This window comes from Lepus europaeus, chromosome 20, assembly GCF_033115175.1.
Source record: "Lepus europaeus isolate LE1 chromosome 20, mLepTim1.pri, whole genome shotgun sequence".
NCBI lineage: Eukaryota > Metazoa > Chordata > Mammalia > Lagomorpha > Leporidae > Lepus > Lepus europaeus.
In genome coordinates this window covers 103,060-164,007 of record NC_084846.1, presented here as the reverse complement: position 1 = coordinate 164,007, position 60,948 = coordinate 103,060, and the positions used below count along the sequence as shown (strand labels likewise).

Genomic DNA, 60,948 nt, shown 5'->3' with positions numbered 1-60,948 from the left:
GTATTCTTGATGCTATATTTCAAAACATATGGCACCTGAAGCAGGGTGTGATTTGATGCAGCATACATGTTTTGAAATATGGTCCTGTCTCACAAAAAAGTGTATAAAATTGCTTGTGTGTCAAACATTTTTAACACTTGGAAGATTTTTAAAAATTTGATTACAAAGCAAGATTGATTCTAGAATCTGATGTCTGGAGGCAGAACAAGATCTATGATTGCTCAAAATTTTTTGCCAGATATTTAAGTTTTAGGTAACACCAATGGTATAGTTTATGTCCAGAAGATTAAAAACATATATTCTTAATATTTCTAACCTTAATAGCTAACCAGAAGTATCTTGATACCTATTTATACCTAGTTATTAAGATATTATGAGAAAAGTATGCTACAGGTTGGTACAAGCCACCAAATGGATAGAACATGAAGACATTGTGCAGTGAAAGGTGCCAGTCAATAGAGGTTTATGTGAACCAATTTATATGAAGTCCCCACAACAGGCAGATCCATAGAGACACAAGGTATGCAAGTGGATGGACTGAAGAATGGGGAGACAATGGGTAAGGGGATTTGTGAGGTAACAGAAATGTGTGGGTTTATCAGCAAGAATTTGTCAAGAAGTACCAAAAGCTTTATAAGGGAACATACCTCATGATGCAATAATTTTCTGCAATTATTTTCATCAGAGAAATATGCAAATAAAATGATCATCAGTATAATACATATAGTTGCACAAAATGCATGACATTCCAAATGTCTAATATTGAGTAAACAAGTGTGGGTTATGCATACAAAATGATACTTGGTGGTCATGGAAACAATAACATAATGTCAATCAGTTATGAGGAAATACTTTCATAACATATAGCTTCATGTGGAAGCCTAATGATGCATAGAATTGGCAGACTGTGCCCATATAGGACTTTTCTACATCTAGGAATAGTAAATTCTGGGACCTGACAAGAACACACATGATGGTAGGCTCTCTTCTGCACAGAATGGAGATGGACAGACGTTTGCCAGTTGGAGAACAGAAGGCAGAATGCAGAATTTGGCTTACACACTTGTCTCATGGGCTCCTGAACAAGGCAGGCCCTGACTTTCCCCATATAGAATGCCAGAATTTAAATATTCCCCCTTATTTTCAGGAGCTGGTGCCCAAAAAACTTCTATTGAGTAGATTTCAAATGTTGATGTATGGGGGGACAGGCTGTATTTTGGGTGGTGGATCTCAGACATGAACAGCTTCTCTACCAGACACACTTGTTAGCAATGACACCCAGCACGAGTGCCTTAGACCTAACACTGACTTCAGGCCCTTCTCCATTCCATGGTTCTGCTGGGGCAGGCAGGTGATGGGGGCATGTATGGGGGCTGGAGTTTCATTAGTCTCACTCATTTTAAGGTTTTCAGAGGCTGATAAAGAGATGAGAACAATAGAGTGGTACAGAATATGTCTGTCTCTGATTGAATGGAGAGCAAAATAAAATGGAAAGAGAAGGTGGTAAAAGGAAAAAGAAGGGAAGGACCGCAATCCTTCATTGATCTGCTTTCCTGCTACCTCTGTGTACATTTTTTTAGAATTCTTAAGCAGATTAACCAGTGAAAGCACACACTTGCAGTCTGAACCACAGCTAACACATAACTCCATGTTGGACTTACCAATTAACTGCATAAAAATACAATAAGGATTCTCACCATATATGATTAAGTGATTTAGAATGTATACAGAAATATATGTAGTATCTATAAGTTTCTGTGTATGTGTGTGTGTACTTCTGTCTCTTAGTTTGCTTCTTTCTCCTTGCATTAATTTTTTCCTACCATTCACTCAGCTGCTGGTACAAACTTGCACATCTGATAGCCATTTGCTGAGCATGAGGACATGTATGAGGAACATCATATTTTATGCATACATGTGAAGTGAGAATTGAATGCATATTTAAAAGTTTCATACTTCATCTCCTCTCACCTCTCTTTGTTTCTAATTCAACTCATGGGGCTACAATTTCTTGAATGCAGTAGGCCATTCTATCATCTGCATTGGTGACCAAGGCTTGGTCATGTGCACTCTTGCAGGGAAGTTCTCCAATTTTAGCCAGCAACCCAAGGTCCAGAGGAAAATCCACATGCTATGGATATCATAGTGTGTCATATGATGCCTTGATCATGGAAGGATACACCACCCCCAGCATTGTTTGCAAATTGGCTTTTCCTTGGAAGTTACTGAAGCTGTAGGACAGGCATAATTGGAAAGAAAGAGAGCACTCAAATAAGAGCTGGGAGGTGCATGTGTACTCAGCAGTCCTTATTTTTCCTCAACCTCCCTATCCTCAAGGTGTTCTTTTGGTTGAAGTACATTTGTTTTTGTTTTTGTTTTTTGGTGGCCACCATCTCATGAGTTCAAATGGTGAAAAATTATTTGTCCATGTACCCTCCCAGCAAATCATGGAGTATTTCACTCAGATACTCTAGGTGTATGATGTAGTTCAAGGGTGCCTAAGGTGTGGCTTCTTGTTTAATCTATCTAACAAAGGTTTGCTTGCAAGTTTATGGAAGCAAATCATAGTACTTCAATAACATAACAGAGGGGCCAGCACAGTGGCTCACTTGGTTAATCCTCTGCCTTGTGGTGCCGGCATCCCATATGGGTGCTGATTCTAGTCCTGGTTGCTCCTCTTCCAGTCCAGCTCTCTGCTGTGGCTCAGCAACCAAGTGGAGGATGGCTCAAGTGCTTTGGCCCTGCACCTGCATGGGAGACCAGGAAGAAGCACCTGTATCCTGGCTTTGGATCGGTGCAGTGCCAGCCGTGGTGGCCATTTGGGGGGGGGGTGTGAATCAATGGAAGGAAAACCTTTCTCTCTGTCTCTCTCTCTCTGTCTATAACTCTACCTGTCCAATAAAAAATAACATAATAGAGCCTGGATGGAAATGTTAGTTTGATTTTTGTGTAGGTTGCACAAATTACAAGTGTGTACATACAGGGAGATTTTTTTTTAATTCTATTCAAGTTCAAAAAATAAAATTCAAGCTAGTTTTTTTTTGTTCAACAATTACAAATGCATGCATAGATTTTTCAGAGTTCACAATTTCTGTTTTTAGGCACCTTGTATTATCTGGGGCCCAAGCTTACAAAAATTTATACAATATATATGTGCAATTCTTTGTGTACATATTACTTAGGTTATTTGCTGTCTCTACCATTAGACTATTTTGTAAGTATGTGATTTCTTTCATTTTATAAGAATCAGGGTATGACCAAAAAGAAAACTTCTAAATCTTCTGACTATATTTAAATTACCTATACTGTGAGCTAACCCTTGTTTTCTGAGTCACATGTTACCTAATGTAGTGTATATTAGAAATATATCTTTGTAATCCATTGGCAAATTCATTTCTTTTCTAAGAACTGACTAAATAAGAACACAGGGTATTTCAAATACTATTGTTATAAGTACAAATAGAAATTAGATGGTGACGTTAATTTTTTGTGGTTAATTTTTACATACGGTTATTTGCCTTTTTCTTATATTTTAATTTCTCCAGCTAATTTATTTAATGTGTTTGTCCCATATACATGCATATGTGAGTCCTAAATATATTGTACATATTAGTGATATATTCACATTGAAATCCACTGCAGTGGACTGGCCTGTTGGGTCTCTTTGAGGGCAGATCCTTGTAGAGAGCCACCTTTAATAGGACTGCCACCTATGTGTGGTGGAATGAGAAAGCCAGGCCAAGATGGCCACTAGCAAGTGAGTGTCAGTTACTCAGGAATGGCTTTGAAACCCACCTGACAATGAAGCCTCCCTGGCAACAGGCTGTGATTCGTTAGGGCATAAATGCCCCTTGACTGGATTGGCTTCCTCAGCTATATAAGCTGCAGTATCAACTGAAATAAATGAATCTGTGGGCTGCTTGCCTCTGGCTGCTTTCACCCGACTCCTGGTGGCTATATGGTGACTCCACACCTCTTGCTCCCACTGGGCTCCTCCCCCTCAGAATGAATCCACATTAATACCTATGTTTACATTGCTTCTGATACCTAGCTTTCTTCTGCTCCTGGCTTTTGTTAAAGCAGACCAGAAGATGTAAGTCAAGGGGTGCTCAAGTCCCATCTCTAGTCTTCGTTAGGTAAAACTAGAAGTCTATAGTCACAGGCATGATTTGGTAGTGTTTTTTTTTTTTTCTGAGTTAGACAATGCCTATGAAGAAAGCTATGTCCTCACTTTAAAATTTTCTCACCCTTTTTTGGTCTGTTTCCTGTGCCCATGTCAAAGTAAATCTAGCTTTGAAATCATAATTTAAGCTCTCTCTTTCACTATGCTATTATTATAGAAAATGTTAGCCATCCCTTTTATAAGATCTAAATTCAAATTGTGCAGCTTAGAGAATCCTTCAGTATAGAGTCAGTTTCCCACCTTGAAGAGAATAGAGAAATGAAGGATGAAGTCAGGCTTAGAATAGTGAAATTAGGGAGCAAGTCCCAGATCGCTGACAATAGCAATATCAAATAAAATTAAAGAACTATTTCAACTGTTAGGTAACAACTTAGGAAAACATTTACCAGAAGGTCTTAATACCTTTTATAAATTCTAAGAATACATATATTTGGTAACATCTCTTAAATATCTAACATGGTGTAGCTTGTTTAACCAGCAAACTCATGCACAAACATATAAAAATGTTTTTAGTGTATTTTTACCAAAAGATTTAAAACATCTGATACAGAGATTCAGGTCACATGGATCAAAATGTATCTTTGATTAATTTTAGCAGTTTAAATCAATGAGCAATCTTTTTATCTATAAGCCAATTAAAACAAAGCTCTTAATAAACCTTCTCATGTAGACATACAATATGTGCACATGTGTAACATACAAGATAGAACAATAAATCTGTTTCAGTAATAGCTTCTTAAAATCTTTAGGTCTTTTTTTATTACCATATACAAAACTGTAGATGTCAAAAGATTAAATTGCCATACTAAAAATTATAACTTCATTAACCAACAAGAGGCACTTGCTTACTCCATTGTTTTTGAAAGCACCTGTAGTATTTTACAGAACATTTAACCCTTTAGGCCTCTGGGCCTTTCTCTTTAAGATAACCATCACGTCTAGTAACTCAAAATCATTAAACTTTTTAACTTTCAGACATTTATATGAGGAGCATTTTTATTATCAAAACTTAAAATTTAGCACCACTTAACATCTTGACAGTACTTTTGATATAATCAAAATTACCAACGGACACATGAAAAAATGTTCAGGATCACTAGCCATCAGGGAAATGCAAACCAAAACCACAATGAGATTTTACCTCAGCCCAGTTAGAATAGCTCTCATGCAGAAATTAACAAACAACAAATGCTGGTGCAATTGTGGAGAAAAAGGAAACCTAATCCACTGTCAGAAGAATGTAAACTGGTAAAACCATTATAGAAGGCAGTTTGGCGATACGTCAGAAATCTGAATGTAGTCCTGCCATATGACCTAAACGTCCCACTCCTGGGAATTTACCCAAGGGAAATGAAATCAGCGTATGCAAGAGTTATCTGCACTCCTATGTTTATTGCAGCTCAATTCATAATAGCTAAGACATGGAATCAACATTAATGCCCATCAACTAAGACTGGGTAAAGCAGTTTTGGGATATGTACTCTATGGAATACTACACAGTGGTAAAAAAAAGTGAAATCTTATCATTTGCAACAAAATGGATGAATCTAGAATACATCATACTTAGAGAAATAAGCCATTACCAATGGGACAAATACCATATGCTCTCCCTGATCTGTGATACCTAATAGAGCAACTAAAAGTAAAGCTGTATAAATGAAACTGTCACTATGAGAAGCAATGACTTAAACAACCTTTGTCTTCTCTGTTGAGGAATAGCTTTTCATTTTTAAAAAAATTATTTTTATTTTTTCCTACTTAATACCATTGGTTGAACACTTTCTTTAACATAGGATTAATCATATGTGTATAAAGTCAATTGAAAATAGATCCCTGTAAAAAATAAAAGTGGGGGAGTCTTCACAAAATGGCGGAATAGGCAGGGAGCACACTATTAGTCCGGGGGAGAGACACTTTAATAAAAGTGGAGATACTGCAGGGTCAAGGAAGAGTAGGGGATGAAACAGCAGAGGAAACAATTCCGGAACTAGTGATTCACAGTGGACCTGCGTGGAGAGCGTGGGAGCCCAAGTTCGGGACACCAGCGGCAGACTCAACACACCAGCGCTGGAACGCGAGCTGTGCGGAATTATTTCCCTTTTGAATCAAAAAAAGAAAGAGAAATTTACCACACCTAATCTGGGAGTGTCATCTTTGACACACCCTCAACCCTGAGGAACCAAACACAGCTCTCAGTCCACACTCATCTCAAGCCTCTAAGGCTCCTGGGAAAGCAGACAGTCCACTTAATATAGAGCCATAGTGTAACAAGAAAAACACCACAGTGAAGAAACCAAATATCTCCAACATGCCAAACAACAAACACAAAATCCAAGCTAACAAGAACAAGGAAGACACTATGATGCCCCCAAATGAAAAAGACACCCCAATTCAAGATTATGAAGATGAAAAGATAGAGGAAAGGCAAGAAACAGATTTCAAAAAGTTGATAAGAACATTAAGAAGTTCTCAAAAACAAATTCTTGAACTACAGAAATCCTTAATGAACAAGATAGAAAATCTCTCTCGTGAAAATGAAATATTAAGGAGGAATCAAAATGAAATGAAACAACTAGTGGAAGAAGAAACTGTGATAGTGACGAGAAACTATAATGAAATTAAGAATTCAATATATCAAGTGGCAAACACATTAGAGAGCCTTAAAAACAGAATGGGCAAAGCAGAAGAGAGAATATCAGACTTAGAAGACAGAGAACAGGAAAGGAAACAGGCAAATCAAAGAAAAGAAGAAGAAATTAGAAATCTAAAAAATATTGTCGAGAATCTACAGGATACTATTAAAAAACCCAACATTCGGGTTCTAGGAGTTCCTGAAGGCATGGAGAGGGAGAAAGGATTAGAAGGCCTTTTCAGTGAGATACTAGCAGAAAATTTCCCAGGTTTGGAGAAGGACAGAGGCATCTTAGTACAGGAAGCTTATAGAATCCCTAGTAACATGACCAAAAGAGATCCTCACCACGACATGTTGTAATCAAACTCACCACAGTGAAACATAAAGAAAAGATTCTAAAAGGTGCAAGAGAGAAACGTCAGATTACTCTCAGAGGATCTCCAATTAGACTCACAGAAGACTTCTCATCAGAAACCCTACAAGCCAGAAGCGAATGGCGAGATATAGCCCAGGTACTAAGAGAGAAAATCTGCCAGCACAGAATATTACATGCCGCAAAGCTCTCATTTGTGATTGAAGGTGAAATTAAGACTTTTCATAGCAAACAGAAACTGAAAGAATTTGTCGCCACTCATCCTGCCCTGCAAAAGATGCTTAAAGATGTGTTACACACAGAAACACAACAACATGGTCATCAATATGAAAGCAGGTAAAGGAAGGAAACCTCACAGCAAAAGATCACAGGAAGCTCAATTTCTCTTTGACATAGAATTAAAATCTGATTCTCTGTTAAAGCAATGTGTTAAGGTAATCTATTATGTTTTCTTGATGGCTGTTAAATTCTAATTGTTCAAAAACAGCTGAATTTTTTATTAAGAGCTATGGGTTATTTAAATATGTGCTTATTTTCAAAGATTTGAATAATCACCTTGTAACAATGATCAAATTTGGTCTATGTTATGTCATGATTTTAAGGAATATTTTTTCAACCAGATATTTTGGATTTTGAGCCTTCTTGGCATTCTTGACAGGCATTCAAAAAATCAAAGTTTCAAACAATCTGGTCTCTAAAATTTCCAGTAAATCTTGGACTTTGGTTTTTCCAGGTTGGGCCCAACTGAAAAAATCGAAGGACCTATGTCTCTCATCTTATAGAGACACCAACTAATCAGGCTATTTGGATTATATTAGAAGGACTGTCAAGATGTGATGTGGTACTAAATTTTAAGTTTCTATAATGGAAAATGCTATTAATACAAATGTTTGAGAATTAAAAAGTCTAATGATCTTGTGTTACTAGACATGCTAGTTACCTTAATGAGAAAGCCCCAGAGGCCTAAAGAGTTAAATACTTGTAAAATCCTACAGGTGCTTTCAAAAATACTGTGAAGTAAGCAAGTGCCTCTTGTTGGTTGATGAGTTTATAATTTTAAACATGGCAACTTAAAGTCTTTTGTCATCCACAGTTATATACGATTAGCTACTCATAAAACTAAAGCGTTGTTGGTTCTGTGTTTAGCTGTCCTCCTATAGGTTCCTATGGACTTTTTCCAGCCACTTTTATTGTATTCAGTACTTTGGGATGGCTCTGTAAACAGATGAAGCCAACAATGTATTAACAGTACCAACTGAGAGAAAGTATGGTTAACTGAGGTTACTAAAAACAAAAAGCAATTCAAATCAATTGGCAATCTACAAAAAGAGTTAAAGATTTTAAAAGCTATTATTAAAATTGCTATATTGGCCTATTATGCTATGTTATATGTGTATACATATTGTATGTCCACATGGGGAAATTTTATGAAGAGTTTTATTTTAAATGTCTTATAGATAAGATTGTCCATAAATTTAAGCTGCTAAAATCAATCAAAGATACATTTTAATTTGTGTGACCTGAATCTCTGTATCATATGTTTTAAACGTGTTGGTAGAAAGAAACTAAAAACATTTTAGATGGTTGTGCTTAAGTTTACTGGCTAAATAAACAACACCATGTTAGATATTTAAGAGATGTTTTCAAATACATGATTCTTAAAATTTATAGAAGGCATTGGACCTTCTGGTAAATGTTTTCTTAAGTTGTTATCTAATGGTTGAAATGGTTTGCTAAGTATTCATGTGATATTGCTATTGTCAGCAAGCGATGTAGTAGTTGCTCCCTCATTTCTCTATTCTAAGCCCAACTTGTTCTTTCATTTCTCTATTCTCCTCAAGGTAGGAAACTAATTCGATTATAAAGGAATCTGTAGGATGCACAATTTAATCTTTAGACCTTATAAAAGAGACGGTGAACATTTTTCTGTAATAGCATAGTCAAAATAAGAACTTAAATAATAATCTCATAGCTAGATTTACTTCGCCATCAGCGAAGTAAACAGTAAGTAGATAAAACCTCCCTTCCAAAGGGAAAGAAAGTTTTAAAGTGAGAATATAATTTTCCTCATGGGCATTGTCTACCTTAGAAAAACTACTACAGAACATGCCTGTGACTATAGACTTGTAGTTCAGGCCTCCGAAGATTAGAGATGGGACTTGGGCACTCCCTTGACTTGCATTCTCTGGTCTGCTTTAACAAAAACCAGAAGGAAAAGAAAGCTAGGCATCAGAAGCAATGGGTGGCAGGCCTATTAGTGGCTGATCTGTACAGTGATCTGCCCTCAAGGAGACCCAACAGGCCAGTCCACTGCAGTGGCTTTCAATGTGGTAAGCCTGGGCTTCAGCAGAAGTCAGCTTGTGAAGAGCCCTGGCAGCTCTGCCAAGAGTTGGATCACTGGAAATGGACCTGCCCTGGAGTCGAAGGATGCCCAGGTCAGAGCCACAGATCTTATTGGCTCTAAGCTGAAAAGCCCTTCACTCAGCCCAACTTCCAGAGTGACCACTGCAGCTGAGGGGATGGTCAAGTAGGGTCAGCAACATTGCAGGCAGAACTGTAAATTTCTTGTTAGAGATGCCCCCTGCCTTTACCTGGCCAGCTCTCCTCCCAGGCCAGCCAAGTAATGAAAGTCAACAGAGTGCCTTTCCCTAGGAGGTTCACACCTCCCTTAGGATATACCCCATGTGAAGAGATAGATAGGCCTGGGCCTCTGAATTTACAAGGCCTAAAGCCCACCAGATTATTATCAAGCCCCTTCTATCAGGGTCTATTTGCCTCTCAATCAGAAAAATTACTTGTAGCTTAGACAGCACCTATCTTAGCTCCTCTAATAATGACTCTTTCCTTTGTTCTAGGCCCTGTCTAGTGCACATGGGCCTCATTCCTTTGTAATCATAACCTCTACTCTACCACCAATGGCTCTTCTCCCAACCTGTGTGTACTGATGGTCCTCTTCCCCACTTAATGCTGTATAATTGTTCAAACCTGGTTAATGCCACTCTTAGGATCATTGGTTACTATCCTCACTCTGTCTTTTATGACCTTGTCTAAATATGATCAGAGTCGGCAAACTTGGAAGGCTTCCATAGCCTTGGCAACTCATGACGACAGCCTAGGATGGTTACTGGCGCCATAAACTAGAGTGTCAATTTGTTGGGTCAACAACAGGAGCCACTGTGCACTTGCTCCTCATATGGGATCTCTGTCCTTAATGTGCTGTACATTGTGATTTAATGCTATAACTAGTACTCAAACAGTATGTTTCACTTTGTGTTTCTATGTGGGTGCAAACTGTTGAAATCTTTATACTAAATTGATCTTCTGTATATAAAGAGAATTGAAAATGAATCTTGATGCAAATGGAAGGGGAGAGGGAGCGGGAGAGGGGAGGGTTGTAGGTGGGAGGGAAGTTATGGGAGGGGGAAGCCATTGTAATCCATAAGCTGTACACTGGAAATTTATATTCATTAAATAAAAGTTAAAAAAAAAGAAGAGTGACTCCCCACTCATAGCATGAAAGAAAAAAATGCACCATCACTGGCTGTATTTGTTTTACAATTCTGACTGAGGAAGATATGAACATTGGATGTAGCAGCATCAGGACAGCGGTCTTTCCTTATTTTCTCCTCTTGTCTTTGGGGAGCACAACACCCTCTCTCAGCAACCACTGCTATATGTTCACTCTGTGACTAATGTAAATCTTTACTGCATTAATGTCTTACAAATTTGGGGTTCATACGTCACTACAGCATAACCTGAGTTACCTTTTGTAATACAATCAATTTCCAGCCCAGAATCCTCCAAAGCTACTGTGTTCTGTGTTTGGCAGTTATATGTCCTGACTGTGTCATGTTTGAAATGGTTCTTCCATTAAGAATCTCTGAGATGCTAAAGCAGACCATTGGATTCAGCAAAAATGGCTCATGTGGTTGGATTACCAACACCTATGTTCGAGACTTCTATTGAGTGTCTGGCTCTTGGTTTCTTGCCATAGCCAGATGGGCTTCTGCCATTGATGTGGGCTTTTAGTGTGAAAACAGCAAATAGGAGCTCTCTGTCTTTCTCTCCCTGTTTCTCTGCCTCTCAAACAAAACAGAAAGAGGTTGTATGGATAATGTTCACTGGGTGTGCTTTGACGAAATCTGCTTTTGTGGAAGAGATTGTGGCAGGCTTGGGCTTGGGTAGGTGAATATGTGAATTCCAGTGTAACTGTAATTGAGTCTTAAATGCTCCTTGGGGAATCTTCAGGACTAGCGTGGCCCTTAGTGTCATCCCAAGTGGAAACCAGATGTCCAGGTCTTTATGTCTACACATTGAACAGCCTTTGGTCCCTGGATGCCTTCTAAGAGATTCTTGTCTTAGGACAAGACATTTTTGTGTGCTACAAATATCACTTATGAACCACAGTTCTGTGATTAGTCAATAGTCAATATTCACAGAAATTGCAAATAGGTATATTATCCCCAGACAGTAATAAGAATGGGGTCTCTCAGGTTGCACTGGTTCCTACATGTATTACTTCTTCCACTTGTCAGTATTCTCAGAATCCAGCCAACTCCCTGAGATAGGTTTTATACCATGGTAGGATACCCATCCTTGGCTTCTACATTTCCCTTTCATGAGATGCAAGAGAATGGTGTGGGTGGAGATTCACATATGGCTCTTTAGAATTAGAATCCTTTTGCCTTTGGGGTTTTTAAAGCTCCAAGGAGTTCTGGGCTAGGCAGAAAATGCTGACATGGTTCCAGCAATGACAGCAAGTGCTTTGTATTGTGTATGGCAGTTATAGTTAGGTGGAGTAAATGCTCTATATAAAGAAAATGCAAAACATTCCTAAGGATGAATTGGCCCATGACAAAGGCATTGAGATTTGGAATCACATGGATAGATTGGGGCGGTATTGGGGATCCTTATTGATCTCCTGGATGGCAAAATAAAAGGCCAACATGTTTGGGCAGTTCTTCCCTAACCACCTAAATGAAGTAGCAGATTTAGAGAGAAGGGTGATAGACTGTCTTTCAATGCAGTTTCACAGCCAAACCCTGAAGTAGCCAAGTCTGGATTCCGGGTGTTAGTGATGCTCCTGGGACCCTGGAGGATTGTGGAATGTCCCTCTGACTTCTAGGAAGCAAACTGTGTCCGTGCACCACCTCATCTTCATGAGCCCTTTGGGAAAGCTTTGGTAGATTTACATGTGGTAGGTCATTTTTGCTTAAGAACAGAAACCAAGGTGCATCTGTGTTTTCTGTAAGTTCTGGGATAGTTTGAATAGAACTTTGTTTGCCATTTGTTCAAATATGTGAGAGTATTATCATCTCTGACCATATCCACCAGTGTGATTTTCCCAGCCTTTTTGATAATTTTCTACTCTTGTATATCAACTCTTGTCAAACAGGTTTATTAAGTTAGATCTTCAGTGAAACAAATGCATCCAATTCAGGACTTCTGGTATCAGATAATTTACAGTGTTTGCTTTGCTTCTATTTATTGATTTCCTGGATACTGAATTTACCTTTGTCTTTTCCCATTTGGCAATTGAAGGTTCTCTGTATTTTCCCACATTTCCTGCCTGAAAATATGAGTTCTTGGAATTTAAGATGGGTTTATGTTATTGTGAATAAGAAAACAGATGTTCTGTTTTCTCACTATGAGTTTTTTTGCTCAACTTTCCTTGGAATTCTGGTCTTTACCTTATTTCCTACATTTTATCAACAATTTGAATGTCAGGAAAATTCTTACTTGTTAATTATATGGGAAGAAATATATTTATCTAATCTTTTGTTTAGTTGGTATACATTATTTTTTTAGTTTTCAATGTTGGATTAACTAATAAAATGCCATTTCAGTTTTGTTCCTTCATATGAAATATTTTCATAGTTTCAGGTTTGCAGTGTTTCATTTTTAGTACAAAGGTACTTTTCTGTTTTGTCTCACTGTGTTGTATGTATTATCTTTACACATGAATTTAAAATTTTCTCCTGTGGTCTAAAAGGTGTCACTTTCCCATACACCCCTGACTAAAATTGGATTGCTGATCACAGAGTGTACTCACCTGTGGGACACTAGATAGATCTGGTACAAAAATTACATTGCCGATGTCTTCCATTGAGTCATTTTATGTATTTTTAGACAACTTTTATTTAATATAAATTTCCAAAGTACAACTTTTGGATTTTAGTGGTTTTTCCACTATAACCAGGCTCCCACTCACAAACCATCCCATCTCCTACTCTCTCTCCCATCACATTCTTCATTAAGATTTACTTTGTTTTATTTTATTTTATTTTATTTTATTTTACAGGGAGAGTTTGTAAGAGAGAGATAGAGAGAAAGGTCTTCATTTTCTGTCAGTTCACCCCCCAAACAGCCGATACGACTGGCGTGTTGTGCCAATCCGAAGCCAGGAGCCAGGTGCTTCCTCCTGGTCTCCCATGCGGGTGGAAGGCCCAAACACTTGGCCATCCTCCACTACCTTCCTGGGTCACAGCAGAGAGCTGTACTGGAAGAGAAGCAACCCGGTCAGAACCACCACCCCAACCAGGACTAGACCCCAAGGTGCCAGCGCCACAGGTGGAGGATTAGCCTAGTGAGCCGCAGCACTGGCCAAGATTCATATTAAATTACCTTTATATACAGAAGATCAACTTAGTATATACTACATAAAGATTTCAACAGTTTTAACCCACACAGGCACACAAAATATAAAGTATTATTTGAGTACTAGTTTCATCATTAATTCTCATAGTACAACACATTAAGAACAGAAATTCTACATGGGGACCAAGTACACAGTGACTCCTGTTGTTGATTTAAAAATTGACACTCTTATTTATGATGTGAGTGATCACCCAAGGCTCTTGTCATGAGCTGCCAAGGCTATGGAAGCCTCTTGAGTTCAAAAACCTTGACCTTATTTAGACAAGGCCATAATCAAAGTGGTAGTTCTCTCCTCCCTTCAGAGAAAGGTACCTTCTTCTTTGATGGCTCATTCTTTCCACTGGGATCTCACTCACAGAGATCTTTCATTTAGGTCAGTTTTTGTCACAGTGTCTTGGCTTTCCATGCCTGAGAAACTCTCCTGGGATTTTTAGCCAGATCTGAATGGGTTAAAGGCTGATTCTGAGGCCAGAGTGCTGTTTAGGGCATTTGCCATTCTATGAGTTTGCTGTGTATCCTGTTTCCCATGTTGGATCATATCTATTAAGTTCTGTACTATGACAAAGTTAGTAGAAAACTTGAAGACTGAAGAACATATACTTGTAAAATTCCCATCTTATTTTAAGCAACTGGAAATATACTAATGCAAAAAGTCTGAGTAAATGTTATGCGAAAAGTGTATTTCACATTGATACAGGGTATAACCTGGGTAAAACATGAAAATATTGGGTAGGGAATGAAGCTCATCACAAAGGGTGACAAAGTGAAATAGAGATTCTTGTCTTCCCTTAATAAATGAATGTCAGACGTAAGATGGAACTGTGATAAGCAAGGCAGCAACATTGAATGAGGTAGTTCATGCATCAGAATAGATAGGCACCTCTCTAGACAGATCTGGACACTGGAAGTCATGGTCCTGTGTTCTAACAGTCTCTTCCAGGACAAGGCCCCCAGAGCTGTATCAGGGGATGTGCTTCTGGGGTAGGCACAAAAATCTTGGTGCCTGTCCTCTGCCTCTGAAAGGCCTGGGAGCAAATGGAAAAGCCTATGGAAAGCAAAACAAGGGTGAGGACTTCAGCTTTCATGATCTTTCTTCCTCCCTTACATCAGAATTGCCAACAGGGACAGAACATGCACAGGCACAAACATACACTGACATGCAGTCACAGTGGTACTTAACACATACACACAACCTTGAGCTTACAAGATGCTGACACTGCATTTTCTGGCTTGAACCTAAGAGTCAGGTTGTGTCTCTTTCTGTAGACTTTCTCTGTGGACATTTATCTTCAGATAAGTTTGGCAGCTACTGACATATTTTTCCAGTGAAGTGTGCAAGGCATGCAGAAGTGGGCAGAGAAAAATCAGAGCCGATGGCATGTTAAAATCTCCCCAACATAGAGTCAGAGACCAGAGTGTCAGCTGAAATGGGGAAAACATGGGGTAGATGCTGCCTGCAGTCTGCCCTCTACAGGGAGAACTGATCTCTGTGTAGGGCACTGCCAAGTCCCAGGATTGCTGTGTCCTCAGCCTATAGAATATGCATGACAGTCTAGTGAACCAGACAAAAAACACAGCTAAAAGCAAAGGGAGACATTTCTAAGTCACAGTACTGAGACATTACCTTTTTGTCACTGTGGTCAGAACAGGTCTGACCTCTTGGTCATTTTATTGCTTTATCCCTCTCTGTCCCAGGAACTCAAGGAAGCACCCTGCCCTGATGCTCTGCACCTATCACCTGCATTTTGTTGAAAAAAAAAACTGTTTGGAAAAACATATATTTTGACTGGCTCTCCTCCCTGGCCTCTATATTTTCATCATGATCCAATAAGTGTTTAGGGACCACAGAACCCTCAGAAAGATGCAAGCAGCTCTGCAAACTGTGTGCACAGAGTTCCTAGGGCTGTTGTGTCAGTAGAATGTTCATGGTATTTGCACAGTTTGAAAGAATTGATATTGTAATCAACAAATACCCAATTATAGCATTCCATATGAAGCCTTATGAAGAAGATGAAGTGAGAACATCAAGGTGCACCCCAGGAACTCTATCCACTATTGTCTCCTATCACTTCCAGGTCTACACTACCCTGCTGGATTTGTAAATGGCAGAGTACATTCCAGAGAAGGGTACACTTTCATCTTTCTCACCTACCCCTGCACAGAATTAATCCACTCACTCATTATCCTGATTCTTTATTGATGGTCATTATTCTTCACTGTGCGAACCCTAGCAGCAACCGCATTGCCTTCACAACCAGATTAGGTCTCTTTTCCACAAGATTCAATCACAGAACAGGACAAAGAACAGTAATTCAATAAACACATGAAGGATTAATATTTGATGGATGACAGCGTCATGCAACAGAAGTCAGTAGTCCTGCCAAATCAAGAATGACAAGGGTGATGAGCTTCAGGCACAGAAGTGTTCTGGTGCAACTTTGCCACAACTGCCCTAATCTGAGACTTAGCTGCTCCCAACAGGGCTCTCTAATTCATTTCCTTTACCAATGTGTCCTCAAAGTACTGCCAGAAAGTTCTTACCTTTAAATTTTGATTAATGTAGTAGACACTAAGATTTCTTTTTCTAAATAAACCTAATCCATACTTCCATCTCACACACACAAAATAATGAAAAGGGTGAATAGGTGTGTGAATGCTGTGGCATTTTCTAGATTTCCCTAAGAAATTTTGACAAAATAGTGGCTGACTTTGGGGACCTCAGGGTGACAAAGAAACAGATTGTAAAGAATGCGTTGGGGTGGACAGCTTTGTCTTGTACCTCCTGACATCAGGATCTGAATCCTCCTTGTGAATGGTTCTGACTTTTCCTCCACAGGATGTGTGAGGAGCTGACTGTATCCCAGGTCCAAGATGGCTCTTCCCCTCCAATTGAATTTAGCTGAATATTCCAGCCTCTCCCCTCCACCAACATCCCAGGTCATGGTCATCACAGGCTTTCTCTGGGTCAAAAAGATCTAAGCACAGGACCCTTTATTGGAAAAGGGTTTGTGGTGAAAGGTTTGGAGAGGATTTGCTTTCTGAAAGACCTGCATATCTGTGAAAGAGGGTCTTTGGGGGACCACAGGACAGGATAAGTGGGTGAAGTGGGAGGCAACTCTGGATGAGAGCATGGCAGTGTCAGCATGATGTATTCAGAACAAGATGGGTCTTGACCATCTCCTTGGTGTGCAGGAAGGATATCTTCTCTCATCCCTGTCCTTGACACAAAGCAAACACTGATTTAGATATTGTCCAGAGAATACGCATGCCAGGGCTCACTTGGTAGCCCTTTGCAATAGGAATAAGCCAGCCAGCAGTGATCTGGGGACACAGGACACAGGCAGTCAAGCAGCCTGTAAGCTCTACCCATGGCCATCCATGTCCCGGGCTCCATCAGTATTTAAAATATATCTCTTTTTTTGTTTACAATAGAAGTTACCCAGAAAATTCTGAAAGTATGCTTCTTTCTGTTTCCATAAATTGACATCTAAAAATGATTTAGATAAGCAGATTATCTTAAATTTTAAGCAAACTAGAAATTTCTAATGTTTTAACTGGGGGAAAATGCACCTCCTTAATGTTTTGAATGCTCAGTTGAGTGAGTGTCATTTTTAAGAATAGCTGTAGTTTTTCTGATTATTGTAGTAACTGTGTAAGTGTGAAGAATTTGGGATGAGTGTATTCATCAGCAAAGCACATGAACTACTTGAGTATTTTGTCACCATTTACTACTATTAAAGAACATCATAACCAAGTTTCAGAAAACATGTATTTTTAAAAATTGATATAAATAATTAAATGAATATGAAATAGATGTTTAAGAAAGTATTTGTTAAAAAGCAACATAAGGAAAAGGTCATATGTTAAACGTACTTTACTTGCTATAGCTTTGCAAGTTATATGTGCCCAGAATTTTAACACTCCACAATTTATATTTAAATATTTTGTTATTTGTATAGTAGAGTATGTTTCTTCAGTATCTTCACTATTTTGAAAAACTTTTCCTTTGCATGTCACTTATTTTGGGGGGTGTCTTTTTTTCTTTAATTTTTAGAATATTGCCTAAACATGAATAAATAAAAGCTAAAAGTCTTTACTAAAATAAACATATATATTCACTACAGTTTCCTAAGAACCACTTGAAATATACTCTGCACTCAGAAGAGCTGTAGGTGCTTACCCAAACATACATTTTTACAAGAATGTTCAGAACAATCTGTTCATAACACTGAAAGTGTGGGAAAAACATAAATAGACATTTGTGAATAAATAAATTGAGTGTGGGAAATCCATAAGAATGAATGTTATAAAACTGTAAAAAGAATGAAGGATACCTGCTATAATTTGGATGAATTGAAAACGCAATACCATGTAAAAGAATTTAAATCTAAGAGGTCATATTTTATCTCATTCCATTGCTAGGAACTGTCCAGAATAGGCAAACCCATAGCAACTAAAAGAGATGAATGGTTGCATGAACTACATTCATGGAAGCTTGCAAGTGGCTGCTTAGTGGAGAAAGGCTTTGAATGTGGGTGATGTAAAGGGCTTCAATCTACACAGACATGAAAACTGCACAAACTTGTGAAAACATTTTATGCAAAATCATTGTAGAATGTGAATTTGGAAGTACTATGATACCACTTCCTTGTACAATACTTCAGTGATTCATATTACATATATGAATTTCAGCTCAATATAAACATCATTCTTTCCTGTGTGAAACTGGAATAAGAACTCTAAGCAAAGGCCAAAACAGAAAGTGGTCAAATGATAGAGGACACAATTATAGAATCATTCCTGTGTAATCATAAAAACTACCTACATATGTGATAAAGATACCGTTTCAAAATAGGCTGTAATTATTTACTAAGAGGTTTGTGAACAATAGAGTGTCCAAAGAGAAGACTGCTCAAGGATAAGTTGACTCTTGTATTTGGGAAAGAAATTCTACTTAAATTATTACCACAAAATGGTAAATTCTCCATGAAATTCAGGGAAGCAACATAAAACAGGTATGGCTGAGACATGTTATCAAACATGAATATTTATAGCATCTAAGTTGATAAACAAAGTGGATACTAATTAGTGTGCATATTTTCAGAGATAATCCTATCATAAAATATTGTTGTTTATAACATGATGGTCAGCTCTGTTTCAGATTTAAAAGTATCTCCTTTTATTTTATATTAAAATATTTCTAGCCTGATTTTTGTTTCTGAGAGGCAGAGTGAGAAACATAGAGAAAGAGAGAGATGGTTGAGAGTCCAACTTTTCAATGCTTCAAATCTCAGTGGCCACAGTAGCTGAACCTTGACTGAGGCCAGAGCCTGGAGCCAGAAGAAGTCGACTGACAGGGACCCCATAGCTCTGAGTCATCACCACTCACTCAAAGGTTAATTTTCCAGGAGGTCTGGGCTTGGGGTCAGAGCCAAATTACAAACCCAAAGAGTGTCATGTGGGACAAGATTATCTTAATTGCTAGGCTAAATGCCTAAACAATTGTCTTTACTTTGGCTTATTTTACAATGTTGGAATGCTACTTCCCTTTGGTTTTCATTACAAAGGTTGAAAATGTGAAGAAATTCATGAGAAAAATATCAGAGTCTCCTAGAACTGTGTTGGTTCTTTAAAGCTTTCAAAGAATTTTGATCAGGTTTTATGAGAATAATGTAGCACTTGGGAAGGAAGATGCATCCCAGGAGCCCTGCACTTGAGGCCAAGATGGAGAAAACCTCCACGGCCACCATGACCTTCCCCTTGGTGCTGTGGTAGACAGGCAGGAAGGTCACCCAGACACTGCAGAACACCAGCATGCTGAACGTCAGGAACTTGGCTTCATTGAATGTGTCAGGCAGATTCCTGGCTAGGAAAGCCACAGTGAAGCTGGCCAGGGCCAAGGAGCCCAGGTATCCCAGGACACAGTAGAAGGCAGTGACTGAGCCCTTGTTACACACTAGGATGATGTGGTCAGGCACAGAGTGTGTATCTAACTCAATAAATGGAGGAGAAGTTCCCAACCAGATGCCACAGAGAGCCAGTTGGATCAAGGAGCAGATGGGAATGATGAAGTTAGAAGCTCCTGATACCAGCAATCGCCTGATAGTTCTTCCAGGTGTCAGAGCTTTGAAGGCCAGAATCACAGTGATGGTCTTGGCCAGCACGGTGGAAACAGCCACTGTGAACACGAGGCCAAATGTTATTTGCTGGAGGAGGCAGGTGGCTGTGTTGGGATGGCCAAGGAAGAGTAAGGAGCAGAGGAAGCACAGGAGGAGGGCAATGAGCAGGATGTAGCTGAGGGTCCGGTTATTGGCCTTGACGATGGGAGTGTCTCGGTGCTTCACAAAGACCCAGAGGACTGCAGCTGTGAGAACAGAGAAGCACAGAGCCATGCAGGCTAGGGAGATCCCCAGGAATTCCTCAAAGGCTAAGAAGGTCACCAGCTTGGGGAGGCAGTGGTTTCTCTCCATGTTTGGGTACTCATGATCTGCACATGGGATGCACTGCTCTGCATCTGTGGGGAAAAGGAAGACTCACCGTTTCCATTTCACAATTTGCTCATTTTTCTCTGTTAAGGAAAATCGAAACCTTTGCAATGTCATGGTGAGTCAGCCTGCTCTGATGTATACCAGAACACACTAAAGGCTATCTGCACTCCCAGTAAGAATGCTCATCTGCAGGTGGAAGAAACTCATTAAAACAAGCTCCTTAGTGCATGGGGCTCTGTGGACTCATCTTGTTGCTCAGTGATTTTTTAAAGTGTTTTAATTCCTAGAAAGTGATGTATTTCCTATATTTTATATGGGCATGGATTCTTCCAAACCCTCATCTCTACTGTCCCCAGTGTATTTCTCAGGAGAAACCTTCTGTTCACAAGGTTAGAATATTTATCTGGGGTCATATTGTTTAAGGTTTATCTTACTTTCAGTGAAATGGTAATGAGCTGTATAAATGATATGTCATTCCTCAGATCTCCATACATTAATGAATATTCTTTATTTCTACATGGACTCATCATGTCAGCATTTCCATATAAATGCTGATCTACTATGATTGAATAGAAGGGAAATGTAGCTCATGGTTATACTGGAGTAAGTGATATTTTCATGACTTTATTGAAAGACAACTTTGCCCTCGTGTTCTTGTGAAACATGGCTTGTTCACCATTTTAGCTTATGTGAACACCAAATTGGGCACCACATTGTCTCACTTGAAGTGATGCATTTCTGCTTCTACAGCATGAAAGAAGTCATTAAGAACAGGCCATTTGGTGACTATGTCTCTGTTGTAATCAAATGTCAATTAAACTGACATAAATTGGTTGAGTTTTGTGGTATGGTAGGTAAAACCACCACCTGCAATGCTGGCATTCCATATGGACATTGTTTTGTGTTCCAGTTGATCAATTTCCAACCCAGCTCCTTGCTAATGGCCTAGAAAAATCAGCAGAAAATGGCCCAAGTACTTGGGATTCATGCATACATGTAGGAGACCCAAATGAAGCTCCTGCCTTCTGGCTTCTGCCTGGCCCTGCCCAGGCCTTAGTTTCCATCTAGGGATTGAATGATTAGATTGAAGCTCATCCTCTCTCTCTCTCTCATGTTCTCTGAATCTCTGATTTTTAAATAAACTGAATATTGTTTTTTTATTTGACAGGCAGAGCTAGACACTGAGAGAGAGAGAGAGAGAGAGACAGAGAAAAAGGTCTTTTCTCTGCTGGTTTACCCCCCCCCCAAATGGCCGCCATGGCTCACGCACTGCACCAATCCGAAGCCAGGAGCTAAGACTTCCTCCTGGGCTCCCATGTGGGTGCAGGGGCCCAAGCACTCGGGCCATCCTCCATTGACCTCTCAGGCCACAGCAGAGGGCTGGACTGGAAGAGGAGCAACTGGGACTAGAAGCCAGTGCCCACGTGGGATGCCGGTGCTGCAGGTGGAGGATCAACGAAGTGAGCCACCGCGCCAGCCCCTAAAATGGATATTTTTTTTAAAGTAACAAAATGTTATTAGTTGGGCTATCCTTGCAGTAAGAGTCCTACTCAGTTTTTATCCTTGGTTCTCATGCAAGAATACAAGATTAAGGGATTGGAACTGTGATGTAGGAGGTAAAGCCACTGCCTACAATGATGGCATCCCATGCAGTCACCAGTTGATGTCCTGGCTGATCCTCATCCAAACCAGTTCTGTGCAAATGTGCACGGGAAACCAGCAGAGGAAGGCCCAAATTCTTGGGCCTCTGCAAGATCTCAAGGAAGCTTCTGGCTTTGCCCTGGTCCAGTCTGGACCATTGCCTCAATCTGGGAAGTGAATCTACCTGATAGAAGATCTTCTCTGTCACTCTCTCCATCTCCATTATGCTCTCCCTCTCTCTGTAACTCCATTCAAATAAATAAAAATATTTTGTAAAAAAAAAGATATAAGCATCTCAAAAATTTAGAGATATTTTCTCTTGCAATTCTTTTCAATGTGTAACCTTTACTTTTCATAGAATGTGCAAGTGCTTCAGGTACCTGTCTCAGAGATACACTGGGCACACATACGCAGGTGTATATTGTAAAATGAGTCAATGCATGATACTTATTTTTTATTCTTTCATTAACTTACTGTATGTTGAATATTTTTACAGAAATTGGAAGTCTTTTGTGTTATCTTCTTCATAGTGGAAACTATATATAGCTTATTTGAAGTTACTGAAGTCAAAATATTTCTGGAGCTAAGATATGTGAATTGAAACATGCTCAACTAGTACTCCAACAGTATTTTTTTCACTTTGTGTTGCTATATGGGGGCAAACTGTTGAAATCTTTACCTAATATATACTAAACTGATCTTCTGTATATAAAGAGAATTGAAAATGAATCTTGATGTGAATGGAAGGGAAGAGGGAGCGGGAAAGGGGAGGGTTGTGGGGAGGGGGAGGGAAGTTAGAAGTTATGGGAGGGGGAAGCCATTGTAACCCATAATCTGTACTTTGGAAATTTATATTCATTAATAAAAGTTTAATAAATGAAAAAAAAAGAAACATGCTCTTGGAAGAATTACAAACATATTTATTATTCATTGAACAGTGGAACTATTTACCAATGAGACCTAGTAGATTTTTGCATTCAGAAAGCAATTGGCTTTGTTATTAAATTTAATATTTAATATTCCTTAAATGTTTACCTGTATGATTGGAAATGTCTCTCTCTGGACAAATAACACAAATATAGCAGCAGACATGTTTTCCTTCCTGTGACATTTTCCTGAATCCTGGAGCACACCTCTGGCTACACAAAGACTGAGGAGTCTGAGGGGGAAAGAGAAGTGATGATCATTGTTTTGCATATCGTTAGGCACTGTGATAGGATGTCTTTACTTGCCTGATCACCCCCAAGTACATCACTATGTCCTCCCCAGTGTGTGTCTTGTTGATTTTTTCAGACATCCAATTTGGAGTTTGTATGATGCTACTTCCAGGATTGTCACCTGTCTACCAAATATTATGAGGGTACCTGATTGCTTTAGTTATTTTCATCACTGGATCTACACTTCTAGGCATTTGTCTCTTTCTTTTGAATTGCTTCCTCTGAAATCTTTTAAGTTCAGCTTTTTATGTGGTAATTATTCTCAGAATGTACATGTCAGAGATAATTTTACATGACTCTTTCCCATGTTAGAATTTGTGTAGACATGCTTTAAGTTATTTTTGTCTATATACTGACCTCTATCTCTATTCCTTTACATTGCTCATTCTAGTCACTCAACTCTGGATGCATAAATATGTCCAAAATAAACACAGCATTATGTAGTACAAATGTGCACTTCTAATGCACACTGGCTTATATATGTGTAAGGAACACCATATCTCTTGAAGCCAAGATGTGAAATGATAGTTTAATGCTTATTTAAAGTCTCACACTTAATCTCCTCTCAGACTCCAATAAGACCCTCTGTATGTATCCAATATTCCCATGGATCCACACCTCCTTGGATGCAACGGGCCATTCTATGATCTCTTCATTGAGGACCAAGCCTTGGTCATGTGCACTCTTAGAGGAAAATTCCCCAATTTTAATCATCAATCGAAATCCAGCAGGAAAATTCACAATGTTGTGGATGTCATAGTGTACGATATGCTGTCTTGTTTCATGTAAGGAAACATCCTCCCCAGCACTGTTGGTAAATTGGATTTTCCTCAAAAGTGGATGAAGCTGGTGGGGAGGCACAATTGGAAAGAGGGAGAACATTCAGATTAGAGTTGGGAGGTGCATATGACTGAGAAATCCATCTTTTCCCTCCTCTCTATCCTCAGGATTTTATTTTTAATTTTTATTTTTTTTTTATTTTTGACAGGCAGAGTGGACAGTGAGAGAGAAACAGAGAGAAAGGTCTTCCTTTTGCTGTTGGTTCACCCTCCAATGGCCGCCGCGGTAGCGTGCTGCCGCCAGCGCACCACTCTGATCCGATGGCAGAAGCCAGGTGCTTATCCTGGTCTCCCATGGGGTACAGTGCCCAAGCACTTGGGCCATCCTCCACTGCAGTCCCTGGCCACAGCAGAGAGCTGGCCTGGAAGAGGTGCAACCCGAACAGGATCGGTGCCCCGACCTGGACTAGAACCCGGTGTGCCGGCGTCGCAAGGCAGAGGATTAGCCTAGTGAGCTGCGGCGCTGGCCTATCCTCAGGATTTTTATGGTGGAGGCTGACTTTTGTCTGAATGATCACAATATCTTTGGTTCTGGTGTAGGGAATTCTGCCTATCCCCTATTAAAATGATAGGGAGCATCTGATTCCAAATGGAGAAATCACAGGATGTGTCCTACCAGGGTGGCTGACCATGGAAGATTGGTTAGAGGTTTAGAAAAGCTCATCTTAGTACTTCCACATGAGAATAACATGGCTTTATATGTGCAATATCTTGACTGTTGTGATGGTTCCACAGGTGAGTGCATCCGTGTACACTTTTAAACATTTAACTGCACCCCCAAAAAAGAATGAAATCCTTTCTTTGACAAAAAGTGGATGCAACTGGAGACCCTTATGCATAATGAAAGATACAGGTTCCTTAAAGAAAATATCATATAAGTTTTTTTGGTGATAGGTAGTACACAAAATAGAATGCAAAAACCCACAATGTATAAAAATGAAACTGACATCTCTGGATTTGATTTGTGTTCAACACCCTTGTGTAAATTCCTATAGATCAGTGATCTTTCTTTTTTTTGCTTTTGCAACATTATGATTAGTAGGGCTTTATCCCTGTGATTTAAAGTAAATTGAAATTATGTTATTGCAAAAATTAAAAGTAAAAAAGGAAAGGAAGGTGGGAAGATTTTGAAAGGAAAAGAAGAAAGGATGGTTATCTTCTAATTATATCAATGAAATACATGAAATCCGTTGTTTTATATCAGTGATGTTTTTAATTTAACAAAATTTGTGCTGGCCTTGTGGTGCAGCAAGTGAAGCCACTGTCCACAGTGCCCAGCATCCCTGTGAGTTCTGGTTCAAATCCAGTTGCTGTACTCCTGATTTATCTTTCTGCATGAGTCTTGGAAAGCAACAGATGAGGGTCCAAGTGGTTGGGACCCTGCACTCACATGGGAGAGGTGGTTGAAGCTCCTGCATCCTGGGTTAACCTGGCCTAGTCCTGGTCCTTGCAGCCATTGTTAAGTGAATCAGGAGATGCAAGATCTGTCTCCTCTTTCTCTCTCTGTCTCTCCCATTCTCACAGTAACTCTGATTTTCAAATATGTTTTTTTTTAAAGATTAACAAAATTGAATGAAATATCAGTTGATTTCAGGATTTTCCATGACAAACTGAAATTGAATGGATTTGTATCTTCATGCCTATGCATAATGCACTGGTTCAAGGATATGTTGCACACAGAAATAGGAACTTCACTACCAAAGAAGACAAATGTAGAAAATGATCCAGCAAAAGTACAAACAAAATCCAAAATGCATAAACAACTCTACTTAAGGAAACATGGCAGGGGAAAGATAATATTTAACAATAATCACAGTGAATGTAAATGGACTCATCTCCCCAATTAAAAGACACCGACTAGCTGAATGGACTAAAAAAGAAAACCCATCTAGCTGCTGCCTACAAGAAACACACCTTAGCAAGAAACATGTATAGAGACTGAAAGTGAAATGTTGGCAAAGATATTCCATGGCAACAGAAACCAAACAAGAGCTGGTGAGACCATACTAATATCAGACAAAGTAGACTTTAACACAAAAACTATTGAAAGAGACAAAGAAGGACACTATGTAATGATTAAAGGATAAATTCAACATGAAGATGTGACTGTTTTAAATGTTCATGCACCTAATTACAGGGTACCTGGCTATTTGAAAGAATTATTAAGATATTAAAAGGGCTGGCACCGTGGCTCAATAGGCTAATCCTCCACCTAGCAGCGCCAGCACACTGGGTTCTAGTCCCAGTCGGGGCGCCGGATTCTGTCCCGGTTGCCCCTCTTCCAGGCCAGCTCTCTTCTGCGGCCCAGGAGTGCAGTGGAGGATGGCCCAAGTGCTTGGGCCCTGCACCCCATGGGGGACCAGGATAAGCACCTGGCTCCTGCCTTCGGATCAGTGCAGTGCACCGGTTGCAGTGCGCCGGCCACAGCGGCCATATGAGGGTGAACCAATGGCAAAGGAAGACCTTTCTCTCTGTCTCTCTCTCACTGACCACTCTGCCTGTCAAAAAAAGATATTAAAATGTAACTATAGACTCAAATACAATAGTAACATGGGACTTCAATACTGCACTTTTAGCATGTTCAGATCAACCAGATAGAAAATCAATAAGGAAACATCAGAACTATGGTGACTATTGACACAATCGTTCAAATAGACCTAGCTGATATCTACAGAGCCTTCTACTCCACAGCCACAGAGTACACAAATTTCTACCTAATGTATGGAACTTTCTCTAGGATTGAGCATATGCTAGGCCATAAAGGGGGTCTCAGCAAATTCAATAAATTGAAATCATGCCATGCATCCTCACAGACTACAATGCAATAAAGCTAGAAATCAACAACTCGAGAATCTCTGTATCATATACAAACACATGGAGAATGAACAACATGATTCTGAATGAATAGTGGGTCATAGAAGAAATCAAAAGAGAAATCAAAAAAATTTCTAGAAACAAATAAGAATGACAATACAGCATATCAAAATTTGTGGGATACAGTGAAAGTAGTGCTAAGGGGAAAGATAGCAATTGGCACCTACATCAAGAAACTCCAAAGGCACCAAATAAATGAACTCTCCACGCACCTCATTGATTTAGTAAAACAGCGGCAAACCAAACCCAAATCTAGTAGAAGAAAAGAAATAATTAAAATTAGAAAATTCAACAAATTGAAACAAAAAATACAAAAGATTAGCAAAACGAAGAGCTATTTTTTTTAAATAAACAAAATGACACACCTTGGCCTAACTAACCAGAAAAAGGAGAGAGAAGACTCAAATTAAAAAATTAGAGATGGTAATGGCAATATAGCAACAGACACAAGAGAAATAAAAAGGATCATCCGAATGCACTACAAAAGAGCTGTAAGCCAACAAATTGAGAAAACAAGAAGAAATGAAGATTCCTGGGCACATACAAATTACCTAAATTAAGCCATGAAAACATAGAAAACATAAACAACCTCATAACCATGACAGAAATTGAATCAGTAATGAAGGCCTTTCTAACAAAGAAGAACCCAGGACCGGATGGATTCACTGCTGAATTCTACCAGACATTTAAAAGAAATAAATCCAATTCTTCTCAAATTATTTAAAACAATTGAAAGGAGGGAAACCTCCCAAATTCTTTCTATGAAGTCAATATCACTTTAATTCCTCAACTGAGAAAGACAGAACAGTGACAGAAATCTATAGACTCATCTCCCTGATGAACATAGATACAAAAATACTCAAAAAATTCTGCCAATTGAATCAGCTACACATCAGAAAGATCATTCACTCAAAAAGTGGAATTTATCCCTGGTATTCAGGATGGTTCAAAATTCAAAAATGAATTGATGTGATATATCACATCAATAAATTGAGGAACAAAAATCATTTGAATATCTCAATAGATCAGAGAAAGCATTTAACAAAATACAACACCCTTTCCTGATGAAAACTCTAAGCAAATTGGGTATAGAAGGAACATTCCTAAACACAATCAAGGCAATTTAAGAAAAACTCCTGGCCAGCATCATATTGAATGGGGAAAGTTTGGAGGCATTTCCAATGTAATCTGGTAACAGACAGAGATGCTTTCTCTCATCATTGCTATTCAATATAGTACTGGAAGTTTTAGCCTGACTCATTAGGCAGGAAAAAGAAATTAAAGAAATACAAATTAGGAAGGCAGAAGTCAAACTATCCCTCTTTGCAGATGATATGATTCTTTATTTAGGGGATCCAAAGAAATCCACTAAGAGACCATTGGGTTTCATAGGAGATTTTGGCAAGTAGCAGGGTATAAAATCAATGCACAAAAGTCAACTGCCTTTGTATATACAGGCAATGCCATGGCTGAGAAAGAACTGCTAAGATCAATCCCATTCAAAATAGCTACAAAAACCATCAAATACCTTGGAATAAACTTAACCAAGGATGTCAAAGATCTCTGTGATGAGAATTACAAAGCCTTAAAGAAAGAAATAGAAGAGGATACCAAAAAATGGAAAAAATCTTCCATGCTCATGGATTGGAAGAATCAATATCATCAACATGTCCATTCTCCCAAAAGCAATTTATAGATTCAATGTGATACCAATGAAAATACCAAAGACATTCTTCTCAGATCTGGAAAAAACGATGCTGAAATTCATATGGAGACACAGGAGACCTGGAATATCTAAAGCAATCTTGTACCACAAAAACAAAGCCGGAGGCATCACAATACCAGATCAACAGAATTGAATCCAAAAAAATTACAAAAGATCCAAAAAACGAAGAGCTACTTTTTGAAAAAATAAAGGAAATTGTCACACCATTGGCCCAACTAACTAGAAAAAGGAGGGTTAAGACCCAAAGCAATAAAACCAGAGATGAAAAAGGGAATGTATCAACAGACACCACAGAAATAAAGAATCATAAGAATTTACTGCAAAGAACTGCATGTCAGCAAATGGGGAAATCTATCAGAAATGGATAGATTCCTGGACACATGCAACCTACCTAAATTGCACCATGTAGACATATAAAACTTAAACAGGCCCATAATCAAGTCAGAAATTGAATCAGTAATAAAGGCCCTCCCAACAAAGAAAAGCCCAGGACCAGATGGATTCACTGCTGAATTCTACCAGACATTCAAAAAACTAACTCCAATTCTCCTGAAACTAATCAGAACAATCAAAAAAGAGGGAATCCTCCCAATTTCTTTCTATGAAGCCAGCATCATCTTAATTCCTAAACCTAAGATGTAGCAGAGAAAGAGAATTACAGACCAATTTCCCTGATGAAGATAGATGCAAAAACCCTCAATAAAATTCTAGCCAATAGAATTCCACAGCACATCGGAAAGCTCATCCACCCAGATAAGTGGGATTTATCCTTGGTATGCAGGGATGGTTCAACATTTCCAAATCAATCAATGTGATACACCACATAAATGAGCTACTGAAGAAAAATCATATTATTATCTCAATAGATGAGAGAAAGCATTGTAAAATACAACACCCTTTCCTGATGAAAACTCTAAGCAAATTGGGTATTGAAGGAACATTCCTCAACACAATCAAGGCAACTTAAAAACCCACGGCTAGCATCGTATTGAATGGGGAAAAGTTTAAGCATTTCCACTGAGATCTGGTACCAGACAGGGATGCTTTGTCTCATCATTGCTATTCAATATAGTTCTGGAAGTTTTAGCCTGACTCATTAGGCAAGAAAAATAAATTAAATGGATACAAATTGGGAAGAAAGAAGTCAAACTATCCCTCTTTGCAGATGACATGATTCTTTATTTAGAGCATCCAAAGAACTCCACTAAGAGACTATTGGAACTCATATAAGAGTTTGGCAAAGTAGTAGAATATAAAATCAATACACAAAAATCAGCCTTTGTATACACAGGCAATGACATTGCTGAGAAAAATCTTCTAAGATCAATCCCATTCAAAATAGCCACAAAAACCATCAAATACCTTAGAATAAAATTAACGAAGGACGTTGAAGATCTCTATGATGAGAATTACAAAACCTTAAAGAAAGAAATAGAAGAGGATACCAAAAAATGGGAATATTTTACATGGTCGTGGATTGGAATAATCAACATCATCAACATGTCCATTCTCCCAAAAGCAATTTACAGATTCAATGTGATACCAATCAAGATACCAAAGACATTCTTCTCAGATTTGGAAAAAATGCTGAAATTCATATGGAGGCGCTGAAGACTCGAATAGCTAAAGGAATATTTCACAGAAAAAACAAAGGAGGAGACATCACAATACCAATTTCAAGACATACTACATGGCAGTAATATTCAAAACAGCATGGTACTATTACAGAAACCGATGGACAGACCAATGGATCAGAATAGAAACACCAGAAATCAATCCAAACATCTACAGCCAACTTACATTTGATCAAGGAACTGAAATCAATTTTTGGAGCAAGGAGAGTCTATTCAACAAATAGTGCTGGGAAAACTGGATTCCACATGCAGAAGCATGAAGCAAGACCCCTACCTTACACCTTACACAAAAATCCACTCAACATGGATTAAAGATCTAAATCTATACCTGACACCATCAAATTATTAGAGAACATTGGAGAATCCCTGCAAGATATAGGCACAGGGAGACTTCTTGGAGAAAACAACAGAGGCACAGGCAGTCAAAGCCAAAATTAATAATTGGGATTACATCAAATTGAGAAGTTTCTGCAAAAGAAACAATCAGGAAAGTGAAAAGGCAACCGATAGAATGCAAAAATAAATTTGCAAATTATGAAACCAATAAAGGATTGATAACCAGAATCCACAAAGAGATCAAGAAATTCCACAACAACAAAACAAACAACCCACTTAAGAGATGGGCCAAGAACCTAATCCAAATGGTGAACAGACACATGAAAAATGTTCAGGATCACTAGCAATCAGGGAAATGCAAATAGAAACCACAGTGAGGTTTCACCTCATCCCAGTTAGAATGGCTTACATACAGATGCTGGCAATGATGTGGGTAAAAAAAACAAAAACAAAATCTCATAATTTGCAACAAAATGGAGGAATCTGGAAAACATCATGCTGAGTGAAGTAAGCCAGTCCCAAAGGGACAAATATCATATATTCTCCCTGATCTATGACAACTAACTGAGCATCTAAAACAAAACCTATAGAAATGAAACAGACACTATGAGAAACAATGACTTGATCATCCCTTGTCCTGACTGTTGAGGCACAGCTTACTGTTTTATTCTTTGTAGTATTTTCTTGTTCTACTTAATATCATTTGTTGAACTCTTTAATTAACAGATAATTAGTCTTAGGAGTTTAAATTTAACTGAAAATTGATCCCAGTATAATAAGAGTGGGAATAAGAGATGGAGATATACAGTATGGCACATGCTCACGTGGACTTACCCTTAATGGTAGAACTAGAAACATGCCATGGGACACCAAATCCCATTAAGTAGCATGTACCAAGGCCATCTAACTAGTTAAAGTGATCAGTTTATGTTCATAATTGATCAGAAATATAAGATTAAGTGTCAAAGGGGTCACATAAACATGACCAGCGTCTGCTAATAATAATTGATAAAATTAAAAAGGAGAGAATAATCAGCAAAAAGTGACCTAAATGGGATGGCACTGCAGCTCACTAGGCTAATCCTCTGCCTGCAGTGCCGGTACTCTGGGTTCTAGTCCTGGTTAGGGCACCAGTTCTTTCCCGATTGCTCCTCTTCCAGTCCAGCTCTCTGTGGTGGCCCGGGAAGACAGCGAAGGATGGCCCAAGTGCTTGGTCACCTGCAACTGCATGGGAGACCAGGAGGAACACCTGGCTCCTGGCTTTGGATTGGCACAGCGCACCTTCCGTAGTGGCCATTTGTGGGGGGTGAACCAATGGAAAGGAAGACCTTTCTCTCTGTCTCTCTCTCTCTCACTGTCTAACTCTGCCTGTCAAAAAAAATGACCTAAATGAAAGATCTTTGTGAGTGAGATCCCAGTGGAAAGAATGGGTCATCAAAAAGGAGGTACCTTTTTCTGAAGGGAGGAGAGAACTTCCACTTTGACTATGGCCTTGTCTATATAAGATTGGAGTAGGCAAACTCAAGAGGCTTCCAGAGCCTTGCCAGCTCGTGACAAGAGCCTCGAGTGATTCCTGACGTCATAAATAAGAGTGTCAATTGTTAAATCAACAAAGGGAGTCACTGTGTATTTACTCCCCATTTAAGATTGCTGTCCTTAATGTGTTGTACTATGGAAATTAATGGTAAAACTAGTATTCAAACAGTACTTTATACTTTGTGTGTCTGTGTAGGTTCAATCTGTTGAAATTTTTACTTAGTATATACTAACTTGATCTTCTGTATATAAAGATAATTAAAAATGCATCTTAATGAAGTATGGGATGGGAGAGGAAGTAGGAGATGGGATGTTTTGCGGGTGGGAGTGTAGTTATGGTGGGAAAACTGCTATAATCCAAACATTGTAGTTTTGAAATTTATATTTATTAAATAAATGTTAAAAAAACAAAAGAGCTATCAGCATCTCCGTGTGTATTGCAGCTGAATTCACAATCGCCAAGACATAGAAGCAACCTAAATGCCCATCAACTGAAGACTGGATAAAGAAATTGTGGGAGATGCACACTATGGAATACTACATGGCAGTAAAAAAAAAAGAATGAATTCTTGTTATTTGCAACAAAATCGAGCAAGCTGGAAACCTCATACTTAGTGAAATAACCCAGTCCCAAAGAGAGATATATCATATGTTCTTCCTGATTTGGGTGAGTTAATAGCACTCCTAAAATGAAAGCTATAGAAGTGGACACTTTTAGAATCAATGGCCTGAATAGTACTTGAGCTGTCAAGGGAGAGTTTATTATTGTTACTTTTTATTTTGTATCTTTTTTGTCTTGTTTTTCTCTGTGTTTTTTTCTTTTTCTTTCCCCTTCTTCATAGTATATGCTGAACTCTTCATGTAACAGAGTTAACCATATGTATTTTAAGTCAATTGGAAAAAAAATTTTCTGTTAAAAATAAGAGCGGGAATAAGAGGTGGAGGAGGTATTCTATAACTATAAACCAGTATAGTTCTGCATACAATCTTACATACTTACTTTTGGACTCCAAACCCATAAAAATTAGTGATATAAATGCCATCTTAACTATTAAAATTATCATATTAAATGTTCACATCAACATATAGATGGGTTTAAGTGTAAAGGTGATTCTATAGATAACATCAAGTGCCTGGCAATATTATGGAATTAAAAAGGAAGGAAAGACCAACATGGGAAGCAGTCCACAAAGCAGACTCCTAGAATGAAATTCACTTTAAATAGCACTCTGACCTCAGAAACAAACCTTGAGGCTTCCTGGTCTGGCCAAAAGGCCTGTGAGAGCATTTCAAGCATGGAAATCCAAGACTCTGACAAAAAATATCCTATGCAGAGAATTTCTGTGAGACCTCAGAGTAAAGAAAGGGTCATCAAAGAAAGAGACACTCTTCTCTGAAGGGAGGAGCAAACATCCACTTTGCTTATGGCCATGTCCAAATACCGATGAAGTCTATGGTCACAGAAGGCTTCGATAAGTTTGTGGGTGCAAACTATTGCAGTCCATGCTTATCATGGACTTGATCCGCTTTGTATTAACTCAAACTATTAATGAACCATAATTAAGAAGGAGACAGAAGGAGAGGGAGGTGGGATGGGAGTTGAGAGTGGATGGTGGGTTTGCAGGAAAGAACCACTCTATTTCTATAGTTGTATATATGAACAAATGCATTCATTAAATAAAAACTTAAAAAATGAACAAAAATAATGGTGATTACAGTAAATTATATAAAGCAGACCTACAAAATATATTTTCTCTTCTTTGTGCTAGTTAATATATGGAGTATAAAATTGTGTGGATGTCAGATTATTTGCTATCTATTATTCATATTTTTTCACTGAACCATATCATGTTAATGACAATATGCTCCTCTTTCACACGTAAAAAAGAAATTGAGTGGGGATATGGAACTCTATTGGGGTACTGGTAATGCTATGTTCTGTATTTGGGTGTTGGTTATCAGTGTGATCAGATGACCAAAACTATTTATCTGTAGACTTATGTGCATTTCTTAGTATGTATACTGTTTTTAAATATTTTCAACATGTTCCATAGCAGAAAATGTTTTTTTAAATATTCAATGCAGGCAACATATCCTCCACAAACAGGTTACTGTTACAGATCTATCTATGCCCAGTGAGGTGTGAAAGAATCCATTAATCATCATGCCTGATCACGCCAGTCTCAACCTGAGAACACGGTCATGAGGAACTGCAATAAAAATACCTGAGGATGCCATCAGAAGTGCAATGCATGTTCTGTTCTGGGAGATGTTTACCTGCCATGGAAGAATCCTAGGTTGAGATGCATCTCCTGGAGATCCCTTTTCTATTTGCTCTGAAAGCATCTTATGGAGGGCATGGGCCACTGCATACACAGCATTGTAGATGAAATAGCTGGAGTCAGATATGGTCAGCATGTCAATGTGTCCTGGGAAAAACTCAAAGGAAGCATTTGGTGGGCAGACTCCAACTGTTCCACAAAGTGACCCAGGAGGTAAGCAGTGAAAAGCATGAAGCCATAGTTGACTGAGGAAGAAATCTTCTGGGTAGTGGGAAGGGTCCACTGTCTTGACAAAATGGTTGAGGCCAGGGATTTCCCCCTTGTGGTGTGAAAATGAGAAGCCTCCATGGAAGGAGTGCAGCATGTGGTCTGTCTCTTTCACAACAATCTCCCACTTTGCAGCCATGATCCACACCTTCCCCAGGGTTAAATAGTATTTGCTTAGAAATTCCATGGTATAGAGGCTCCTCACATCACCATATAGAATATGCACATTTGCAGATGAAATTCGAAGCCCTTCTAGGAAGGATATTTTAGTTTCTTCATATCTTGACTTAGTGTCCGGGAGCTTTACTGAATAGGCCAAGCAGACACCTTTCTTTACCATCTCAGCTTGAATTTCCCGAAGGAACTTCTCTCCTTTTATGTCATTAGATACAAAGATCACCACCCAAATCCAGCCAAAATGTAGCAGCAAGGAGACAATTCCACCGACTAGAGAGCTGTCACTGTTGGCCATCTGATAGAGCGATGGAAACTTGTTTCTATCACTTAGCATGGGATCAAAAGGGCCATATGTGATCTGAATGGAAAGAAAACCATCATGATCTGAGGTTTGTGGGTAGAGAAGACCAAGTTCTATCATCTGGGCTCAGAGAAATCCATGCCCCAATGCCTATTGCTTTTAGGAGAAGAAATGTAAATCCTCAATCATAGCATGAAAAAAATGTGTAAGCAACCCATGTGTTTTCATATTCAGATGAGGGAAGAAGACTGCATGGATTTTGGACCAGTACATTGGTCTTTCCCACTTCTCACCCCATGTCACATGTGAACAACCCCCACTGAAACTGGTGTTAGATGTTACCTGGGGACAAACAACTCTTTTCTGTGCTGATAACTTGACTGTTGAATTTCATTGGTTTTCACAGCATAACCTAATGAAATTGTTCAAGAATTGCCTTGAAGAATACATTCACCTACCATCCCTGAGTTTTGGTAAAATTGCTTTTCAGACCAGACTCTTCCCATGCTATTCCTTTCTGAGCTTGCTGGTAATGAGTGCAGATTGCTATCTGTTTGAAGTGGTTCTTCTTTAAGAATCCTGGGAATGTGAATACAGACCCTTGGAGGTAGGGTGATTGGATTAGATAATTGTATTCCTGAGACCTACTTGGGAGATTTGAATTGAGTGCCAGGCCCTTCAATTCCACCACAGTGATTCAGCACCAGCACCATAATGAGTATTTGGCGACTAAACTAGTGAATGGGTGTATACTGTCTACCCGTCTTTGTTTCTCAGTCCATCAGATACAAAGATTTAGTTGCACATGGCAAGTGAACTGGGAGCCCTGGGAAGGAATCTATTAGTGTGATGAAGTCAGGATTGGGATAGGGAGACGGTGAAATCTCATATAATTGTAACTCATCCCCAAACACCCTTCGATAATCTTTGAGACTGTCAAGGTCCTCAATGGGTTTCAAATTGAAAATACAGGCCCAGGTCTTGATATACCCATGTCTAACATGGAGTCATCTTAGGACAGCTCTCTGCAATCAATATTCCCAGCAGATGGGGATGGATACATTGGTCCTAAATGGATCTGCGTGGAGACTCTCAGCTTCCATTACCACTTCCATTTCTCACAGCTGAAAGTATCTCCAGAATCTGTTTCAGCTAACAGAGGTATATATCATTTGGTTTCCACATGACCCTTGCAGCAGATGTGACAGATCTGGTGGGAGATGGAAACATTTCTCACCAGAAGTCACAACCCATTTACCTGTGGGGTTCTATAAAGCTCCAATATCATTCCAATTTCAGCTGAAAATGCTGATGTGGTTCCAGCAATGATAGCAACTGTCTTGCCTTGTGTCTGGCAGGTGTAGTTAGGTATGAAATGAATGTTTCCACTCAGCCAGTGCAGAGTGCTCCTCGGGGTGAACTGACCACTGGTAACAGAATTGTAGAGTTGGAATCCAAGGGTCAGGTTGGGGAGTAGCTGGGGGTCCTTATTGATCTCCTGGATAGCAAAGCGGAAGGCCAGTATGTATTGGTAGTTCTTCCACAGCCACCTAAAGAGAGAGGCAGCATTGGGGAGAAGGTGAGACTATGGAATTTAGTGCAACAACACAGCTGTACCCTGAGGCAGCAATGGTCAGACTCAGGCTTCCACTCAGTGGTGCCTCAGCTCTGGCACATGGAGGAAGTGTGAGTGAGGTTCCAAGGGCTCTAGAAGATCATAGAAGGAACCTCAGACTCCTCTGAAGCAAACTATGTCCATGATCACACTCACCTTCCCTAGTCCTTCAGGAAAGCCTTGATGTGTCAAACATGGGTTTTCACTTCTACTAGGGATGGAACCCAAGAGGCAAGCATCTCTGTTTTCAGTACCCTCTGAAGTAGTTGAACACCATCTGACTTGTCAGTCATTTTAGCGTTTGGAAGCATCTCTAATTTATTCACCAAATTTGTTTTCATGAGCCCTTTCTGTAAATTTCCACTTAATATATTCAACAGTCAGAGAAGCAATTTTTTTAATTAATATTAGTCTTAAAAATGACCATTGCATTCAAAATGTCATATTTTCAGAATATTTACAAGGTTCACTTTGTTTTTATTCACTGTTTTCCTCATGCACTGAATTCTATTTTATCATTTCACATTTTATTCTTTAACAACCTCTGCATTTTTCAGTATAGCTTAAGCAAAATTACGAGTTCTTGGTATTTAGTAATTGCTTTCAAATGTTACCTGTCCAAGACTGTGGATGTTTTGTTTCCACACAATGGATCCCTTGTTCTTTTTTGGGATTTTTTAAAATTTCTACAATTTATGCATAATTTGAATGTCAAACAGATATTTGTCAATAGATTATGTGAGATTTAATAAATTTATGCAATCATCTGTTGTTTAGGTGCATTATTCATGTGTTGGAATTTTAAGGTTAATAGATTATTATTTCGAGATGTGTTAAATTCATGTACTTTGTCTATATAAATTTGGAAATGGTAGTGCTTGATTTTAGGGTTAGTGCATTTTTCTCAAGTTTCACAGAATTTTGTATTTTTCTTACATACAGAATTTGAAATTTTGCTTTTTTACCTAAAGATAGTCAAATTTTGGTTCATTCAGTAAATGGATGATTCAAAAAGTTTTTTTTTATTTCAGAAACAGGGTTTACTTGTAATACACTAAGTAGACCCAACAAAATTTTGCTACTGAAGAGTGTTCCATACTTAGTTTTACTTATTTGAATGAAAATTAAAATTAAATTGAAATGTTTCTAGCTTTTTTCAACTTTCATTTAATAAATATAAATTTCCAAAGTAAAATTTGAATTATAGCAGTTTTTCCCCCATAACCTCCCTCCCACCCACAACCAACTCATCTCCATCCTTCTCCCATTCCATTCTTCATCACGATTCATTTTCAATTATCTTTATATATCAGAAGATCAGCTTAGTATATATTAAGTAAAGATTTCAACAAACTGCACCCACACAGACACATAAAGTATAGAGTACTGTATTTTGCTTAATTGCAATTAATTCCCCTCTAAGGGGATTTTTATTCACTGCTGGATTACTTACAGCCCTTGCTGTCAGCTACAAGCTGACAAGTTTAATTCTTTCTCCACATGCAAGGCTGCCAGGTCTTAAGCTTAGACACTGCACATTAATTTCAAGACTTTTGGAGTATATCAGGAGGTGAGATCAATAGAGTGGATATAAAATGTCCATCTCTGACTCTCTGCATGAGTGGAGAACTAACAGAAAATGGAAAGGAAAGGTTGTGAAAAGCAAAAGTAGGGAAGGAATCCCAGCCTTCATTGATTCATTGATTTGCATTCCTGACACTTCTGTATATGTTTTTTTTTAGAATTCTCAAGTGCAATTAACCACCCACAGATAGAAGAACACACTCTCTCACAGTCTGAACCACAGTTGATACATAATTCGATGTTGGACTTACCAGTCTATCTCCATTTTATCCATTGGCCTGGATAAAAAAGATAACTGGATCATGTTTGATTCTGCTTCCAGGAAGTAAAGGGGGAAAAACCCACCTAGTACTAGGTCTCCATCTCTGTAGATGCTTGGTCTCATGGCATTATAACAGTTCCAAGGAGGTATGTCCTGTGAACTGTATGAAAAATTCAGGAGTAGGTTGATAAAAATAATAGCAAACCACATGTCAAATCAACCCAACATAAAGCTAAAGGCCTAAATCTCTGTTGATAATAGGATAAAGTTGTCTGGATTATGTCTTCTTTCTCAGCCTCCTGCAGGGAGAATAGATTTCTGTGCAGGGCACAGCTGGTCCCAGTATAGGAATAATGTAGTATGCCCTCAACCTGTAGACAGTGTGTGCTAGTCTACTGAGTTACACAGGGGCGCAGCTAGAATCACAAGGAAGACATTTCAAAGGGAGTCAAGGGCTGAGGCCTTGCTTTAATGTCTGTGATCAGATCAGCTCTGGTTTCAATATATTTTATTGCTTCATTTCTGTCCCATCCAGGAACTCATGGCATCACTCTACCCTGAGGAATGCACCTGCCACTCTCCATTAGGGGGAAAAACAGCTTTGGAAAAACATGTTTTGGACTATCATTCCTCCCTAGGGCATTTCTGGGACAGAGCTCTGTAAACCTTCATGCACAGGGGCCAAGATTAGTTTGGTCAGTCGACTGTTTTGAGCCATTTGGCAATTGTAGAAAGAATTAGTGTTGAAGTTAAAAAAGCACACTCAGTTTCATGAATCACATGTTCCATCATCGAGAAGGTAAAAGGTCACATTCACCACTGATGATGCTACATGTACCCTAGGAGTGTCTTCATGGCTCTGCATAATCTGTCCAAGGCCTTTAGTGTTCTAATTCATAAACGGCCTTCATGATTTGCAAGTGACTATGTATATCCAGAAGGGCAGAAGTTCATCCATGCACTTACCCTTATACATCATATTGTGTATCTAATTGTGTTCATAGAACATCAAAATACTTTAAATTTTCTCACCATATATAATTAAGGGTTTCAGAATATGTAGGAATATATGTAGTATGTCCCTATGTATTAGCTTTTTTCCTATTCTCTCAGCTGCTGATACAAACTTGCACATCTGGTAGACACTGGCTGAGGACATGTGTGAGTAACATTATATTTTATGCATATACATGAAATGAGAATTGAATGCATATTTAAAAGTTTCACACTCATCTCCACTCACCTCCTCTGTTTCTATTTCTTCTCATGGAATGACACCTCCTTGAATTCAGCAGGTCATTCTATCATCTCTGTATTGATGACCAAGTCTGGCTAAAGTGCACATTTGCAGGGAAACTCTCCAATTTTAGCCAAGAACCCAAGACCCTGAGGAAAACCCACAAGCTGTTTTTTATCATAGTGTGCCATACGGTGCCTTGATCATGGAAGGATACGTCATCCCCAGCACTGTTTATAAATTGGATTTTCCTTGAAAGTGCTGATGCTGTAGGACAGGCTTAGTTGGAAAGAGAGAGAGCACTCAAATGAGAGGCAGGAGGTGCATGTGTACTCAGCAGTTATTTTTTTTTTACCTCTCTTTGCTCACGGTTTCTTTTTGGTAGAAGCTTAGTTTTTTGTGTTTGTAATTAGGTGGCTACTGTGACATGAGTACAAATAAAGAAAAACATTTGCGTGGGCCGGCACCATGGCTCTCCTGGTTAATCCTCCACCTGTGGTGCCAGCATCCCAATGGGTGCTGGGTTCTAGTCCCAGTTCTCCTCTTCCAGTTCAGCTCTCTGCTGTGGCCCGGGATGGCATGGGGGATGGCCCAATTGCTTGGGCCCCTGCACCTGCATGGGTGACCAGGAGGAAGCACCTGGCTCCTGGCTTTGAATTGGCACAGTGCCAGCCATAGCAGCAATTTGGGGAGTGAACCAATGGAAGGAAGACCTTTCACTCTGTCTCTCTCTCACTTTCTATGACTCTACCTGTCAAATAAGAAAAAAGGAAAAAAAAAGAAAAGCATTTGTCCATGCACCCTTTCAAAAATTTGAGGACTGATTTAAATCAATCAATAAATGTATGAAGAGCGGCAAGATGGCGGAATAGGAAGGAAGCACACTGATAATTTGGGAAGACACAGGTTAATAAAAGTGGAGATACTGCAGGGTCAAGGAAGAGTAGGGGAAGAAACAGCAGAGGAAACTCTTCCGGAACTAGTGATTCACAGTGGACCTGTGTGGAGAGTGGGGGAGCCCAAGTTCAGGACACCAGCAGCAGAATCAACACACCAGCGCTGGAACGCGAGGTGAGCCGAAACTCAATAGCCCGAGACACCAGCGGGCAAGTAGAAAGAAGGAGACTAGAGGGAACAAGGCTTGAAACCCCATGGGGAAAAGTTCACCAGGCTAACTAGAAGAGAGAGAGGAAAAAAAAGTGACCGATAAGGACACGAGTTTCTCTCTCTCCGCTCACCCCTCAAAGGCGAGCAAGACAAAGAGCAGGCGCCATTTCGGACATACATCATAAGCAGGGCGACCTCAGGTCTGCACCGGCCCTGAGCCTAGCAGAAAAACCTGACTCTGGGGGGAGGGGTGAAATAACAGGAGATTAGGATCTACCTTGGCAACCCAGTGGGAGACTGCAGGAGAATTGGAGCCCACACTGAGGGCAGCACAGATTCCCTGTGTGGTCCTTGGGAAAGAGCTTCCAATCTCTGGCTCCTGTGGGTATATCATTCGCCTGCTAACTGCCTCCAATTATGTTCAGCTGTGCGGAATTACTTCCCTTTTGAATCAAAAAAAAAAGAAAGAGAGATTTACCACGACTAACCTGGGAGTGTCATCTTTGACACACCCTCAACCCTGAGGAACCAAACACAGCTCTCAGTCCACACTCATCTCAAGCCTCTAAGGCTCCAACGAAAGCAGACAGTCCACTTAATATAGAGCCATAGTGTAACAAGAAAAAAACACCACAATGAAGAAACCAAATATCTCCAACATGCCAAACAACAAACGCAAAAACCGAGAAAACAAGAACAAGGAATGCACTATGATGCCCCCAAATGAAAAAGACACCCCAATTCAAGATTATGAAGATAATGAGATAGAAGAAATGCAAGAAGCATATCTCAAAAAATTGATAAGAACATTAAGAAGTTCTCAAAAACAAATTCTTGAACTACAGAAATCCTTAATGGACAAGATAGAAAATCTCTCTCGTGAAAATGAAATATTAAGGAGGAATCAAAATGAAATGAAACAACTAGTAGAACAAGAAACTGTGATAGTGACGAGAAATCATAATGAAATGAAGAATTCAATAGATCAAATAAGAAACACATTAGAGAGCCTTAAAAACAGAATGGGCAAAGCAGAAGAGAGAATATCAGACTTAGAAGACAGAGAACAGGAAAGGAAACAGGCAAACCAAAGAAAGGAGGAGGAAATTAGAAATCTAAAAAATATTCGGGAATCTACAGGATACTATTAAAAAACCGAGCATTCGGGTTCCTGAAGGCATGGAGAGGGAGAAAGGATTAGAAGGCATTTTCAGTGAAATACTAGCAGAAAATTTCCCAGGTTTGGAGAAGCACAGAGGCATCTTAGTACATGAAGCTTATAGAACCCTAATAAACATGACCAAAAGAGATCCTCACCACGACATGTTGTAATCAAACTCACCACAGTGAAACATAAAGAAAAGATCCTAAAATGTGCAAGAGAGAAACGTCAGATTACTCTCAGAGGATCTCCAATTAGAGTCACAGCAGACTTCTCATCAGAAACCCTACAAGCCAGAAGCGAATGGCGAGACATAGCCCAGGTATTAAGAGAGAAAACTGCCAGCAAAGAATATCATATCCTGCCAAGCTCTCATTTGTGAATGAAGGTGAAATTAAGACTTTTCATAGCAAACAGAAACTGAAAGAATTTGTTGCCACTCGTCCTGCCCTGCAAAAGATGGTTAAAGATGTGTTACACACAGAAGCACAGAAACATGGTCATCAATATGAAAGAAGGTAAAGGAAGGAAACCTCACAGCAAAAGATCACAGGAAGCTCAATTTTTCTTTGACATAGAATTAAACTCTGATGCTCTGTTAAATCAATGTGTTAAAGTAATCTATTATGTTCTCTTGATGTCTGTTAAATTCTAATGGTTCAAAAACAGCTGAATTTTTATTAAGAGCTATGGGTTATTTAAATATGTGCTTATTTTCAAAGATTTGAATAATCACCTTGTAACAATGATCAAATTTGTTCTATGTTATGTCATGATTTTAAGGAATCTTATTTCTACCAGATATTTTGGATTTTGAGCCTTCTTGGCATTCTTGACAGGCATTCAAAAAATCAAAGTTTCAAACAATCTGGTCTCTAAAATTTCCAGTTAATCTTGGACTTTGGTTTTCCCAGTTTGGGCCCAACTGAAAAAATCGAAGGACCTATGTCTCTCATCTTATAGAGACACCAACTAATCAGTCTATTTGGATTATATTAGAAGGACTGTCAAGATGTGATGTGGTACTAAATTTTAAGTTTCTATAATGGAAAATGCTATTAATACAAATGTTTGAGAATTAAAAATTCTAATGATCTTGTGTTACTAGACATGATAGTTATCTTAATGAGAAAGCCCCAGAGGCCTAAAGGGTTAAATACTTGTAAAATCCTACAGGTGCTTTCAAAAATACTGTGAAGTAAGCAAGTGCCTCTTGTTGGTTGATGAGTTTATAATTTTAAACATGGCAACTTAAAGTCTTTTGTCATCCACAGTTATATACGATTTGCTGCTCATAAAACTAAAGCATTGTTGGTTCTGTGTTTAGCTGTCCTCCTATAGGTTCCTATGGACTTTTTCCAGCCACTTTTATTGTATTCAGTACTTTGGGATGGCTCTGTAAACAGATGAAGCTAATAATGTATTAACAGTACCAACTGAGAGAAAGTATGGTTAACTGAGGTTACTAAAAACAAAAAGCAATTCAAATCAATTGGCAATCTACAAAAAGAGTTAAAGATTTTAAAAGCTATTATTAAAATTGCTATATTGGCCTATTATGCTATGTTATATGTGTATACATATTGTATGTCCACATGGGAAAATTTTATGAAGAGTTTTATTTTAAATGTCTTATAGATAAGATTGCCCATAAATTTAAGCTGCTAAAATTAATCAAAGATACGTTTTAATTCGTGTGACCTGAATCTCTGTATCATATGTTTTAAACTTTTTGGTAGAAAGAAACTAAAAACATTTTATGTGGTTGTGCTTAAGTTTACTGGCTAAACAAACAACACCATGTTGGATATTTAAGAGGTGTTTCCAAATACATGATTCTTAAAATTTATAGAAGGCATTGGACCTTCTGGTAAATGTTTTCTCAAGTTGTTATCTAATGGTTGAAACTGTGTGATAAGTATTCATGTGATATTGCTATTGTCAGCAAGCGATCTAGGACTTGCTCCCTCATTTCTCTATTCTAAGCCCAACTTGTTCTTTCATTTCTCTATTCTCCTCAAGGTAGGAAATTAATTCTATTATGAAGGAATCTGTAGGACGCACAATTTAATCTTTAGACCTTATAAAAGAGATGGCTAACATTTTTCTGTAATAGCATAGTCAAAATAAGAACTTAAATAACAATCTCATAGCTAGATTTACTTCGCCATCAGCGAAGTATACAGTAAGTAGAAAAATCCTCCCTTTCAGACCAAAGGGAAAGAAAGTTTTAAAGTGAGAATATAATTTTCCTCATGGGCATTGTCTACCTTAGAAAAACTACTACAGAACATGCCTGTGACTATAGACTTGTAGTTCAGGCCACCAAAGATTAGAGATGGGACATGGGCAATCATTTATCTAGTTGTATTGTGTTTCTTAGTTTCAGTGTTGAATTAATAAGCACAATTTCACTTTTGTTCCTTCACATGAAGTACTTTCACAGTTTCAAGATGGCAGTGTTTTATTTTTAATATAAAGTTATTTTTTTATTTTGTTACACTGTGTTGTATGTATCATCCTTATGCATGAATATAAATTTTTCTCCTGTGCTCTAAAGAAGTGTTGTTTTCACATGAACACTTAAGACAAAATTGGTTTTCTGTTCACAAGAATGAATTACTTGTTGGACTCTAAATAAATCTGTTTCGAAAATTACACTATGGAGGTCCGCCAATGAGTCATCATTTATTTTAATGATAGCAGTGGTGAGTTAAATTTTTCTTTAATTATTTTGCCTTAGTGATACACTTTTCCATTATGAAGGGTATATTTTCTCACCCCTGGGCTACTTATAGCTCCTGCTATCTGCTGAATATTGAGTAGCTTAATCTGTTTTCAGCAAATGTGAAGAACATATACTCATAAAATCCCCATCTTTTTAAGAGCAACAAGAAGTGTTATGAGGAAATTGCACACACTGATACAAGCTACAACCCAGGTAAAGCATGAAAATATTGGGCAGTAAAAGAAGTTCATCCCAAAGGATGACAAAGTGAAATGGAGGTCTTGCCTTCTCATAAGTATGGATTATCAGGCATTAGATGGGACAGTGGAAAGCAAGGCAGTAGAATTTAATGAGGTAGTGCATGCATCACAATAGAAGGGCACCACTCTAGACAGATATGGACACTAGCAGTACTAGTTCTGGGTCCTAACAGTCTCATCCAAGTCAAGACCCCCAGAGTTGGATCAGAGGGATGTGCTCATGGGTGGGCACAAAATTCCTGATGCCTGTGCTCTGCCTCTGACGGACTGCAGAGCAAATGGAAAATTCTATGGAAGGCACAACAAGGGTGAGGACCTCTGCTTTCTTTGGTTTGTCTTCCTCCCATATATTTTTCAAAATTGCCAGTAGGGACAAAATACACACAGGCACAAATATGCACTCACGTGCAGTCACTATGATACTTAACAAATACACACAACCTTGAACTTAACAAGATGCTGCCACTGTGTTTTCCTGCTTGAACATAAAAGAGTCATGTTGTTTCTCTTTCTCTAGGCTTTCTCTGTAAACATTTGTCTTGAGATAAGTTTGGCAGCTGCTGACTGACATATCCAGCTAAGTGTGCAAGGGGCAGAGTTGCAGGCAGAGAAAAAGCAGAGATGATGACATGTCAAGATATTCCCAGCATTGAGTCAGAGACCAGAGTCTCAGCAGAAATGGAGAGAATACAGGGTAGATGCTGTCTGCAGGGTCAGCCCTCTTCAGGGAGAACTGGTCTCTGTGTAGGGCATAGCCAAGTCCCACGATAGCTGTGTCATCAGCCTATAGAATTTGTGTGACAATCTGGTGATCCAGATAAGGACACAACTAGAAGCCAAAGGGAGACATATCTAAGTCAGTCACAGTGCTGAGACCTTGACTTTGTTTCTCTGTGGTCAGAGCATATCAGACCTCTGAGTCATTTTATTGCTTTACCTCTCTCCATCCCAGGAAATCAGGGAAGCACCCTGCCCTGATGCTCTGTGTCTATGACTAGGAAGTAGATTGTAAATGATTCATGTAGGTGGACATCTGTGCATTGTATCTCCTGATGCCAGGATTTGAATCGTCCTTGTCATGGTTCTGACTGCATATTTTCAAGGCTAGCACTATTATATAAAATGAGATTGCTATTTATAAGTTGATGGTCAGCTCTGTTTCAGTTTTAAGCAGTGATTCCTTGTATTTTATACGAAAATATTTCTAGCCTGCTTTGTGTTTTCGAAAGTCAGAGAAACAGAAACAAATAGAGAGATGACCCCGAACGGGGCCATCAAAGAAGGAGGTACCCTTCTCCGAAGGGAGGAGAGAACCTCCACTTTGACTATGACCCTATCGGAATAAGATCAAAGTCAGCGAACTCTAAAGGCTTCCATAGCCCTGGCAACTCATGACTAGAGCCTAGGGAGATTACTGACGCCATGAACAGGAGTGTCAAATTGTTAAGTCAGCAACAGGAGTCACTGTGTACTTACACCCCATGTGGGATCTGTCCCTAATGTGTCGTCTAAAGCCAAGTGATGCTATGACTGGTACTGAAACAGTATTTTTATACTTTGCGTTTCTGTGTGGGCGCAGACTGATGAGGTCTTTGCTAATTATATACTGAAGTGATCTTCTGTATATAAAGAGAATTGGAAATGAAAAAAAAAAAACAACCTGGTGTTAAAATGGAAATGGCATAGAAAATTAATTAATTTGAAAAAAAAATTATGTAGGATCTCTGTCTTTAATGTGCTGTACATTGCTATTTAATGCTATAATTAGTAATCCAATGGTAGTTTTTTCACTTGATGTTGCTATATGGGCAAAATGTTGAAATCTTTACCTAATATGTACTAAACTGATCTTCTGTATATAAAGAGAATTGAAAATGAATCTTTATGTGAATGGAAGGGGAAAGGGAGCGGGAGGGGGGAGGGTTGCGGGTAGGAGGGAAGTTATGGGAGGGGGGAAGCCATTGTAACCCATAAGCTATACTTTGGAAATTTATATTCATTAAATAAAAGTTTAATAAATAAAAAAAATAGAGAGATGGTTGAGAGACCAATGTTTCACTGCTTCACCTCTCAGTGCCTGCATTCCCTGAGCCTGGATTCAGGCCAGAGCCAGGAACTAGGAAAAAAATTGACTGATAGGGACCCAATAGCTCTGAGTTGTCAGAACTCACTCAAACGGTTTATTTTTCTGGAAATCTGGTGTCAGGTGTCAGAGCCAAATTGCCAACCCAACTACTTTCATGTGGGACAAAGTCATCTTAATTGCTAGGCTAAATGCATAACCAACAATGGTTTTTAGTTTTTTTTTCCAATGTTGGAATGCTACTACCTATTTTTCTTTGATTACAAAGGTTGAAAATATGAATGAATTAGTGTGAAAAATACCTTAGGATTCCCTACAACTGCGTTGGTTCTTTAAAGTTTTCAAAGAATTTTGATCAGGTTTTATGAGAATAATGTAGCACTTGGGGGCAAAGATGCAGCCCAGGAGTCTCACACCAGGGGCCAAGGTGGGGAAGACCTCAGCCACCATGATGCTGTGGTAGACAGGCAGAAAGGTCACCCAGTCACTGCAGAACACCAGCATGCTGAATGTCAGGCACTTGGCTTCATTGAACATGTCAGGCAAATTCCTGGCTAGGAAAGCCACAGTGAAGCTGGCCAGGGCCAAGGAATCCAGGTATCCCAGGATACCAAATCAATAAAATCAGAGAAGCCAGCACCAACTTAATACCTAAGCCTGAAAAAGATGCAGCATTGAAAGAGAATTACAGACCAATATTCCTGATGAACATAGACACAAAAATCCTCAATAAAATTCTGGCCAATAGAATGCAACAACACATCAGAATGATCATCCACCCAAACCAAGTGGGATTTATCCCTGGTATGCTGGGATGGTTCAATGTTCGCAAATCAATCAATATGATACACCACATTAATGGACTGCAGACGAAAAACCATATGATTATCTCAATAGATGCAGAGAAAGCATTTGATAAAATACAACACCCTTTCATGATAAAAACTCTAAGCAAAGTGGGTATAGAAGGAACATTCCTCAATACAATCAAAGCAATTTATGAAAAATCCACGGCCAGCATCCTATTGAACGGGGAAAAGCTGAAAACATTTCCACTGAGATCTGGTACCAGACAGGGATGCCCACTCTCAGTTTTTATCCTTTGTACTCATGCAAGAATACAAGCTTCATTTACTGGAGTTGTGATGTAGGAGGTGAAACCACTGCCTGTGATGATGTCATCCCATAGAAGCACTGGTTCGTGTCCTGGCTGCTCCACTTCCAAACCAGCTCTATGACAATTAGCCTGGAAACCAGCAGATGGAGACCTAAATGCTTGGGACTCTGCAAGACCTAAAAGAAGCTCCAGGTTTCTGGCTTTGGCCTGCCCCAGTCTGGGCCATTGCTGCTATCTGGGGTGTGAATCTAGCTGATGGAAGATTTCTCTCTCTATTCTCTCCCCCTCTGTTGCTCTCACCCTCTCTCTGTAACTCTGACATGCAAAGAGATAAATAAAAATATTTTGTTTAAAAAAGCATATACATTTCTGCAACAATTTAGAGGAATTCTCCCTTTTTAAACTTTTATTTAATAAACATAAATTTCCAAAGTATAAATTTTGGGGAATTCTTTACAATTCTTTTCAATGTGTACCCTTTACTTTTTATAGAATCCACAGGTGCTTCTGAATCTTTATCAGAGATACACTGGACACACATATGCAGGTGTATATTGTACAATGGGTCAATAGGTGATTCTTTATTTTTCTTTCTTTCATTAACTGTGTGTTGAATATTTTCATGGAAACTGGAAGTCATTGTTTTGTTATCCTCTTTGTACTGAAAACTATATATATCTTGATTGGAGATACTGAAATGACAACATTTCTAGAGCTAAGATTATGTGAATTGAAGCATGCTTTTGGAAGAATTAAAATCATTATAAACATATATATTACATGTGGAACAGTGGAACTGTATACCAATGAGACTTAGTACATTTTTACCTTTCTCAAAATATTTGGCTTTCATATTTAATGTTCCTTAAATGTCTGCTTGTGAAAAAGCTTTTAGGGTTACCAAGTTGCATCTTTTTTAAGATTTTGTATCTCTATATTTCAGCTTGCTTTTTCTCTTCTTCTCATATATCCACAAAGGAAAAGGTGGTGGCATTCATTATATGTACTCCACAACATGCACAATTTCAAAAACGTAGCACAGAAAGTAATAAAGTATTCCCATCTCAATTCAAGTGAAGTCGCTCCTTCTTGTCAGTTGTGTATGGAAAAGTTTTGAATTCAAGCCTTCCAGAAATCTGTAGGGAGCCTTAACAAATGTCCACCTTATATTTCTTGTTTAGACCTTAGTAGGCCCACTAGAAGATCTCATAAGAACGTCTTGTCTAGCACTGGATGGAAAAGAATAATACCAGATAGAATCAGTGTCACAGTTGAGCTTGAGAGGATGAGCACTGCCAGATAACAGCTTACACATAATGAGGTGGCGTTAGTGAGCATACAACAAGGGTATGGAAAGAGTGAGTGAAGGTGTGCATGAAGAACAATAGGGCACTCTGATCCCATTACAAATATTCTTGATTTACTTTTTATCAAGAAATAGTTCAGAGGCTGGAATTCTCACAGGTAAGTTAGATGTTTTCTACCTGTATGATTGGAAATGTCTCTCTCTGGACAAACAACACAAGTATAGGGGCAGACATGTTTTCCTTCCTGTGGCATTTTCCTGAATCCTGGACCACAACTCAGGCTACACAAAATGAGGAGTTTGAGGAGGAAAGAGAAGTGATGGTATTGCTATGCACTGCAGAGAGGCAATGGCTTCTCTCCATGTTTGGGTACTTGTGATTTGCACACGGGACACACTACTCTGCATCTGTGGGGAAAAGGAAATCCCTGTGTTTCCATTTCACAATTGGCTGCTTTTTTGAAAATGTAATGCCATGTTAAAGAAGTTAGATCTGGACCATTCCAAGATGGCAGAATATAGAGGGAGGTTACTGAATGTAGTCTCAGTGGGAGATGGCACAAGCTCTGGCCATCAGGTTCTAGGAATTCCTGAAGGCATGGACAGAGAGAAAGGATTAGAAGACCTTTTAAGTGAGATACTAGCAGAAGACTTCCCAGGATTGGAGAAGAGACATCCAAGTACAGGAAGCACATAGAACCCTCAATAAACATGAACAAACAAGGTGCTCAACACGACACATTGTAATCAAACTTACCACAGTGAAACATAAAGAAAAGATTAGATAATGTGCAAGAGAGAAATGAGAGATTACTCTCAGAGGATCTCCAATTAGACTCACAGCAGACTTCTCATCAGAAACGCTATAGGCTAGGAGAGAATGGTGAGATATAGACAAAAAGTAAGAGAATAAAACTGCCAGCCCAGAATATTATATCAGGCAATTCATTTGTGAATGAAGGTGAAATAAAGACCTTTCATAGCAAACATAAATTGAAAGAATTTTTCAACACATATCCAGCCCTGCAAAAGATGTTTAAAGATGTGTTACACACAGAAACACAGAAAGACAGCCATCAGTATTAAAGAATTAAAGGAAGGGCGGAGCCAAGATGGCGGAAGAGTGAGGGCGCACACAACAGTTTGGGAAAAGAAATTTTAACAAGGGTGGAGTTACTGCACCCTTAAGAAGAGACTCAGAGGAAAAAACTGCAGAGGAAACTCTTCCGGATCGAGTGGATGTGACACGGAGGACCTATGGGGAGAGTAAGGTGGCCCACTGCCGCGCCGCGCACAGCCCTGCCGAGCTGCACGGAGCCGCACTGAGCCGCACCTAGCAGCGCCCAGGCACGCTGCGCCAACCCGACCTGACCCACACTGAGCCGTGCCACAGACACAGGAGCCACTAGAGTTTGGAAAACAACAAGCCCAGCTACAGAAGCCCAAACACAGAACTTGAGCCCCGGCGCTGGAAGCAAAAGTAACCAGAGAATTGGCCGTGAAGGTTAGATCGTGGTCCAAGCTCACGCGGGGGGGGAGGGGGAACTACACCAGGCTGACTGGAAGAAAAAAAAAGGGGGGGGGAACCAGCTGGGACACTAGCCTCTCTCTGCACTCTCCAAGATGCCAAACAAACGTAGAAACCAAGGTAACAAGAGCAGGGAAGACACTATAATGCCCCCAAATGAAAAAGACACCCCAATTCAAGATTATGAAGATGATGAGATAGAAGAAATGCAAGAAGCAGATCTCAAAAAATTGCTAAGATCATAAAGAAGCTCTCAAAAACAAATTCTTGAACTACAGAAATCCTTAATGGACAAGATAGAAAATCTCTGTCGTGAAAATGAAATATTAAGGAGGAATCAAAATGAAATGAAACAACTAGTAGAACAAGAAATTGTGATAGTGACGAGAAATCATAATGAAATGAAGAATTCAATAGATCAAATGACAAACACATTAGAGAGCCTTAAAAACAGAATGGGCGAAGCAGAAGAGAGAATATCGGAATTAGAAGACAGAGAACAGGAAAGGAAACAGGCAAACCAAAGAAAAGAAGAGGAAATTAGAAATCTAAAAAAATATTGTCGGGAATCTACAGGATACTATTAAAAAACCGAACATTCGGGTCCTAGGAGTTCCTGAAGGCATGGCAAGGTAGAAAGGATTAGAAGGCCTTTTTAGTGAGATACTAGCAGAAAATTTCCCAGGTTTGGAGAAGGACAGAGACATCTTAGTACAGGAAGCTCATAGAACCCCTAATAAACATGACCAAAAGAGATCCTCACCACGACACATTGTAATTAAACTCACCACAGTGAAACATAAAGAAAAGATCTTAAAATGCACAAGAGAGAAACATCAGACCACTCTCAGAGGATCCTCAATTAGACTCACAGCAGACTTCTCATCAGAAACCCCACAAGCTAGGAGGGAATGGCAAGATATAGCCCGGGTACTAAGAGAGAAAAACTGCCAGCCCAGAATATTATATCCTGCAAAGCTCTCATTTAAGAATGAAGGTGAAAGAAAGACCTTTCACAGCAAACAGAAACTGAAAGAATTTGTTGCCACTCATCCTGCCCTGCAAAAGATGCTTAAAGATGTGATACATACAGAAACACAGAAAATTGGACACCGATATGAAAGAAGGTAAGGGAAGGAATTCTCACAGCAAAAGATCACAGGAAACCCAAAAATGATAGGGCAAAGTTACTACTTATCGATAGTCACATTAAACGTTAAAGGCCTGAACTGTCCAGTTAAAAAACACCGATTGGCTGATTGTGTAAAAGAACAAAACCCATCTATCTGCTGCTTACAAGAAACACGTCTTTCTTTTTTTTTTTTTTTTTTTTTTTTGACAGGCAGAGTGGACAGTGAGAGAGAGAGAGAGACAGAGAGAAAGGTCTTCCTTTGCCGTTGGTTCACCCTCTAATGGCCGCCGCGGTAGCACGCTGCGGCCGGCGCACGGCGCTGTTCCGATGGCAGGAGCCAGGTGCTTATCCTGGTCTCCCATGGGGTGCAGAGCCCAAACGCTTGGGCCATCCTCCACTGCACTCCCTGGCCACAGCAGAGAGCTGGCCTGGAAGAGGGGCAACCGGGACAGGATCGGTGCCCCAACCGGGACTAGAACCCGGTGTGCCGGCGCCGCAAGGTGGAGGATTAGCCTGTTGAGCCACGGCGCCGGCTAAGAAACACATCTTTCTAACAAAGATGCACACAGACTGAAAGTGAAAGGCTGGAAAAAGATATACCATGCCAACAGAAATGAAAAAAGAGCGGGCGTAGCCATCTTAATATCAGATAACATAAATTTTACCACAAAAACTATTAACAAAGACAAAGAGGAGCACTATATAATGATTAAGGGATCCATTCAACAGGAAGATATAATGATTATCAATGTATATGCACCTAATTACAGGGCACCGCTTTATTTAAAAGACTTGTTAAGAGGATTAAAGGGAGACTTAGACCCCAATACATTAGTACTGGGGGAATTCAATACCCCACTCTCAGAGATAGACAGATCATCAGGACAAAAGACCAACAAGGAGACAGTAGATTTAAATGATACTATAGCTCAAATGGACCTAACAGATATCTACAGAACTTTTCATCCTACACAGAAAGAATTTACATTCTTCTCAGCAGTACATGGAACCTTCTCTAGGATTGACCACATGCTAGGCCATAAAGCAAGTCTCAGCAAATTCAAAAGAATTAGAATCATACCATGCAGCTTCTCAGACCACAAAGGAATGAAGTTGGAAATTAGCAACTCGGGAATCCCTAGAGCACGTGAAAACACATGGAGATTGAACAACATGCTCCTGAATGAACAATGGGTCATAGAGGAAATTAAAAGAGAAATCAAAAATTTTCTGGAAGTAAATGAGGATAACAGCACATCATATCAAAACCTATGGGATACAGCAAAAGCAGTGTTAAGAGGAAAGTTTATATCAATAGGTGCCTACATCAAGAAATTGGAAAGGCACCAAATAGATGAACTTTCAAGTCATCTCAAGGATCTAGAAAATCAGTAGCAAACCAGACCCAAAGCTACTAGGAGAAGAGAAATAATTAAAATCAGAGAAGAAATCAACAGGATTGAATCCAAAAATCATTACAAAAATCAGCCAAACAAGGAGCTGGTTTTTTGAACAAATAAACAAAATTGACACCCCATTGGCCCAACTAACTAAAAAAAGAAGAGAAAAGACCCAAATCAATACAATTAGAGATGAAAAAGGAAACGTAACAACAGACAACACAGAAATAAAAAGAATCATCAGAAATTACTACAAGGGCTTGTATGCCAGCAAACAGGGAAATCTATCAGAAATGGATAGATTCCTGAACACATACAACCTCTCTAAATTGAACCAGGAAGACATAGAAAACCTAAACAGACCCATAACTGAGACAGAAATTGAAACAGTAAGAAAGGCCCTCCCAACAAAGCAGAGCCCAGGACAAGATGATTTCACTGCTGAATTCTACCAGACATTTAAAGAAGAATTAACCCCAATTCTCCTCAAACTATTCAGAGCAATCGAAAAAGAGGGAATCCTCCCAAACTCTTTCTATGAAGCCAGCATCACCTTAATTACTAAGCCAGAAAAAGATGCAGCATTGAAAGAGAATTACAGACCAATATCCCTGATGAACATAGATGCAAAAATCCTCAATAAAATTCTGGCCAATAGAATGCAACATCACATTAGAAAGATCATCCACCCAGACCAAGTGCGATTTATCCCTGGTATGCAGGGATGATTCAACGTTTTCAAAAGAATCAACGTGATACACCCATTAACAGACTGCTGAAGAAAAACCATATGATTCTCTCAATAGACACAGAGAAAGCATTTGATAAAATACAACACCCTTTCATGATGAAAACCCTAAGCATACTGGGTACAAAAGGAACATTCCTCAATACAATCAAAGCAATTTATGAAAAACCTACGGCCAGTATCCTATTGAGTGGGGAAAAGTTGGAAGCATTTCTGCTGAAATCTGGTACCAGACAGGGATGCCCACTCTCGCCACTGCTATTCAATATAGTTCTGGAAGTTTTAGCCAGAGCTATTAGGCAAGAAAAAGAAATGAAAGGGATACAAATCGGGAAGGACGAACTCAAACTATCCCTCTTTGCAGATGATATGATTCTTTATTTAGGGGACCCAAAGAACTCTACTGAGAGACTGCTGGAACTCATCGAAGAGTTTGGCAAAGTAGCAGGATATAAAATCAATGCACAAAAATCAACAGCCTTTGTATACACAGACAATGCCACGGCTGAGAAAGAACTTCTAAGATCAATCCCATTCACAATAGCTACAAAAACAATCAAATACCTTGGAATAAACTTCACCAAGGACGTTAAAGATCTCTACGATGAAAACTACAAAACCTTAAAGAAAGAAATAGAAGAGGATACCAAAAAATGGAGAAATCTTCCATGCTCATGGATTGGAAGAATCAATATCATCAAAATGTCTATTCTCCCAAAAGCAATTTATACATTCAATGCAATACCAATCAAGATACCAAAGACATTCTTCTGAGATCTGGAAAAATGATGCTGAAATTCATATGGAGACACAGGAGACCTCGAATCGCTAAAGCAATCTTGTACAACAAAAACAAAGCCGGAGGCATCACAATACCAGATTTCAGGACATACTACAGGGCAGTAGTTATCAAAACAGCATGGTACTGGTACAGAAACAGATGGATAGACCAATGGAACAGAATAGAAATACCAGAAATCAACCCAAAGATCTACAGCCATCTAAAATTTATCAAGGATCCAAAACCGATCTCTGGAATAAGGACAGTCTATTCAATAAATGGTGCTGGGAAAATTGGATTTCCACGTGCAGAAGCTTGAAGCAAGACCCATACCTTTCACCTTACACAAAAATCCACTTAACATGGATAAAACTTTAAATCTACAACCAGACACCACCAAATTATTAGAGAGCATTGGAGAAACCCTGCAAGATATAGGTACAGGCAAAGACTTCTTGGAAAATACTCCAGCAGCACAGGTGGTCAAAACCAAAATTAACATTTGGGATTGCATCAAATTGAGAAGTTTCTGTACTTCAAAAGAAACAGTCAGGAAAGTGAAGAGGCAACCGACAGAATGGGAAAAATATTTGCAAACTATGCAACAGATAAAGGGTTGATAACCAGAATATACAAAGAAATCAAGAAACTCCACAACATCAAAACAAACAATCCACTTAAGAGATGGGCCAAAGATCTCAATAGACATCTTTCCAAAGAGGAAATCCAAATGGCCAACAGACACATGAAAAAATGTTCAAGATCACTAGCAATCAGGGAAATCCAAATCAAAACCACAATGAGGTTTCACCTCACCCGGTGAGAATGGCCCACATTCAGAAATGTACCAACAATAGATGCAGCAGAGGATGTGGGGAAAAAGGGACACTAACCCACTGTTGGTGGGAATGTAAACTGGTTAAGCCACTATGGAAGTCAGTCTGGAGATTCCTCAGAAACCTGAACATAACCCTACCATACAACCCAGCCATCCCACTCCTTGGAATTTACCTAAAAGAAATTAAATTGGCAAACAAAAAAGCCATCTGCACCTTAATGTTTATTGCAGCTCAATTCACAATATAAGACCTGGAACCAACCCAAATGCCCATCAACAGTAGACTGGATATAGAAAGTATGGGGCATGTACTCTATGGAATACTATACAACAGTCAAAAAATGCAACCCAGTCATTTGCAACAAGATGGAGCAATCTGGAAAGCATCATGCTAAGTGAATTAACCCAGTCCCAAAGAACAAATTTCATTTGTTTTCCCTGATTGGCGACAACTAACTGAGCACCAAAGGATAACCTGTGGAAGTGTAATGGACACTATGAGAAATAGTTTACTTGATCAGCTATGGTGCTGACTGTTGATGTACAATGTAACACTTTATCCATTTTAGTATTTTTTTGCAAACTCTGTAATTAACACACAATTATTCTGAGGTGTCTAAATCTTAACTGAAAAGTGGTCCTGGTTAAATATAAGAAGGAGAAAAGGAGATGGAGGAGATGTATAATAGGGGACATGCTCAATTGGATTTGCCCCAAATGATGGAGTTAGAAATGTGCCAGGGGATTCCAATACAATCCCATCAAGGTGGCATGTACCAATGCCATCTCACCAGCCCAGGTGATCAATTTCAGTTCACAACTGATCACACTGATAGGCCTAAGAGTCAAAGGGATCACACAAGCAAGATTAATGTCTGCTAATACTAACTGATAAAAAAAGGGAGAGAAGGATCCAACATGGGAAGGGGGAGACACAGCAGACTCATAGAATGGCAGATGTGCTAAATAGCACTCTGGCCTCAGAATCAGCCCTTAAGGCAATTGGATCTGGCTGAAGAGCCTATGAGAGTATTTTAGGCATGGAAAGCCAAGACACGCTGGGGAAAAAAATACAAAGAAGAAGAAGAAGACCTAAATGAAGGATCTCAGCAAGTGTGATCCCAGTGGAAAGAACGGGGCCATCAAAGTAGGAGGTGCCTTTCTTTGAAGGGATGAGAGAACTTCCACTTTGACTATGGCCTTGTCGGAATGGGATCGAAGACGGCGAACCCTAAAGGCTTCCATAGCCTCAGCAACTCATGGCTAGAGCCTAGGGAGATTACTGACGCCATAAACAAGAGTGTTAAATTGTTAAAACAACATCAGGAGTCACTGTGTACTTACGTCCCGTGTGGGATCTGTCCTTAATAGGTTGTCAAAGGTGAAGTAATGATATAGCTAGTACTGAAACAATATTCTTACACTTTGTGGTTATGTGTGGGTGCAAACTGATGAAATCTTTACTTAGTATATGCTGAAGCGATCTTCTGTATATAAAGATAATTAAAAATGAAAAAAAAAACCTTGGTTTTTTAAATTGGAAATTACATAGAAAAATAATCAATCTTTTTTTTAAAATTATTTTGCAGAATCTCGGTCATTAATGTGATGTACACTGTTGTTTAATGCTATAACTAGTATTCCAACAGTATTTTTTTCACTTTGTGTTGCTATGGGAGGGCAAACTGTTGAAGTCTATATATATACTAAACTGATTTTCTATATATAAAGATAATTGAAAATGAATCATGATCTGATTAGAAGGGGAGAGCGAGTGGGAAAGGGGAGGGTTGCGGGGGGGGGAGTTGTTGGGGGGGGAGCCTTTGTAATCCATAAGCTGTACTTTGGAAATTTATATTCACTAAATAAAAAAAAAGAATTAAAGGAAGAAAACCTCCCAGTAAAAGATCACAGAAAGTTCACAGCATATATATATATATATATATATATATATATATATATATATATAGACAGGCAGAGTGGACAGTGATAGAGAAAGACAGAGAGGAAAGTCTTCCTTTTTCCGTTGGTTCACCCCCTAATGGCTGCTCCATCAGCACGCTGTGGCTGCCACACTGTTCCGATCCAAAGCCTAGAGCCAGGAGCTTCTCCTGGTCTCCCATGTGGGGGCAGAGCCCAAGGACTTGGGCCATGCTCCACTGCACTCCCAGGCAAGAGCAGAGAGCTGGACTGGAAGAGGAGCAACTGGGATAGAATCCAGCACCCCATCCAGGACTAGAACCTGGTGTGCTGGCACCCAAGGTGGAGGATGAGCCTATTGAGCCATGGCACTGGCCATCAAAGCATGTGTAAGAAATATCTTTGGAGGCCGGCGCAATGGCTTAACAGGCTAATCCTCCGCCTTGCGGCCCCGGCACACCAGGTTCTAGTCCCAGTTGGGGCGCCGGATTCTATCCCGGTTGCCCCTCTTCCAGGCCAGCTCTCTGCTATGGCCTGGGAAGGCAGTGGAGGATGGCCCAAGTGCTTGGGCCCTGCACCCGCATGGGAGACCAGGAGAAGCACCTGGCTCCTGGCTTCAGATCAGCGCGATGTGCCAGCCGCAGCGGCCATTGGAGGGTGAACCAATGGCAAAAAGGAAGACCTTTCTCTCTGTCTCTCTCTCTCACTATCCACTCTGCCTGTCAAAAATAAAAAAATAAATAAAAAAATAAAAACGAAATATCTTTGGAAAAATGAAAAAAAAAAAGAAACCTGGTGTTAAATTGGAAATTGCATAGAAAATTAACTTTTAAGAAAATATCATGTAGGATCTCTGTCTTTAATGTGCTGTACACTGTTATTTAATGCTATAGCTAGTACTCCAACAGTATTTTTTCACTTTGTGTTGCTATGTGGGGGCAAACTGTTGAAATCTTTACTTAATATATACTAAACTGATCTTCTGTATATAAAGAGAATTGAAAATAATCTTGATGTGAATGGAAGGGGAGAGGGAGCGGGAAAGGGGAGGGTTGCGGGTGGGAGGGAAGTTGTGGGGGGGGGGAAGCCATTGTAACCCATAAGCTGTACTTTGGAAGTTTATATTCATTAAATAAAAGTTTAAAAAAAGAAATATCTTTGGAAAAATGGCAGGGCAAAATCACTACTTATCAATAGCAACATTGAATGTTAATGGTCTCATCTCTCCAGTTAAAAGACACAGACTGGCAGACTGGATTAAAAAACAAAATCCATTTATTTGCTGCTTACAAGAAACACATCTTTCGAACAAAGAGGTATGTGTACTGAACATGAAAGGTTGGAAAATAGATGGCCAAGATGGCGGATAGTGAGGGCGACCACCAATAGTCTAATAAAAGTGGAGTTACTGTAGCCTCAGGAAAAGACTCAAGAAAAAAAAAAACTGCAGAGGAAAGGCTTCAGGATCTAGTGGATGTGATACAGAGGACCTACAGGGAGACCACCGCATGGAAGCCCAATCGTGGGAGCCGAGCCGCAGAATCTCGCCAGCGTGGGAACGGGAGGTAAGACAAAAACCTCAGAAATCCAAGACATTGACGGGGAAAGGCAGAGGCCTGAGACCCCACTGGGGAAATTTCACCAGCCTGACTGGAGGAGAGGAAAAAAAAAACGAATTAATAAGGAGAACCGGCACAGACACTAGCCTCTATCTCCACTCACATTACAAAGCTGAGAAAGACAAAGAGCAGGCGCCATTTTACATATGTAAAGCAGCAACTACGAGTAGCCAAGCAGAAAAACTTGACTCCGGTCGGGAGAAATAACAGGAGGTTAGAATCTAGTGAAAGTAGGTGGAGCTAACGATCTGGGACTGTGAAAATCCGAGGGGGGGTGAGCGAACTCACCGAATACACAAACTCTGTAACGTTGGGACTGTGGAGAAATTTGAGAACACATTGAGGGCTGCATAAACTCTTTGTGTGGTCCCAGGGGTAGATCAAACCAATACCCACAGAGGCCAGATTTCAACTACCCTCAATTCCACTAGGCTGTGCAGAATTACTTCCCAACTGAGTCAAAAAAAAGAAAGAAAAAAAAGAGAGAGAGCAAGCAAGGGAGAGAACAATCTGGGTGAGTCACCTTTGCACACCCTTAAACCGGAAGAATCAAACAGAGCTCTCTGGCCACACCCAGCAAAGCCTCTAAGGATCCATCAAAGTAGAAAGCCCACTTAATCTTGAGGCATAGTATAACAAGAAAAAAACAAAACAGCAAAAAAACCATGAATTATCTACAATATGCCAAATAACAAATGCAGAAACCGAGGTAAAAAGAGCAAAGAAGTCACTATGATGCCCCCAAAGGAACAAGACACCCCAATTCAAGATTATGAAGATGAAAAGATAGAGGAAAGGCAAGAAACAGATCTCAAAAAGTTGATAAGAACATTAAGAAGTTCCCAAAATCAAATTCTTGAACTACAGAAATCCTTAATGGACAAGATAGAAATCTCTCTTGCAAAAATGAAATATTAAGGAGGAATCAAAATGAAATGAAACAACTAGTAGAACATGAAACTGTGATAGTGACAAAAAACCACTATGAAATGAAGAACTCAATAGATCAAATGACAAACATATTAGAGAGCCTTAAAAACAGAATGGGTGAAGCATAAGAGAGAATATCAGACTTAGAAGACAGAGAACAGGAAAGGAAACAGGCAAACCAAAGAAAAGTAGAGGAAATTAGAAATCTAAAAAATACTGTCAGGAATCTACAGGATACTATTAAAAAACCCAACATTCGGGTTCTAGGAGTTCCTGAAGGCATGGAGAGGGAGAAAGGATTAGAAGGCCTTTTTAGTGAGATACTAGCAAAAAATTTCCCAGGTTTGCAGAAGGACAGAGACATCTTAGTACAGGAAGCTTATAGAACCCCTAATAAACATGACCAAAAGAGATCCTCAGCATGACAC

At 39.3% G+C, this 60,948-nt stretch overlaps 1 protein-coding gene across 1 annotated transcript; it reads right to left on the bottom strand.

Moving 5' to 3' along the window:
* Positions 1 to 19,445: 19,445 nt before the first annotated feature.
* Positions 19,446 to 37,071, bottom strand: LOC133749964 (vomeronasal type-2 receptor 116-like). Its single transcript, XM_062179333.1, has 6 exons — positions 37,033 to 37,071; positions 36,422 to 36,661; positions 34,414 to 35,220; positions 23,810 to 24,037; positions 23,010 to 23,133; positions 19,446 to 20,359 (listed from the first exon to the last, which is right to left on the bottom strand). Exons 1-6 carry the CDS (start codon positions 37,069 to 37,071, stop codon positions 19,446 to 19,448), a joined length of 2,352 nt encoding a protein of 783 aa, XP_062035317.1.
* Positions 37,072 to 60,948: the final 23,877 nt, after the last annotated feature.

What these genes read in the sequence shown, in the direction of transcription:
- LOC133749964 (XM_062179333.1), bottom strand. Translation starts at nt 37,071, where the DNA reads ATGACTGACAAGTCAGATGGTGTTCAACTACTTCAGAGG. An exon ending in GGCCCGTTGCATCCAAGGAG is followed by an intron (nt 23,134 to 23,809) that starts GTGTGGATCCAT and finishes TTTCCCCCTCAG; the next exon opens with ACTCCTCAGTCTTTGTGTAG. An exon ending in AGACATTTCCAATCATACAG is followed by an intron (nt 20,360 to 23,009) that starts GTAAACATTTAA and finishes TTTTCCCCACAG; the next exon opens with ATGCAGAGCAGTGCATCCCA.